This window comes from Acartia tonsa, chromosome 14 (genome assembly GCF_053477335.1).
Source record: "Acartia tonsa isolate MP-2025a chromosome 14, ASM5347733v1, whole genome shotgun sequence".
Lineage (NCBI taxonomy): Eukaryota > Metazoa > Arthropoda > Copepoda > Calanoida > Acartiidae > Acartia > Acartia tonsa.
The window spans coordinates 23,444,589-23,505,536 of NC_137273.1; the positions used below are offsets into that span (position 1 = coordinate 23,444,589).

General features: G+C 33.5%; 2 protein-coding genes and 1 long non-coding RNA gene across 3 annotated transcripts; all 3 read right to left on the reverse strand.

Moving 5' to 3' along the window:
* Nucleotides 1-19,041: 19,041 nt before the first annotated feature.
* On the reverse strand, nt 19,042-43,416 carry LOC145306560 (peptidylglycine alpha-hydroxylating monooxygenase-like). Its single transcript, XM_080148744.1, has 16 exons — nt 43,359-43,416; nt 42,973-43,021; nt 42,107-42,154; nt 41,711-41,748; nt 41,257-41,293; nt 40,546-40,630; nt 39,960-40,047; nt 38,875-38,997; nt 37,813-37,877; nt 37,156-37,242; nt 23,281-23,341; nt 22,574-22,621; nt 21,127-21,163; nt 20,269-20,308; nt 19,786-19,863; nt 19,042-19,353 (listed from the first exon to the last, which is right to left on the reverse strand). The coding sequence occupies exons 1-16, from the start codon at nt 43,414-43,416 to the stop codon at nt 19,276-19,278; spliced, it is 1,020 nt and encodes a 339-aa protein (XP_080004870.1). The 3' UTR covers nt 19,042-19,275.
* A 1,707-nt stretch (nt 43,417-45,123) lies between these two features.
* Nucleotides 45,124-54,398, reverse strand: LOC145305331 (transforming growth factor-beta-induced protein ig-h3-like). The gene is made up of 9 exons (XM_080146945.1): nt 54,054-54,398; nt 53,154-53,317; nt 51,889-52,014; nt 51,273-51,375; nt 50,444-50,512; nt 49,074-49,153; nt 48,645-48,689; nt 45,693-45,788; nt 45,124-45,367 (listed from the first exon to the last, which is right to left on the reverse strand). Exons 1-9 carry the CDS (start codon nt 54,136-54,138, stop codon nt 45,254-45,256), a joined length of 882 nt encoding a protein of 293 aa, XP_080003071.1. The 5' UTR covers nt 54,139-54,398; the 3' UTR covers nt 45,124-45,253.
* A 3,875-nt stretch (nt 54,399-58,273) lies between these two features.
* Nucleotides 58,274-59,300, reverse strand: LOC145305227 (uncharacterized). Its single transcript, XR_013874534.1, has 2 exons — nt 58,825-59,300; nt 58,274-58,426 (listed from the first exon to the last, which is right to left on the reverse strand). It is a non-coding gene; the product is annotated as an uncharacterized LOC145305227 (long non-coding RNA).
* Nucleotides 59,301-60,948: the final 1,648 nt, after the last annotated feature.

The following is a 60,948-nucleotide window of genomic DNA, read 5'->3' on the forward strand; positions in this document are numbered from 1 at the left end:
CCGAATCGAGGAGAGACCAGATGATCTGAATCGTTCTACTAAGCATCAGTGAGAGATGCTCGTTGCCAAACATCTCCCCTTGATACCTTTCGGATTCAGAAGCGTCGTAAGTACTCCCATAGTCATCAACGTCAGCGAGGCTTGGTACCTCGGACGCGTCGCTGTACACTGAACTCGAGTCGTCTAAGGAGGTTTCGAGAAGAGAGGAATTGGCGAGAGTGGCCGCAGCCGCTCTCATCGACTCCTCGAATCTCTCCTTAATATTCTGATGCGCGTCCAGGCTGTCCGGAATAAACATAATGAGCAGATGTAAATTTAAATAAGGGACTAGTGATTCTGAAAGGCAATATAATAAAGTTAATTTTATGAAAGAGACTGTACACACAAATATTTTTACAATCTAGTGTTTAAAGCAACTATGGTTGAGCTACCTAAACATTAAAACTTTGATTTATCATTTAAAAGTAAATTTACTTGAGTTAAAGAATGTGTAATTAATCTTACATAATTTAACGCTTAAAAATAGCTATCGTCAAGCTATCTAAACATTAAAACTTTGATTTGTCATTTAAAAGTAGATTTAATTAGGCTAATAGAAGTGTAATTAATTTTACATAATTCAACGCTTAAAAATAGCCATTGTTGAGCTATCTAAACATTTTCATTATGATGTATCAAGCAAATAAAACTTATGAGCTAGCTAAGCCTGATTGTTTTTATATAACATAGTGTTTTAAAAGTAACTATAATTGAGCTACCTAAAACATACTCTTATGAACTAATTACTTAAAAGTACCTAAGATGAAGCTAGCTAAATATAATTTTTATAAGCGACTGTTTAAAAATAAATATAGTTGAGTTACTTGAAACGTAAACTTATATAACCTATTAATTAAACGTAATTATAGCTGAATTAAGTAAAACAAAAATCTTATTTTAAAATCTAAAATTAAAGCGAACTTGTTTTAGAAAATTTAAGTCAATATTCAATAAAATTTGATTACAAAAAGGGACGCTGTAATCAAAAGCTAAAACGAATAAAATGATGGAACATATCTGTGTCAATATAAGTATATGTTTACGATGGGTAAACTTAACATTTGCAGACGGAAAACGTAAACAAAACCAAGGTACGTCAATTTACCTGATGACTCAGATATGTCCTATCAAAACTACAAATATTATATAAAACAGAATCGTCGTAGATTGTGAATATACCCATATTGTTTCTAACCCACTTTTGATCAAAATATAGTGATAAAAGCTTTATCGACGAAGAAATACTCTTCCTGAGTTTTAAATAGTGGCTAACGAATACAATAATGAGTATATCAACAATCTATAACATAACAACATTTATGTAAAACAAACGAATAACTATATTTTATCACTTTTATATAAATTCTCTTAAAATTAGCGGTAAAAATTAAACACTCGAACGCAAGCTCCGCTCGCAGAGACAATTGTTGTTAAAATGAGCATAATTATTGGGCTGCCAGCTATTTATAACCTCGCTCAAATCTAACCCCCATCACTTTTGACCGCCCAAACACAAACAAAGGGTTAACAACTTATTGTTACGCAAATTTTAATTACAGACGTCGAACGATATATTTCATAGACATCAGGTCTAATAGATATACTTGACAGCGATGTAACGTAAAATATTAGCTTCAAATTGATTAAAATTTATTCATGTTAAAAATAAAATGAAATACAGCTAATACCAATAATGGTATAAACCATATGTACATATACAAAATATACAAACAAGGGTTACCAACTATTGTCGGTAAAACCTTATACTTATACATATATACGAGTAATTTAACCAAAGAAATTAATACGATATGTAAATATTAATTGTACTTATTTTTTATATATAAAATATTGTTTAAATTCAGGAGACAGTTATATTTAACAGAAATAGAGATAATTAATCAATCCATTATAGGTCTATCTGTAACGAAAAGAATTTCTAGAATATCCCAGGGATAAAATGATTAATAAAAGATTATTAAAAGTTCTTTTGTTTAGATTACCATAGCCAGGATACCCCAAGGAACCGGTTGGAGCACGCGCACTAACTCTTTTTAGGATCTACCATGGACCAGCCTGGAGATAACCTAGATGACCATGGAGTATTGGAGCCCTACCACCACCCTACCTTGGACGGATTACGGTTGTGTTCCTGTCAACACTTTGATACGGTAGACGAGAACAACAACATTATCACCACACCGGACTACGATGGATTCTCAGAGAACCTGTCCATCACCATCCGGAATTTCTTGTTAAATACAGCCCTGAATACCAGAGCAGACAGTAGAGTGGAGACCGATAGTGATATTAGTTCCAGCAGCACACTATCCCTCTCTACCGATGACCTCAACCAACTCTACTATGACCTGGAAAGTCACTCAATCACCTTGGACGAGAATGGCAACGAGGTAGCACAAGTGGACGCCCTTAGCTACATATCTACCTCACCACCAACCTCAGTCTACTCTTCGAAAGAGATTACTTCAACACCCAGTTCATCATCAGAAGAAGCTGAACTATCCAGAGTAACAGAAGCAAAAACATTTATTGATGTGACAATGTTAGATAAAACTAAACCCCTCAAGAAAAGAATGTATTCTAAATGGGAGGTTTATCATCTTGTATACCCAGCCATGAAAATACGCAAAGCTTACTTTCTTAATGGAAAGCGTATTTAACTTAGCTTAGTATACATACCTATAGTTTATTATATATGCCTACACTGGGACTACTAAAATTTTTCTTTTTCTCTTTTTTCTTTTTTAACAACTTACCCCCATTGGAGATGCGATCCTCAATTTTCAAATTCTTTGAACGTACATATAAGACTTTTACAGAAATGCTTCGCATCCAAAACTATCTATCTATGCTTGATATAAAGTTAACACTTTATAGAGCAGATTATGAATATTTGATTGATGTGTGCCCCGCAATTATCCAGTAGCAATCAGGCGCAAGACACAATTACTTTAGCTAGGCCCAAGGCATTATTTGTATCCTTTTATGCATTCATAGGCCTATCTCTACCTATATGACACCATATATGGGTAACGCTAGCCTATTCATGGTAATTTGTATGTGATTTGCTAATAGTATATGTTTATTAAAGACATTATGTTTATTGTTAAAGTAACCATGTAAACAATCAGTACAAATATGTATGCCTACAACCATGCCTGATTTACGTCACATATTAACATACAGACATTTAATTGCACAGACAAACACTAAGATCCTGGTCCAAAGCTAATGTTATAGCATGTACCTCTTAAATTTAGTTAGTTATTTATTGACTCTCCTACCATCAACTTCTCTTTCTGGCTTTAAAAGGTAATGACTTAGTTGTTTGGCATGCATTGTAGTTTAAATTTAGGCCCCTTAGTACTTAGCATGAATTGAGCTTAGGCCTTATGTTAGAATTCTAACACTTAGCACAATTCACTGCTTGGGACTTAGGGCACATTTCTGTCCTACTCTACTTATGATTTTAACACTTATCCTGTAAATATTTTCATACTTAACTTATGCACTTGTAATATAAATACACTTTATAAGAACATCTTCCTTCCTTAATACTTAATATACTTATATAATTCTGATCGAATATCAAAACCAACCATTTATTCTTAGATTAAAGCAACATAATACTTCGCGTGGGTCTTTTGTTGAGCTTCCACCAGCTCAACCAAATTCGTATTATACTTGTGGGAATAGAGGGTTAAGCATTCTAAACAAACGAACCGACGATGAGAATGTCTATGTGTATTGCAGTAAAAGTAGGTTTTTAGTAGTACTCATAGAAGAGCGGTCTCCATACCTAAATTTGGACAAACGCCCCATTTGCACACACAAAACCGTTTTATATCCAGTTTTCTACGAATATAAAAATGTACAATCATAAAATTATAACCAGTTTTTTTAGCCCTGGACTGCCGAATGCATGGGCTAAAAAAATTGGTTTTAACCTTATAATTGTAAATTTTATATCAACGGAAAGCTGTTTATGATAAGGTGTGGGGATGGGGTTGTTTTCATTACTTGTAAGCTATTATCCTTATGATATAGTTATAAAATTATTATATGTAATAATGTAATCTCTAAGTATCTTATCATATCACATATATTGTTATTTAATTATTCTTGTACACCAAATTATGTTAGTTAGTGGAATGAATAAATACCATACTATACCATTACCGAATTTTCTTTTAAACCTCAGTTTGTAATTCAGAAAAGTAAAATATTTTTATCCACCCAACTTTTGTAGCATTGCCCTATTCTGATAATAATCATCAGTATTTAGGAAAAAATATACTTATGTAACACAAATATGGTAATTTTCTATTCTAAAACATATTCTTTAAATTGATAAATTTTATTTTACATTTAAAATGGTATCTTTAAAAGTATATTATTCAATTGGAAAATTTATTTTAAATCATAAAATGTTTGTTTATAAAGATTTTTTTGTAATATAATCATAGTTTTTTTGGGGGGGATTACCTATGATAATTGAGGAAAAACAAGTTCTAATTGCTCTGGAATCGACTGTACCTATTATTTGTAAAATGTACTGTAAAAATTTCTTTAGATTAAGTGAAAAGTATAAAAATAAAATGTTTCCTTGCTAAATTATGTCAAAGAGAAAGCAATATCTATATCAATTAACTAAAAACCATCAAAAGAAATTTTTGAATATTTCTTAAAAGATATCTATAGATTATCATTTTCTTTTTTGTAATTTCACAGGGATATTAAGTGATAAGACAATCAAAACTAAATTGACATGCATCCACAATTATGACAAATAAATAATATTACTCCTTTTGTAGATTAAAACTATTAATGCTTACCAGGGAACTTTGTGTTAAATCGCCATTATAACTAACATACCAGTCCTGTGGTATACCGAAGACGTTGAAAATAATACTTTCCTGCTTTGTTAGGCACAGGATTACAAAAAGTTTGAGTAGGGAGAATTCCTTTTGCTCAAAGAGGCGTAAATCATTACTGTGCACAATGAGGATCTCCAGACAAAAAACGCGCAATCTAAGGGTTGGTTGTCTGCTATTAATGTACCACTGGTTGAGTTGAAAAGTTGACTGTTCTGTCTAGGTACAACTAACCTATACGACTTAATAACTTGAATACCACTCCTACTATCCTTAAAAGTTGAAATTTTTTTTAATATTTCTAGAATATTGCAGAAGCGTGATTTGAATATTAACCGAAATGTGCATTTTAGGCATTTAACAATCAAAAGCTTTAGGGCCTGATAAAACTCCCCCCTAACTTCTTTTTAAAATGAAATTAATTAAGGTGAAACCCTTGTAACCCGCGACCTTGGCTCTACACGTAGCGCATCTGCTCGTCGTCGGGATGGCGATAGGTTCGAATCTCGGTTTGACACCGTGTCATAACTAAAGACGTTAAAAATTGTTCCTGCTATGTCAGGTGCGCAACATAAATAGTTAGATTAGGGGGATGCCTTGGCCCAAAAATAAGAGCATCTCACTACAATGCACAGTTAAGACTTCACAGATAAAGGTCGTGCAATCAAAGGGTTGGTTGTCTTAAGGGCAAATGGACGCTTTACACAGCATTAATAGGGCTTAGAGCTGACAACCCTATCCCATATCCATAAAAAAGCCACATTGTTACAGAAACACTGACAAATTGTCAACGACCTATGCTCCCCCTGTGGAGTGAAAACGGCTTTTTACTGTTACTTATAGAACTTATATCTAAAGTGCTTTAAAACTGCAGGGCTACCCAGTACCAAATATAACATAACCAAAACTGACCTAAAGTATTAAACAAACAAACTGATTTTAAAACTATTGATAATGACTCCATCCCAACCAACCAACAAACAAACAAATTAGGCATAATCTAGATCGCATAGCAACTTTTGGTAAAAATTCATTGATTTTTTTTGATGACATTTTTATGTAAGTTAATATCTGTCTATCTGTCTGTTCTGAAAGATCTCGCTAGCCACTGAACTTATATGGGTCTACTTTACAATTTAACTTCAAATAGGTCTAGGGAAGGATTATTATTATTTAGGGGGGAGGCTACCCCATCTCGAAGATAAATCGAGCCTAGAATAAAATACTCTCCCCTAAAATATTTTTTTCTTATTAAATCAAAAATCCTTATCCCACTTCAGGTGCCTGAGGCCTCTATGGGCGAAGCCGCTAGTACTCTATATAATAAAAGTACTATAATACTGTATAATCTAAATATTTTAAAGCAAAAAAATAATTTATGAATTTGTTGAAATAAAACAATAAAAGAATTATAATTATTGTCCTGCCATTGTTGCGTAATACTAAAAAATCTATGCTTAAAACACATGAATTATAAAAATGGTTTGATTTTATCGTTAGTCATATGTTAGTTAATATAAAGAGTTTTAAATTTAAACTCATAATATTCTAATACAATGAAGTTAAACTGTCAGTCTTTTATTTCTAAATTCTACTATTGGGATGGTTTATAGCTAAATAACAAGTATCAAACATAACCTAAGCTGAAAAAGTAATAAACAAACAAAAATATAGAACCTATACAATCCTCCTAATTTTTCAAATTGTATATATAAATAAATCTGGAATTAATCCTATATTATGCTTAATACTTAACATCGCACAAAGCTTGCAAGAATAAGACAGCTTCACCTCCTATTCGCTTCATGGTCAAAGTAAGAAAATGTAAGAAATTCTAAAATATTCCAAAATTTAATCTTTGCGACATCAGAAAAAGAGAGAAAATTTCTTTGAATAAATTTGTAGACGTTCTTAAAAACTAACCAAATAATTTGAATCATCCAATATATAAGCAATGGCGTGCACAGGATATTGCCAGTGGAATGCTCTAAAATATTTACATCACCACCTGAAACCAAAATCAACGGTGGTGTCAGGGGTGTAATTAAGAAACATGTGAGGTGTCGGTTTGTGTTTCAGTTTTAAAGAATGTAAAGTAAAAATATAAATTATTTGATTCCTAACTAATGGAAATTATAGTTAAATTTAGTTGGTTTGAAAATTCAAATTTTCCACAGTACGTGAGGTTTCGTGAAAATTTTGACAGTACTTTGTAATTCTGCTACTTACAAAATATTTAATATTATAAGTATAGGCCAGCGATCTTAAGGGATAAGACAATGAACGATAATTTGTTATAAATTCTCAATGGTGGTAAAAAAACTATCGCTTCTTTAGATAAAAAAAATTTTGGTTAAAAATTTTGTACACAAGTGCTTTAAATCAGGTACCTAATGTTTTTAAGCCAACGAATAAGATAACATGCTTCTAAACTTTGGGTACAAGTATAATTTATAGTCAAATGTCATTTTCCTCCCTGGTATTTAAGCAGAATGAAAAAGATTTAGTTGTCTTATATTTATGGGTTGGTAATGCACTATACGCACACAAACCACCTTCTCAAAAGTGTAGTACTGTGGCGTGCGGTAGAGGGGTTTCAACTCTGGTAGAGGGGTTTCAACTCTGGTAGAGGGGTTTCAACTCTGGTAGAGGGGTTTCAACTCCACCCTTAAAATCAAAATTAGGATCCTGTTTTTTTTATTTTTTCACCCCCTAATGGTTTCACACCTACCTAATGAATCGCCTTATTACTTATGATATCGAGTACTTATTGTCCAGCATTTATGTAGTCATGATTTATTTCTGTAGTTTATTTAATTACAAAGAATAAATGTATGTGTTTCAAGGGGTACATATTTTATCAACGTTACATCATTGAATTTCTTATATTTTTTTACTGAAAGATTCTTTTTTCTAGGTATGATTTCTCTTGGGAGGTTGATAGTCCCCAGGGACGTCTAAGGGGGGGGGGGGGGGGGGTAAAAAACTCCCAACAGATTTCAGGGGTAATTACCCCCACAAGCAAATTTTACCCCTGGGGTTAAAATTTTTTATGTAAAAAAATTTGCGGCGCGCAATTTTACCCCAACCCAAAAAAAATTCCCCCTCCCCTTAAAATTTTTTTTTACCCCCTCCCAAATAAAAAACTTGCATGTCTTTGATGATGTTGCCTGTCTATGTGTTTGCAGGGACAGATCTTGCTAACAGCTGAACATATATGGTTGTTCCTTTATTTTAGGGTAGGGTACCACCATATTCCAGAAAAAGAGCACCTAGAAAAAAAGTACCCTCTACCAAATTTTTTAGTAGCGAAGCTATTCTATTATTCACTTTGTCCGTGTATCAGTCTGTAATGCTATGGGGGAAACGTGATTTTCTTGGCTCCTATTCAAGATAGACGGCTGAAATTTTATTGAAGATTCCCATTATATATGCCCATCTAATCTATACATTGTTTTGTCCATCTGTCTGTTATTTGGGGTGCTAGATCGATATATATATTATTAGGTTTTCTTGATTTTCTATTCCTATTAAGGGCTAAAGGCTGAAATTATCAGGGATTGAATATGCTCATATTTTACATATCATATCCATCATTGTTCATTGAGATTTGTCTATTAATTGCGGTGCTTGATCGATTCCTAGATTTTAAGTTTTTGTTATTTTAAAGGTTGCGTGATTTTAAAGGTTTTGTGATTTCCCTATTTAATAGAGTTTGATGTTTATTGTATGGCACTGCTGTCAAGTAAATTAATTCCCGATATCCCTTCATAATTTTTGAGCTTCGCTACTTGTGGATGTTGTCATTATTGTTTATTTACTTCTAAAATATTTTAAAATATAAAATATAAAACATGGGTTATCGAATTCAACTCCCTCTTCCTTAAGTACCCCTACAAGCCTCTAGTTGCTTAGCCACTAGTAAAGTATAATTTAGTAAAGTAAATTGGAATGTATGTAATTATTCTCTTATCCCCTGTTGATGATAATTAAATTTTCTTACACAATCATCAGCAATTTTAAAGGATAGGATGGGATGATTAATTATTATAATATGAAATTATTCCGAATTGCTCATACTATAGATTTCTATTGGTTGAAAAGTTTGGAAACTCCTAGTTTGAACCAAAAAATCAAGATTTGAAAAAGTTCACAAAGTTTATAAGCCAACTACTGAGACAAAAAAAATGTTTATAAAACTTTGGGTACTAGTGTAATTTACAGTCGAATGCCCTTTCCTCCCTGGATAATCAGCAAACCCAAACTTTCTATGCTTAGGGTATGAATCCAAAACAGCAAAACATTTTTCTGCCAAAATCCATTTTTTTGTATTGTTTTGAATGCTTATGTGTGCTCCCCTAGACTTTATTTACACCATCCCCTCACACTCAAACGCGTTTTCAGTGCTTTTTATGTGGTTTGAAAAATACTTACACCATTGAGAAAATAGCCTAAACATTATGAATCATATTTACAAATTTTTCATTGATATTTTACTTTTAGTTGTTTTACATAACCCCCAAATTTCTATAACACGTAGGAAAGTGAAAACTATACACTAAATAACTTGTACTTTCAATATAATCAGGGATCTTAAGGGATAAGCCAAGAAAGATAAATTTTTGCATGTTTCCACTATGTTGATGAAAAATATTGGTTGAAACTGGACACTCAACTTAATGAATCAACCAATCAAAGTTTGATAAAAGTACCCAAAGTTTTTATGTCAACAAATAAAAAATCGTATCATTAACTTTGGGTATTATTATAATTAACGGTGTGCCCTCCCCTGTTTTGGATAATTTTCTCTCTGTAGTGTGTTTAGGGGCAGAGATCTTAAGAGATAAGGCAATGGACTTTCATCCCCAATGATGATAAACAAGATTTCCCCTTTAAATAGATTAAAATCATTGGTTGAAAGGGCTGAAATCAAGCAGTTTGAAACTTACTATTCAAAATTAATAAAAAAAAGGTTTTTGCGTTAACGAATAACGTGGCTATAAAACCTTGTTTAACAGTGTAATTTACAGTTCAATGTCTTCTTTCTCCCTGGTTTAGGGGTAACCCCGTACCCAAGTGAGGAAATATTGTATATACGCATTTTAGTGATCCCTAATGCTTTATACTTTAATGCGTATATGCTATAAGAATATATTTGGGATGGACATCAGACTGCATAATCATAGTTATAGAAAAGCTGTGCTACCAAACCATTGAAATGCTTGAAAACTGCAAGTTTGTACAACCAAATAAAAATTCTCAATAAGAATCTTAACGTTTTTAAGCCCACTAATGGGAAACATGTTTATGAACATTTTAAATAATGTAATCAAAATTTAATAAGGTTTCTTTCAATGCCAAAAGTAACTAAATTACTTTTTAGTAGCGAAGCAACTCTATAATTCAAGTTATCCGCTCGTCAGACAGTTCATAAAGTATGTGATTTCCCCGGCTGCTATGTAAGAAAGACAATGAATTTTGCAATGAAGATTTCTGATTTCTGATCTTTTTCGCATATTCTTTCTTTTATTTCACTTTTCTTAGACAACTGAACATCTGTACATCACTTTTTCTGTTTATTTACTAAATATCAATATTTTTTTGTGCTTCTCTTAGTATGGATGTTGTCATCCTGTAAATTGGTTAAATAATTTATTATGCTAGGTTTTGTGAATTTTAATTCAATGGAAATATGAAATCTGAAAAATATAGTTTATTAATCTTATGAAATCTAAAAAATACCATGTATTATTCTAAATCATCTTTTTTTACATTTAAGACTTGATTACATAGTAGCGTTGTATCTAACATGTTGCCCAGTTGTCCCATCAATTAGAATCCAAAACTCATAAACGAACAGGATATTAACCCTTAACGGTCGGGGGGGGGGGGGGCGTTGAACGCCCCCCCATCCGGTTTTTTCTATCTCATTTTCTGTGTGTGAAAGATAAAGAGCCCAAACTGCTTGACTTTTTAAGTGTGGGTATGAGACATAACTGAGAGTTGAAATTTTTTGAATATCTCCATCCTGGCGGATACAGGATGCCAGCAAACCTGGCAGGGTGATCCAGGTAAAGATCAAAAATATTTTTTTTGACAAAGCATTTTATCTTATCAAAATACTAAAATATCCTCTAGTAGTACATCCTCATATTAAATACAGGTGTTCAAGTCAATTTTAGGTTCCAGATATGATCCTGCAGGTCCTGATCCTCCAGGTCTCCAGAAATCTTTAAAAGGCTCCTGTGGCCGCAATTTTTGACTTAGAGACCTCAAATTTCAAACTTAAGCTTATCTTACATGTCTACATAATGTATTAAAATTTCATAAAGATCCGCCGCCGTTTTAACGCCGACTGCGGCGGCTGGCAGCTGCCAAGTACAGCTGCGGCCGCTAAAATTATATTTTGATATTTCAAAAATAAAATTTACATAAAGATAAACATTTACTGCTAAAAAAATTTTATTCTAGCTTCAAAAATAAAAAGATTACAGCCGTTTGAAATTTATAAGTAAAAAAGGACCTAAAAACAAAGGTTGTTAAATAAAAGGGTGAAGGAAGCGAAAATTGACCTTGACTTACTTAAGGTCGGAAATTCATCATAACACAGGGGACTTGCACAAAAATGTTTAGCCCTCTAGCTCTAATAGGAACTGAGATAATAGGGGGGGGGGGGCGTTGAACGACTGATTAAGGTGCGGCAAGGGGCCCGACTGTAAGGGGTTAATATTATTTTTAATATTTTGTTTAAAACGAACATACAGACTTTCCCAGGTTATGTTTAAAAATCGATAAAACAATTTAAACATGCCTAATTTCATAAAAAAAAACGGACGGACGAACATATACTTTTTAAAAGCTTCGCTTCTAGTTGTACTAATATATCAAAAATTATTCATATTTTTTATAATAAAAAGAAAAATACTGATTCAATTTTAATAAAATAAAAATGTTCAATAAAATCTAATAAATATTTTATCAAATACAAAAGATAACAATTTTATATTTCTTTTTATTGATTTTAGTATAGAACAAATATTCCCATAAATTACTGAAAGCATGAAACTAATGTTGATTGGTCTAAGTGGTATTGTCCTTTTGTGGTATGCGGCAGCTCTGGACCATGTAGAAACCAGGACATTATAGTGATGCTACGCACCTAGCTAAATCCTGTTATTCTACAATTACAAAGCCACCTGAAAATATGTCAGATAACGGTACTGGTTTCATCTCTCAGTTGTCCTGCAAATGGAGGGAGGGGGTGTTACCCCTCCCTCTCCCATCTTAAGCACCGGAACCTTCCCCTTCAACCACCAAGTTATCAGCACCACCTCAACCCTGAGGATAAAGGATCTAAACCTGCCCTCACCTGATAGAATCACCCCCACACAGACTGCTGTTGTCACAAGTAATCATCAAACCTTCCCTCTTTAGTACCCAGACCTACCACTCAACCCCTCTATGCTTATCTACCTATTGTGCTGCTCCATTTGCTATCCTGCCTGCCCCAGACAGGGATAGCCATCTACCTAACCATTGCAATTATCCATGTTTTACTGTATGAATTATCTTTAACTATCTTTATTCCTAATCCATATGTATTTATATTATGGTTAACTGTATTCTTAATCCCCCCCACCCTTTCCAGGGATGGGGAATCATGATTGCCCAAACTGACTATTGTATATGTATTATTTATGCTTTGATGTTATGATTATTTATTCCTATCCATTGTAATTATTGTTTGTTGTGTATAGCTTCAGTATCTTACAACCCTTCAATAAAGTGACAACTAAAATCGATGTTGATCATTATCTAGTGAAAGCTAGAGAAGCGTAGCTTCTCTATAGTAAGGTGTCCACGTCTGTCACACTGCCGTAATCTAATTGAACTCCGGTGTCTGCCACCTATCCTCGGCGGATACCACAATTTTGGTGACAGCTGTGTGAGATTACGGCGAACCACAAGTGTAGAGCAGACGCGCACCTGAGGCGAAGGTACTCCCAGCAGTGAATCTGGCAAAACTGACGCAAGCAACCTGAATTACCCACCCTGGATAGCAAAGTTTAACTCTGCATCTGGCAGTTGTGGAAGCAAGACAGCGAAATTTGATGAATAACCGCGAGCAGCGCTGATATCTAACGGAGAATTGAGCGCCAAAAGGGCTGAAACAGGCCTGCGGACCGGCTGAAACAAGCCAAAGAAGTGTAAACGGCTGAAAATAGGCCAATTTTACTGCAAGAAATAGCAGGATCCGAACCAGTGGCGCTAGCAGGACGGGAAATTCCCTGCCGCCATCAGCTGGATTTTGATAAGCGGCGCTAGCAGGACGGGAAATTCCCTGCCGCCGATAGGCTGAAACATGCCACATAGCTGCAAACTGCGAGCCAACATACGAGTGTAGTGCACCAGAACAGAGAAAAACTACGTCAACTATAAGTGTCCTGAGAGGCTACAACGCAGCCACCCATCTAGAAAAACAGATATTATATTACAGTGCAAGGATTACCACCCTGGTGTTATGGCCAAACAATAGATTTATGAGCAAAGCTTGGCAAACAAATTGTTGTGTTGTGATAAATCTAAGAATAGAACAGGCTTGGATTATTGGGTATTGTGATAACAACTAAAAATAGGACAGAGTTGGTAAACAAATTTGTTATGCAATTGTGATAAGGACAATAATAAAAGCTAGATGCAATATAAACAAGGACCCTGATACACAATCAAAATATCTAAAGCCCACAGCACAATAACAATACACCCCTTATTCCAAGGGAAGGGGAGAAGCCCCTCTCCATTGAAGGCAAATACAATCAGGGTGATATAATAGATAAACCTAGGATTAAGAAGAAAAGGCAATATTACACCAGCCCACAGTTACCCCCCTCCATCACAGGGGGAACGGACGGAGTTACCCCCGTCCCCTTACGCGCTTCCCCCTTCCTACCCACCACACTAGGCTAAGTCCGTCTGTAGTGTGGGGCTAGCGATCGGACACACAGAGCGCCATTCACGGGTAGCGCAACAGAGTGCGGAAAATATCATAATATCAACGGACGAAGCGGACCAATGAGGGAGCGAGTTGAGGGGTGAGAGCGCGTTTTCCCCGTGTGCGCGGATTTGAAGGTGCGGACGCGCGTTGCAAGGACAGGAGATTTCACGCACACACACACACACACACACACACCCACACAGGAGAGGGGCCACTCTGTAGCATACATCAGAGATATTTTTTTTAGGAGAAAAACTTGCAAGCTCCTCCCTCCCTGTCTACAGTGTGATAAGGAAAACTAAACCAGTTCCTTAAACCCGCTCAGACCCTCAACATCTCCTAGCCCTGCCAACCCTACTTCAAAGCTGAGTGGTTAGTGAAACAAATATATGTATATATAACTACCCAAGTGATAACTAATGTTGTTTTTTTGTATCATGGGTACAAGTAAGTGAATACTAACCCCACCATACAACACTGGAAACTGATATGGTAACTGAACGAAAGTACGCCCACCCTGTGGACATAGCCTGACTTGATGCCCCACACTGGGCAGTGGTGGTGTGTACCTGGACCATCGACCCCATATTTGTGAACTTTATACAGAGGAAGCGTCATTTTTTTTGGAGCAAGGAGGAAAGCTAGCTAGCTCTGGGGATATTCTTATACACGTATATATATATATGGGAGTGTAGCCATATATATATATATATAGTTAGCCTACCTATCCATATATCTACCAGCGGATACGCTCCTAGAGACATCTGTGGATCCCTAACATATTCCTTTTACCTTTAAGCTAAGATCCGCTGGTTACCACAGAAATCAAGAGCTATACTGGAAAGGAGAACAACTCAGGCTCAACAGTTACACAAGACGCTGGCACCAACAAACCAACCCCCTACTACTTATCATGGGGGCGCGCCAGCCACAGAAACTCTTGAGCCAGGAGGACCGAGCCTACGGCTACGTGGACTACCACCCTAATTACACAGCTATAGTATTTATACTAGGGGTGAGCCGGCTCGAACCTCCCTGCGGTGCGGCTACTCTACTCTGCTCCTATATCTACAAGATACTGCTTCTGTTATTACTTTGGCCTACTGTGTTGAGTACAGTGAACATCAAACACATGCCAGATCACAGACCCCTGGTCCCTGAGATGCCCTTGTCTGGAAGGGTGACTGAATGTCCGCTGCACAGCTCCTGTTCAGTTGGTGCTCAACGTACGAGAAATAGCAATACTGGACTGGGGGTTGCTGAACCTGTAGGTGTCCTCCTGGGGGTGTTGAACGATGCAACTGAGCCTAATGAGAAGGTGACAAGCTTCAGAGACTTAGTGGCCAGCCCCAAGATGGACACTACCACCAGAACTGAGATTTCAAAGGGGCCCAGCCCTAGGGCCAGTACCACCTGTTTCTGGGGTGGAAAGGTCCTCCCTGGCACTGGCCTCACCAATCTGGAGGATGGGGAGCTGTCCCAGGGGAATAGGCTCTTCACCCAGATGCCCGACGCGTACCTGGGGGTGGGGGAGCCGCCACCCAAGCCTCCCTGGGAGCCCCCAGGCATGGAACGACTGGGGACCGGCCTAAGGATGGGGACTGGTGACCTGCTGCAGTGGAAGACTTTACCCAGCACGGAGGGAGCAGGGTTGACCAGCAGCAGTGAGGCTGTTCCCCCACACTCCAAGACCAGATGCCGCTACTCTGTTGAACCACTGCACATGTCCCAGCCAAGTTCCCCCATGCTGCTGAAGATGGAGGCCCACCAGGATGCAGAGCTCCAACTAGGAAAGTCAATAAGAAGGCCACCCCTTGCCAAAACCAGAACCACCGCAGGGGCTCCCCACCCGCAGCTGACGGAGCCTGGCAGGGACGCAATACTAGCTGGCAACTCTGGCCCAACTCAGGTGGCTACCAACAGTCTGCTGACAGTCCGGAATACAGTTCAGGCTACCATCAGTATGGCATCTTCTGGGCCTTGCTGGTCCACCTGTGGGTACCTGTTCACACACTGGCCACAGGTAGCCCCCAGAGATCATAGCCCCCTTTCCGACTGGCACCATCAACAGCCTTTGCTACCAACCACCTGGCATACCCAGAGGCAGGATCCCTCATGTGGAGAAGCACCTGCAGAAGCTAAGGCCGAGGCTGGCCTCGCCACCCAGGGGAGGAGAGCCGCTGTTGGATGGAAGGAACCTGTGTGTATGGGGAGGAGGCTGAATGTAACCAAGGAGCCACCACAAGCAGCCCAGCACCGCCTGACCCCTAGTAGGGGAGGCCCTGTTTGTCAGCTGGTGCCCCAACTGGAGGAGGAGAGACCTGGCAGGTTGATACACCCTGGGGAAGCCGGCCTGATGGGACCCAGCTGGACGAAGGGGCGCTGCCGCTTCAACGGCCACACAGCCGCCAAGTGTAGAACCGGTTGGGACCGGGCAATGAAGAAACACCAGGCCGCCCAACAACCTGCATGCAACCAGTCTGCCACCCAGGTCCACCTGGAGGGAGATGCCCAGCCGTCACCCCAACTAGCTGCCGCCGCTGGGGCCGCGGCTACCCAGGAGTCTGTGTCTCAGATTGGGACCATGGTGGCCAGGATCAACGTGCTGGGAGGAGCGGCTGAACCCAACCGGGTTGGCCTGGACCTCAGCCGCAACCACAGGGGACCGGTGTCCGTAACCCCTGTCACCCCCAGCAAGAGCCGAGGGGCGCTACCCAGCGCCACCGGGACGGTGTACGGGGAGAGGCAAGAGGCGCTAGCCAGTGAGTCTGAGTCGCTGTATGGGACGCCAACCGGCGTCGCCACCTGGAAGGAACGAGAGGTGCTTCCATGCACCACCAAGCTGATGTCTGGGGCGACAACCGTCGCCGCCACCTGTGAAGACTGGGGGGTGCTATCCAGCGCCCCACGCTGGTGCCTGGGGCGACAACCGTCGCTGCCACCGAGAGACCTGGACCCCTGTGAAGACTGGGGGGTGCTATCCAGCGCCCCCACACTGGTGCCTGGGGCGACAACCGTCGCCGCCACCGAGATACCTGGACCCCGGAATGAGCCCGCAGCCCCAGAGGAAGGGGTGACACCCGTCACCCCCAGCCAGCCAGAGCCCCCAGCCAGCAGGGAGAGTCCAGCTGTCCCTCACCCTCCACTGCATCCAGCTGTCTACCTCCCTCAACCAAGCCAGGGTAATTGTATTGCACTGGTGTACCAGGAAGTTTGGGCTGGGCCAAACTTGCCTGCGCCCCCTGCATCTGCCCCAGGAGCCAGGGTATCAGCCATTACCAGCCAAACTGAAGAAGCTTTGACCGCTGCCTGGGGAGTAACACAACTGGATGCGCCAAGTGCCGAGCCTAACCATAGAAGTAGAGGATCCCCAACAATTATGTCTACCCAAGATGGAGACAAGGTGCCTGGACCCCTTCAGGCTAGGGGAGGAAATCCGGAGCCTTGTGCCTCCAGTCCACTAGCAGCAGTGTCCGTGGATGGGCCTGTCTCCCAGCCAACTAGAGCGGAGCCACCCTTGCAGATACAAGATAGCCTCCGGCATAAAGGAGGGACTGTTACCTTTCCCTACCCCGCAGGTCGGACTGCCATGCACCACCCTGCCAATGTCCAGAATGAGCCTGAAGGAGGCAACGCTCCTACAGTATGGCAACTACCACCTGCCCGCGTTGACAGAGACCCTGGAAGCCGAATGAACCTGACCAGCCCCGAGGGCGAAGAAACTGCGCCTGCATCCAGTAGCCAGCCTGCCAGCAGCAAGGTGACCAACACAATGGAGACCACCAGCCCAGTGGAGAAACCTGAAGAGGTGTATACCAGGCGGCTGTTGGTTCAAGCCCCCTCATGTGCTGTGCCACCCCTGGAGGTTGCCAGGGTGGCCTCAGAGGTACATATCCAACGGCCAGAATATCCAACAGGACCAGCTACTCCAGCAGATATAGCCGATTCCGTTAGACCTGGGGAGGGCTGGAGTCCACCACCGTCCAGCAACTGGTATCCTGGCGGACCCATTCCACAAGGACAACCAACTGAAGGCCGCAACCACTGTCGGAAGTCTGGCGGTGCAGACAACCCCTCCAGCCTTCCGAGGGGAGAGTTGTGGTATGCGGCAGCTCTGGACCATGTAGAAACCAGGACATTATAGTGATGCTACGCACCTAGCTAAATCCTGTTATTCTACAATTACAAAGCCACCTGAAAATATGTCAGATAACGGTACTGGTTTCATCTCTCAGTTGTCCTGCAAATGGAGGGAGGGGGTGTTACCCCTCCCTCTCCCATCTTAAGCACCGGAACCTTCCCCTTCAACCACCAAGTTATCAGCACCACCTCAACCCTGAGGATAAAGGATCTAAACCTGCCCTCACCTGATAGAATCACCCCCACACAGACTGCTGTTGTCACAAGTAATCATCAAACCTTCCCTCTTTAGTACCCAGACCTACCACTCAACCCCTCTATGCTTATCTACCTATTGTGCTGCTCCATTTGCTATCCTGCCTGCCCCAGACAGGGATAGCCATCTACCTAACCATTGCAATTATCCATGTTTTACTGTATGAATTATCTTTAACTATCTTTATTCCTAATCCATATGTATTTATATTATGGTTAACTGTATTCTTAATCCCCCCCACCCTTTCCAGGGATGGGGAATCATGATTGCCCAAACTGACTATTGTATATGTATTATTTATGCTTTGATGTTATGATTATTTATTCCTATCCATTGTAATTATTGTTTGTTGTGTATAGCTTCAGTATCTTACAACCCTTCAATAAAGTGACAACTAAAATCGATGTTGATCATTATCTAGTGAAAGCTAGAGAAGCGTAGCTTCTCTATAGTAAGGTGTCCACGTCTGTCACACTGCCGTAATCTAATTGAACTCCGGTGTCTGCCACCTATCCTCGGCGGATACCACACTTTCCCTACATAAAATTTGACTCATGACAGGTGCAATACTGTTCATAATTAGGGCAGCTTTTTAAAATAAACATATAACTTAAGTTTACCGATCAATAATTCAAATAAAAAAGAAGAAAGATTAATTTATTTTCTACTAATGGTGACCCTTCTTACTTTATAGTTACTTGAGAGAAAAGGAGAAGTCGACTTTATACTTTCAATTTTAGTTTTAAGGACGATTTCTCTTGGGAGGCTGGAAGTACCCTCCAAAAAATAGTTATAACATTACTATATTATAAATATAAAAGTTTCACTGAAAAGGAGAACCATATCGGTTAGTAAGATCTTAAGGTACAAATATACACAGGTACTTTAAAATAAGGATTATTGGGACGTACTGACTGGAAGGTTAGTATACAGAATAGCATCGCTCCAAATTAAACAGGTATATTATTAAATCCCAAAGAATCTAGAGTAACGTCTGGTGGCCCCTGGGAGGTGCAGTAGTTAGAGCCCTGAAACAAAAAACCTTTCGAATCAATTCAAAACTAAGAAAAACAAGGATGACAACAAAAATAAAAGCGAAGCTTTTTAAACAGTAGAACAGACTAACATGAACACTTAAAGAGTGTCAAAACTTAATAATAAAAACATTGATTTAAACATAGAAACAAACTTTATATAAACTTGTTTCAAATTGAATAAATACAGGATTCTATTTAAGGACATACTTACATTTTTAGGACCTCATTATAGAGAGAGATACTTCAGTAGTTTTTCTCTGGTGTTAATTGTTACCTTTGGCTAGGTCATTTTATTGGGTTAAGGGTAGCCCCGCAGGGTTAGAACATGGAAGTGTGGGCTTTAAAGGGTCATCAAAAAAATAAGGGAAGTTATTTCTGAGCTCGCTAGGTATTTTGAGGGAATGATCCAAAAAAACACTTTACCTCAAGAAGATTCGAACTATTACCATAAACCCAATACATCATATACATATCACACATTTCATCATAGCTAGCAAGTCCCTAGATAGATAGATAGATAGGTAGGTAGTTAGATAGAAAGATAGGTATATCGCTAGATAGTTGGATATATATAAATATTCAAAGCTAAATAAATAGATAGATAGATAGTATTTCTATTTCATTTTATAAAAATGTTTTGTTAAAAAATCACGAAACCTTTTAATATTTATTAATTTTTAGGGGCTAACGAAATATACTAAATAATTTGAAAGATCTATAGGTAATTAGAAACGGATAAAAGGATTTACACAAAAACGTATGCCAATCTAACAGGTTCTCTAGTAAATATAGAATTACATAGCTTCGGCACCACGGGCCTAAAAAACTAGTTTTAATCTTATAATTGTACATTCTATATCCGCGGAAAGCCGTTTATAATACGATACGAGAAATAACTATTCTTACCTGTTTTACATTTTTATTCATCATATTTAACATTGTACATCTAATAAGCAAAAAAACTTTCTATAACATTTATAAATCTAACCGATGTTTACATAGGCGTCCAAGGGGGGGGGTAATAGGCCATTTGGCACCCCCAAACGATTTTGGGGGTGCCGTAGGCACCCCCAAAATTTTGTGAACAATACCCCCCCCAAAAAAAAATTACCCCTACCTTGGGGGTGCAGTAGGCACCCCCAACGATTTTGGGGGGGGTATTTACCCCCCCCCAAACCATTTTGGGGGGGTAAATACTCCCCCCAAAATAGAAAATCTCTAACAAAAAAAATTTTTGCGCGCTTCGCGCGCATTTTTAATACTAAATTTTTTATAAAATTTAAATTACCCCCCCCAAAAATTTTACCCCGGGGGTAAATTTTGGGGGGGGTAAACAAATTTTACCCCTGCCAACAGATTTCAGGGGGGGTAATTACCCCCCCCAAGCAAATTTTACCCCCGGGGTAAAAATTTTGGGGGGGGTAAAAAAAATTTGCGGCGCGCTTCGCGCGCCATTTTACCCCCCCCAAAACCAAATTACCCCCCCCTTAAAAAAATTTTACCCCCCCCAAAATAAAAAGCTTGGACGCCCCTGGATGTTTATATGAGTAGCTACGCTATTAAATTCAATTTCTATATAATATATATGAATTTAAAATGAAACCAAAGACTAAAAAGTCTTTTTTTTAAACTGGTATAATTCGACCTAAAAATATCGGAATGAAAACAGCCTAACAAGAAAAAAGGTGTCGAGAAACTTAATTTGCTTCAGTCTGTCTTCAACGAAATAACTACAAAACGTTTAAAATATACATTATACATTACCTCAAAGCTAATCTATCATTTCTGACAAGTTTAAGACCTAAAATAAAAATAAAACATGAGAGACTGAATCCATAAGAGAGACGCAACATTTATGGAGTAGCTACCCTATAGTTCTAACAATATATTAAGAATATCAAATTTTACTTAAATTCAACCCAATCCATAAAATTAGAGAAATCCAGAAAAAAAGCTTGCACGTCGTTGAAAGTAAAGAAAAGCACCTTCTATTTTTTAAAATCTTTAGCTCTCACTTAATCATCTTACATTATTGATTCAAGTTCAGGATAAATTATAATCAATATGAAAATAAGAATATAAACGTTGTATTAAGAATATTGTTTAAGCAAAGATTTTCTAAATAGGGAATAATGAATCCGTATGTGCGCACTCAAAAATTATAGAGTTTAATAAAATTAATAAACTTAAAACTACTAGTAGATTCGTCCATAGAAAGAGAAAAAGGTACCCACTCCCCTCTTTTTATTTCATATTGTTACAAGAGGCCTCTAGAGGCACTTGTCGTTGGTGGGGAGAGGAAGTCGACAACATCCAGCCCCCCAACAATTTATATTTCATTTTAGAAAAGAAAAAGTAACAAAATATTGTGTTTTTTTTTTTTTTTTTGGGGGGGGGGTAACTATTTTAGAGAACATTTATCTTGGGAAGGAGGTGATACCCTCCCTAAAATATCAATGAACCTTCCCAGCACTTATGCTAGAACCTAGTAATAATGTCTAACTTTTTATCTTTGTGACGTAACAAAAATCCATCTCTTTTTTAGGGGTTTCCTTTCCCACCTTCCCTTTCATCCTTCGATTTTTGTTACGTCACAAAGATAAAAAAGTTAGACACTATTACAAGGTTCCTTATGCTAAGCTTCACTGTAAAGGATAACCATATCGATTCATTGGTTAGTGAGACTTTTCGGTACAATCTTATTGCCAGACAGATAAACATCCTGTTACTTTTATGTAAGGATAAGTTTTATCATCGGAAAATGGATAGAAAGATTGTGGTTGCTAAGGTGATTTGTTTCCTAAAAGACAGACAGAAAGACGGTACAAGCATCATATTACTTTAGTAAATACATTGTTTTTACCATCAGAAAATGGATAGAAAGATTAATGTTGCTGAGGTGATTTGTTACTTAAAATACAAACAGACAAATGATACAGACAAACAGACAGACAAACATTATGTTACTTTACTTGTTTACCATCAGAGAACGGATAGAATGATTGTAGTTGCTGGGGTGACTTTTTTTCTAAAATACAGACAGACGTTACTGCCTGTCAGATAAACATACAGAAAGACAGAAATCATGTTACTTTACTATACATGTTTTTACCATAGAAAATGGATAGAAAGATTTAGGAATTGAGGTTGATTTAGTGTTTTGTTTCTGAAAATACAGACAGACATAAAGACATATATAGATTATTTTTACCATCAGAGAATGGATAGAACGATTGTGGTTGCTGGGGTGATTTGTTTCCTAAAATTAAATTAATATCTTTTTTAAAATCATAATGTATATTCTTTTTATTATTTTTTGTAGCAAAGCTGCTTTATAAGTTATTGTGTCTGTCTGTAATGTTGCCTGGTGTTTTTTTTGAAAACAAGATAAATATTAGGAAGGGAGGGGTCATAAGTTATAAATTACAGTGCTGGTATCCCAATTTTATAAGCATGTTATCTTATTCGTTGACTCAAAACTTTGGGCACTTTTACTGAATTTTGATTGGTTAGGTCAAAACAAGTTATAGTTGTGCCCTAGGGTTTCAACCAATAATTTAAATCTACAAAAGGGGAGATCTTGTTTATCTTAATTGAGGATGTATATCAATATATCATCCATTGTCTTATCCCTTATTATTTATAAATAAATATTATTATTTTTATCAGCTACTCAAATTTATCGCATCGTATTGTAGAAAACTTTCAGCGGATTTCAAATTGAAAATTGATTAAATTTTGTTAGTTCCTACGGGCAGAATGCCTGCCCGGGCTAACACAACTTATTAGAATTTATTTTTTGATTTGTAGAAAATTTCTATAATACGATACGATACATGATTTTTCAATTTAGCTTAGAAGTTGTTCTAAACTAGCGGATAGTAATCTGTCTCGAAGACATACTGGAAATAGAATTACCTATCATAGACCAAGAATCTTGACCGTTTGTTGCTCGCTGAACTTTCCACAGATTAACCATCTAAAATAATTAGGTTATTAATTTTTTATTCCTTTCATAGCGAGAAAGGGAGGGATAATTCGACTGTAAAATACATACTGGTACCTAGAGTTTTCTAACCGCCTGGTGCTAAAAGTTCCTTTATTCCTTAATTACAATTTTATTGGTTGATACCAAACTATAACGTGTCAAAACTTTTCAACCAATGATGATTTTAATCTACAAAAGGGGTAATTTTGTTAAAAATCATTTATGATTAGTTATCGCTTAGTCACAGTGTCTTAACACATTAGATCTCTGCTTCATAGCTCAATCATAAAATATCTGGTTCCTTAATACCTTATCTGTATGTTACTTTGTATAGGTTAAAAAAGTTCTTATTAAATACTGAATACAGGTAGGGACGTCCAAGACTTTTTTAGGAAGGAAAATCTTATTAGTAGGTGCAAAATTCAAATTGGTCAGAGGGAGGGGATTTACTAGACACCATGAAGACTTTTTTTATCCCCAATAATCTGTAAGTGTTTTATAGTACAACCCATTAGGACAGTAATTTTTAAATTCTTTAGCCTCAGACACAAACCTTTATCACTTTATATTATAGTACTAGCAGCAAGGCCCCTACTGTTTAAAAGATCCATTTTGAATCAGCGGTTAGTGATATCCTTCAGTACACACAGACACACAGAAAGACAGACAGACTAAGAGACATCATGTTACTTTTATGTAGAAATTCCTAAACTCAACGGTTCTGGTAATCAAATTAAATTTCTAACCATTTTTGTTGTAAAGGAATAAATTTTCTTGCATAAGGTAATAACTGATAGTGCAATAGGTATGATATTATGATATAATTGTTGTCAATAAAAGAAAAATATTTCTTTGATGAATCTCTTAAGCGCATAAAACTATTTTTACTATTCCTTAGAAACTTATGACATGCTTTATTTCATAGCAAAGCTACTATTTAATATAGTAGCAGCTGTGTCTCTAGCATCTAGAGGCTCTATATTTAAATTGATTTTTTTTTTTGGTATTTAAATTTATTGAATAAAAAATATCCATTCTCACATAAACGACCCCTTAAATAGTGGATGTAAATATTCTTTTTTCCCCCTGAGGTAGTTATTTATTTCCCTGAGGTATCATTTTTTTCCCTGGTATCATTTTTATCCCCGAGGTAGTCATTTTTTCCCCCGAGCATGGCAACCGGTAAACAGAATCTCAGTTCTGCACCACAAGCCTTGCACGACTGAAGTTCTCATGTCTATACAGTAAGAGATATAAGTTTTCCGGAATTTTAATGTAGGGAGTAGATTTGAAATCTGCATCAAATTTTAAGGAATTTTTATAAAATTCATTTTTTGTATAATTCTTTATCTAAAAGCGGAAATACAAATTAAGTTAATTAATTTTGGCATCTGTGATTGGTGGATTTAAAAAATCTGCGCTCTGATTGGATGTCGTACATCATTCAACCAATTAGAGCCCAGGTAGTTTAAAATCCAACTATCCTATTGGTCAAAATTAATTAACTTAAAATGTATTTCCGCTTTTAGATAAAGAATTATACAAAAAACGAATTTTATAAAAAATCCTTAAAATTTGATGCAGATTTCAAATCTACTCCCTACATTAAAATTCCGGAAAACTTATATCTCTTACTATACAGTCATATTTATAGAAAAATAATCACAGAAACCCTCTTTATTTTAAAAAGAAGGGGCGAGGTGCATAGTTTTTCGTGTGTTTGTGTTTTAACATAGGTAAGGTTATATTGGGTACACCTTATCAGTATAACCCCCAACTTAAAGGAAGCCTGCAAGGAATACCACGCTTTAACTGCTGAAAGACTGCCACAAGTAGACCCAATACCCAAAATTTGAAGCCTTCAGCTTCTATAACAAAAAGTTCTAGGCATTTTAAAATGACATTTTATGTACAATGAAAATTTTGAAAGAATTTGAATGCTAATGTTAGAAATTTTGAAATTAAACTACGTGGCCTAGAAACAAAATTATAAGCTTATTTTTGTCATAAATTTAGATTAGTTTAACTTGCGTTGTACCAAGTGTACTGTAGCCAATCAGAATTCTGAATCAGCTTAGCAACCAATCACAGCTGAGCTTGCCCCTTTGTTTCCGCTATGATTTTTGTTTAAAATGCAATTTAAATTGATTTTTTTTTCATAGATTTTGACTATGAAATGTGGTGTTTTTATTGTATAAATGTAATCAGTTACAGGCAATCTAAATTTCTGACAAAGATAAAGTTATAATTTTGTGTCTAGGCAACGTAATTTAATATTGTTTTTTCTTTTATGAGCATCAGAAATCTTTCAAAGTTTCCATTGTATAAAATAATTGACTATCGTAAATATATAATTAGTTACTGGCAATCTAAATTTATGACAAAAATAAGCTTATAATTTTGTTTCTAGGCCACGTAGTTTAATTTCAAAATTTCTAACATTAGCATTCAAATTCTTTCAAAATTTTCATTGTACATAAAATGTCATTTTAAAATGCCTAGAACTTTTTTGTTATTGAAGCTGAAGGCTTTAAATTTTGGGTATTGGGTCTACTTGTGGCAGTCTTTCAGCAGTTTAAGCGTGGTATTTCTTGCAGGCGTCCTTTAAATTAAATTTACTTTAGAGGGGGGATTGGACTCGCTAGAAAGTTTTTAGGGAAAGCATCATGTTAAATTTTTTTCAAAATTAAAATCGTCCTGGATATTATAGCTTTTTATTAAATTCTGCTTCATTACTTTTTATTAATTACATTTCTAAAGAAATATAAATAACGCATTATCATTTCTTTTCTCGTGTAGAAACTGTTTTTTTTCTCAAAGCAAAGATTTTCTATAAAATGTTAAATTTATTGTTCCTTTTTTTAGTAGGGAAGCTACTATATGATTAAAAATCCCGTTCATATAAATATTTTTGGAGAAACTTGATTTTCTTGGCTTCTATTAGGGATAGAACGCAGACATTTTTTTGTGAAGATTTGTCCATTTATCCATGCCTTTTACTTAGCTACTAATGAATGGTGTCATCCTTATATAAATAAAATATAATCCATATACTAAAGTAACAGGATGTTTGTTTGTCTGTCTGTTTGTGTGTTTGTACTGAAGGATCTCGCTAACCGCTGAACCGATCGGGTATTCCTCATAAGTCCCGGGAAGGTTTATAACTATTTTGGGGGAGGGTACCACTACCCCCCCCCCCCCAAATAAACCGCCCCTAGAAAAAAAATTCCCCCGCCCCCCAAAAAAAATTCACTTCCCCAAAAATTTTTTCTTTTTACTTTTTCTCATCGAATCTAAAATAATAAATTGGGTTATCAAATTCGACTCTCCCCTCCTCAAGTGCCCCTAGAGGCCTTTAGGGCCGTAGCCGCTAGTTGAGGATATTGTAATACTATAAGTTTAAAAGTCACATTGTCAAAAGATAGAACCTTTTTAAAAAATTCAGGGCTCGATAATGCGTCTTCAGCTTTTCTAAAGAAAAGTAAACAATAAATTTGAATAAAAACATGACGAAAGACAATTTTTTTTATAAAAATAATATTAAATAGATATAGAACAGGTGGATAGTGTGAGAGATTCTCGTATACACTGCTAAAATGTTAATTCCAATATAATATATCGATACCCCACCTTTACTTTACTTAATCCCCGATAACTGAGGACCTTAGTATTAACCTAAACTGACGACAAAATTTCTCCAGTCATAATATCCACGTATTCTATATCCAATATTGTTTATATATCTATTAGTCTTCTGTAAATGTTTATTTAGAAGAGCATAATTTCTTTTTTCGCTCGACAGAGCACACTGTAAAAATTCTGTGAAAGCTACCGTCCCCTTATTTCTCCTTTCTTTTACTAGATCTTTAGGTGCAATTTTGTTTTCCATGAAGGCGCATCTTTTTTTTTCAATTAGGGAGCATAATTGGCCACTTAGGGAGGGACGGGTGTGGGGCTGTGTTATGAAAAATTGATGCAAGAGGGTGGGGTTGCAATGCCCCCCCTAAAATTTTTTTGAAACACTTCAATAATAGTTTAAAATGTAAGAATACATTTTTACAGTATATGAGATAAAAACTATTCTATAAAACTATTTAATATACATCATATTTATAAATTGTATTGAATAAAATATATCTCAATATTAGATAGTAGTTGGGACAAGTAACAATGAAAAGATATTTTCCAGCTTTTGTTGTTGGTTTAGTTGTGTGCTTTTCAGGTAACTTAATCCCATGTTTATTATTAACAGCAAGGCTATTCTATTATTAGGGTCAGTCTGTAACGGATAGCTCTTATCGAGAATTTAGACATTTTAAAATTATCCCATTGATTTCAAACTTTGCATGTTGATTTCTGCAGTAGTTAAGTAGGATTTCGAGAGCATGGCCATTCTATAATCATTATCATAAACTTTTAAAAACTTTTGTATGATATAATTGTCCTAATCATCTTATATTTGAAATAACGTTTTCCAGAAGAACTAGGTACAATATTTTAAGAAAAGCATCTCTAAAATGAAGGCCTAAAAATGTAAGTATAATATTCTACTCATTAAGTTTTTACATTCTACGATTATTAATGTTCGTTTGTACACCATCTGATTTTAGAGCTTCGCTTCTATTGCTGTTGTCATCCTTGTTAAATTATTAATTTTTTTAAAATCTCCATAATATAAAGTTTACTCTAAAATAATTACCTTTTGTTAATGTTATTTAATTAAGACTTTTTAACATTCTTGCACAAAACCATAGAAATGTCATCCTCAATAATTATCAATTATAGAAAAAATTCCATACACTAAATTAGTTTAACTGAGGATGCTTAATTTTGATGATAGTGATTTTTTGATGTGCATAACTTTAAAATTTTGTAAACTTAAGTATTTTCTCGTATTCATTCGAATCCTGTGGATAGGAACTGGTTCTCATCCATACGAAAATTTCCATTTTTTGGGGGGTTGGGGGTGTCCCACCCCCCAAGAAAATAGCTTAAAACCACCACAGGACCAATAGGTATATTCCCTGAAGAGTAGAATCCGATCGGTTCAGTGGTTACTGAGATCTTAAGCTTTAGACGGACGGACGGACAGACATCATTCTACTTTGTATTATAGATAACAATTTTGAATATTTGTTTCATTTTTATGAATTAGTTCCTAAATGACAAAAGGTAGATAGAATTTTAATTTTGTCTTTATTTTTCTTTGAATTTGTGCAAATAATTTGCTAGATTTTACATAAAAAATATTGGATCATGGAAAGAAAACAAAGTCATTCCTAAATTAGGACAGAAGTCACCTTCCTAGGAAGGACATAAGTAGCCTTCCTTAAGTGAGAATTTGTTAGATGAAGGGCATAACATGCCTCCCTTAACAAAGATTTTGCAAGATTGAGGACATAAGTAGCCTCCCTTCACCTCACAAAACCTAGCTTTTTGATCCTTCACATAGCAAAATATTAGAAAACTTAGCTTTTCTGTCCTTCACATAGCTAATTCTTGCAAAACATAGCAAATTCTTGCAAAACATAGCAAATTCTTACAAAACATAGCAAATTCTTGCAAAACATAGCAAATTCTTACAAAACATAGCAAATTCTTACAAAACATAGCAAATTCTTACAAAACATAGCAAATTCTTACAAAACATAGCAAATTCTTACAAAACATAGCAAATTCTTACAAAACATAGCAAATTCTTACAAAACATTGCAAATTCTTGCAAAACATAGCAGATTCTTGCAAAACATAGCAAATTCTTGCAAAACATAGCAAATTCTTGGAAAACTTAGCTTTTCTGTCCTTCACATAGCTAATTCTTGCAAAACATAGCAAATTCTTACAAAACATAGCAAATTCTTGCAAAACATAGCAAATTCTTGCAAAACATAGCAAATTCTTAAAAAACTTAGCTTTTCTGTCCTTCACATAGCTAATTCTTGCAAAACATAGCAAATTCTTACAAAACATAGCAAATTCTTGCAAAACATAGCAAATTCTTGGAAAACTTAGCTTTTCTGTCCTTCACATAGCTAATTCTTGCAAAACATAGCAAATTCTTACAAAACATAGCAAATTCTTGCAAAACATAGCAAATTCTTGCAAAACATAGCAAATTCTTGCAAAACATAGCAAATTCTTACAAAACATAGCAAATTCTTGCAAAACATAGCAGATTCTAACAAAACATAGCAAATTCTTGCAAAACATAGCAAATTCTTACAAAACATAGCAAATTCTTGCAAAACATTGCAAATTCTTACAAAACATAGCAAATTCTTGCAAAACATTGCAAATTCTTACAAAACATAGCAAATTCTTGCAAAACATAGCAAATTCTTGCAAATTTTAGCTTTTCTGTCCTTTACATAGCTAATTCTTGCAAAACATAGCAAATTCTTGCAAAACATAGCAAATTCTTGGAAAACTTAGCTTTTCTGTCCTTCACATAGCTAATTCTTGCAAAACATAGCAAATTCTTACAAAACATAGCAAATTCTTGCAAAACATAGCAAATTCTTGCAAAACATAGCAAATTCTTGCAAAACATAGCAAATTCTTGAAAAACATAGCAAATTCTTGCAAAACATAGCAAATTCTAACAAAACATAGCAAATTCTTGCAAAACATAGCAAATTCTTACAAAACATAGCAATTTCTTGCAAAACATAGCAAATTCTTACAAAACATAGCAAATTCTTGCAAAACATAGCAAATTCTTGCAAAACATAGCAAATTCTTACAAAACATAGCAAATTCTTGCAAAACATTGCAAATTCTTACAAAACATAGCAAATTCTTGCAAAACATAGCAAATTCTTACAAAACATAGCAAATTCTTGCAAAACATAGCAAATTCTTGCAATGAGGGTCCCAAACTCAAAAACGAATTTTCAGCGCGATCCGACCACCGGTTCTTGAGATACGGTGACCTGGTGTACTTGGTACTGACGGTAAGATTTGGGAAATGGTTCGAATCCTTAGTAAATTTGGCTAAGTCCAAAAATTTTTGACACTTTTCGACCTGGTGTCCTCTCAGTAGGTACGCTTGGTGTCACCTGGGTATTTTTTCTTCAAAAATTTGACTAAGTGTCAAAATATTTTTGGACTTAGCCAAATTTACTAAGGATTCGAACCATTTCCCAAATCTTACAGTCGGTACCAAGGACACCAGGTCACCGTATCTCAAGAACCGGTGGTCGGATCGCGCTGAAAATTTGTTTTTGAGTTTGGGACCCTCATTGCTAGAATTTGCTATGTTTTGTAAGAATTTGCTATGTTTTGCAAGAATTTGCTATGTTTTGTAAGAATTTGCAATGTTTTGCAAGAATTTGCTATGTTTTGTAAGAATTTGCTATGTTTTGCAAGAATTAGCTATGTGAAGGACAGGAAAGCAAAGTTTTGCAAGAATTTGCTATGTTTTGTAAGAATTTGCTATGTTTTGCAAGAATTTGCTATGTTTTGTAAGAATTTGCTATGTTTTGCAAGAATTTGCTATGTTTTGCAAGAATTTGCTATGTGAAGGACAGAAAAGCTAAGTTTTCCAAGAATTTGCTATGTTTTGCAAGAATTTGCTATGTTTTGTAAGAATTTGCAATGTTTTGCAAGAATTTGCTATGTTTTGTAAGAATTTGCTATGTTTTGCAAGAATTTGCTATGTTTTGTAAGAATTTGCTATTTTTTGCAAGAATTTGCTGTGTTTTGTAAGAATTTGCTATGTTTTGCAAGAATTTGCTATGTTTTGCAAGAATTTGCTATGTTTTGCAAGAATTTGCTATGTTTTGCAAGAATTAGCTATGTGAAGGACAGAAAAGCTAAGTTTTCTAAGAATTTGCTATGTTTTGTAAGAATTTGGTATGTTTTGCAAGAATTTGCTATATTTTGTAAGAATTTGCTATGTTTTGCAAGAATTTGCTATGTTTTGCAAGAATTAGCTATGTTTTGAAAGAATTAGCTATGTGAAGGACAGAAAAGCTAAGTTTTCCAAGAATTTGCTATGTTTTGCAAGAATTTGCTATGTTTTGTAAGAATTTGCAATGTTTTGCAAGAATTTGCTATGTTTTGTAAGAATTTGCTATGTTTTGCAAGAATTTGCTATGTTTTGTAAGAATTTGCTATGTTTTGCAAGAATTTGCTATGTTTTGTAAGAATTTGCTATGTTTTGCAAGAATTTGCTATGTTTTGTAAGAATTTGCAATGTTTTGCAAGAATTTGCTATGTTTTGTAAGAATTTGCAATGTTTTGTAAGAATTTGCTATGTTTTGCAAGAATTTGCTATGTTTTGTAAGAATTTGCTATGTTTTGCAAGAATTTGCTATGTTTTGTAAGAATTTGCAATGTTTTGCAAGAATTTGCTATGTTTTGTAAGAATTTGCTATGTTTTGCAAGAATTTGCTATGTTTTGTAAGAATTTGCTATGTTTTGCAAGAATTTGCTATGTTTTGTAAGAATTTGCTATGTTTTGCAAGAATTTGCTATGTTTTGTAAGAATTTGCAATGTTTTGCAAGAATTTGCTATGTTTTGTAAGATTTTGCTATGTTTTGCAAGAATTAGCTATGTGAAGGACAGAAAAGCTAAGTTTTCCAAGAATTTGCTATGTTTTGTAAGAATTTGCTATGTTTTGCAAGAATTTGCTATTTTTTGTAAGAAATTGCTATGTTTTGCAAGAATTTGCTATGTTTTGTAAGAATTTGCAATGTTTTGCAAGAATTTGCTATGTTTTGTAAGAATTTGCTATGTTTTGCAAGAATTAGCTATGTGAAGGACAGAAAAGCTAAGTTTTCCAAGAATTTGCTATGTTTTGCAAGAATTTGCTATGTTTTGCAAGATGAAGGACATAAGCAGCCTTCCTAATGTAAGAATTTGTCAGACAAAGGACATAAGTCACCTCCCTTAAGTTAGATTTTGTTAGATGAAGGACATAAGTAGCCTTCCTTAGATCAATTTCCAGTGACTTCTGTCCTAATTAGGAATGACTTTGTTTTCTTTCCATGTTAAATGTAATATAAATGTATTTTCAATAAGTTTGATAAACTATGTCATTTATTTAACATATGACAATTGTACCAAGAAATCCTATTATATAAAGTAGTAAACTTTTTATTTCTATAGTTAAGTAGGTTATATAATTTTATAAATAGTCTGGGTATGGTTTTAGACTATTTTCTGCCCTTCTAAATCACTTCGAATAGAGAGCCCCTAGTTGCTAGGGGCGCAGCTGCTAGTATATTGTATACAGCATGACCCTCAAAAAAGTATTTTTAAGCATCTGCAGCCCTTATTTCTCAATGAATTATAAAAAAATGCATATGTCCTTGTTCTCCATAGTATTCCACATAAGTAGATATAAAAATATTTTTTTACCTCTATTAACACCGGAGATTTTTAGAGCTAAAGTTTTGAAAAAGTGACTGAGGAAAAAGTAACTTTTAACATGAAACGACTTTTTTAGCAAAATTAAGGTAGAAATCCTTTTATTTTTGTTACTAGCATAAACTTTATACAAAAATGAAATAAAAAATTTAGTTTTTGAGTAAAAAGCATTTTTTTACACATATTTTTTGAGTTTTTTTAGTTTAATGATATTTTGAAAAACTTACTTATCAGGCAAAATTGTTTAAGATTAAAAAACCAAATAAATCTTTATGAATATAGCAGGAAAATTGTTTTTGTTTCACAATCCTAACTTTAATAACAAAAAAGTTATAAAGAAAATAAAATTAAAACATAATGATTTTTTAGTCTAAAAAGCTTAATTAACCCCCTATTAAGTGATTGAGATGTCAAAAAAGGGGGCGGAGCAACTGTCATAATTAATCCTTTTCTCAAATAAGGGTTAATAAATAACCTAAAATTTGCAAATAATCAATTCATTCAGTAGTATTTTTTGCCATTAAAAATTTATATTTTTTGGTGGAATTAAAAAGAAATAATTAGTTAACTTGTTTTTCTTTGTGTATCATTATTCAGTTGCCAGAAAAACATAATATAACCATCCAAAAAATAAGAGAAACAAAAAAAATTCTTTTTCTCAGTCACTTTTTCAAAACTTTAGCTCTAAAAATCTCCGGTGTTGATGGAGGTAAAAAAAATATTTTTATATCTACTTATGTGGAATACTATGGAGAACAAGGACATATGCATTTTTTTATAATTCATTGAGAAATAAGGGCTGCAGATGCTTAAAAATACTTTTTTGAGGGTCATGCTGTATAGTAGTTAGGGTGGGCGATTTTGGATATCTTTTAAAATTTATCCTAAGTCTTAAAACCGCTGACGACCAGACATTCAATTGTATACACAATTGAAATACACATTTAAGAGGTCGCTATCTATATATCTGTCATAAGGGGCGATTCGTCGTATTTTTAAAATGGCTTTTTATAGGTTATTTTATTTTATGATAGGTTATATTGGGTTAGGTAATTGCCCCACAGGGTTAGGTAATTGGCCCCGAAGGGTTAGAGCCCCCCGCAGTGGCTAGAAATAGGAGAAAAGCTACTGTGAAAAATACGAAGAATCGCCCCATAAGGTGCAATGTTACGAAAGGGACTACACCCAAAACATTTATTGATTTCAGAGTTAACCTTTTTGCCCATTGTGGTGAGAGTAATATTGGACCTGATTACCTTAACCCTGGCTGTCACCTGTAATGCCCTAATTTATAAATACTATGGATCACTGATGGAGACTCATCAGACACTCATAACCTATATGGTCAGGTTGCTGATGATCACTGGTCAGAGATTTGCATGACATGTTTCCAGAATGGATGGAATCCTGGTACCGGCATGAAACCCAGCTGGCCTGTTCACTTTTCACAACAATGGTTCCATCTGTAATTTTTCTCACAAACTTGTTTTTTGTTTTAGTTACTAAAGGCTATATGATGTTAAATACCTTGCACTATCTTAGTCTTAACCATGAAAAATTGGCAAAAATATTATTCTGGACCATTGCTGTAATCAACTTTGGAGAATTTACAGCTCTGTTCCTTCGCTATGGAACTTTGTGCCCCAAAGTGAAGTTAGAAAATATTCGAACAGTGTACAAGATAAACTTGCCAGAAGATACTCCTCACACTCCAGCTATTGTACCTTGGCATATTATTATACTTATTGTTCCAGAGGTTATATTTAGATTAAGTATGCTCATAAAGAGAAGAAAAAGAAGGTAATCATAGCTTTTATACAATTACAATTAAACCTTAGTAAAAAAGCTCACACTAAAAAACAGTTGACTGTATTGAAAGGATTAAAGATTAAAATACCCATAACAATTATACAATACAGTATGTTTAAAATCAAAAGTCAAATTAGCTAACCTAAATTAATATTATTCCGTTTTGCACAATTTTTGAGTAATTTTACAATCTAGTCCTAACGAGACTTTTGGGATAGAATATACTAATCTTTTATTTATCAGGGCCCTTCTCAGAGTCCCACAAAGAATAGTTTTACTACAGCGAAGACTAACATTAGTTCCTTCAAAAATAAAGTTTAGTAATTTTAAGAACCAAATTTCTCCACAACAGATTGCATCCTCTATCCAAGTATCACATGAACATTTAAATGAAACTAATTATGTAGGAGTTCAAAACCAAATATCTCTAATGGCAAAAAAAAGTACCAATATTGTGCCAATGCCAGTGCACAGTTCTGGTACTAGTGGAATAGGAAACTTTGACAATACTCAATTTAATGCTATACCTTCTTGTTCTACTGTTCAAGCAGTACTTAAAGATAGAGCTGATATTGATAAAACTTCAATTGATAAACCTCAAATTTTAACAGTAACTGAAGTCAATGAACTTTCTGAAAGACAAATCAACAAACCCAATTTCCGTAACAATGAATGTTCATCAATCAATAATGATCAAGATTCAATCATTTCTCTGAGCAATAAATCTTCAATTGGACAACCTATAATACAAAATCCAGAATGTGTCCCACAATTTTCAAATGTAGTGAAGCCTTCAACAAAAAGTTTGAACACTACTTTTCACCCATCTACTAGATCAGTTATCTCAGTAAGGCAACCAAGCACAAGACCACCATCAGCTGTGAAAGTCATCAAAATGAAGACAAACCTTACAGTTGCTTTGTGTTTGTTTTTAGCTCTGCTTAATATAATCTTCTTAGTCTCAGGAATAAATATGTTAATATAGATTCCCAATTGATTAAATAGGTCCCATAAAATTAGAGCTTTTCAATATGGATGCTTTACTGATTTAGATATATTGTTAGGCAATCCTTTGTTTTCATTTGTGGCTAATAACAAATTAAAGTGACAGTTTTATATCCAAATCTATATCTACTTTAATATACTTATTTTGATAGGAATCAAATTCAAAGAGCTTATTGATGTGTACATGAGAATTACTACTAAGATTGTTTTTCTAACAATGCCGCATGTTTGGATTTTAAGAAGTGAAGAAATAACAAAATATGTTAAGAGAAAGATCATTACTGCTTTTATGAGATTCAACCATATTACCTGACATAATATTTTCGGCATAAAAAAAACAATGGATTAGTGGTATTGACAATTGTGTGACAAAATATAAGATTGTAATTTGAATCTTACTCATCTATGATAATAAAAATGTTGTTATTAAATGTTATGAAATTTAATAGACAGACGTTGGGAGTTGCCCTTAATATTTAGTTTTGCAATGAAGGACATATAATATGATTACTGAAAAGTAGAACCTGATTGGCTCAGTGGTTACACAATGGCATAGACTCGAAATAAAGTATTACCACACTTTACCAATAAACTGTAAACAAATATGATAAATATACAAGCAAAATAACAAGTTAATATTGAGATTCAAATCCTTATCGTCCCTTCTTAAGCATAAAATGAATTGGCTCAGTGGTTACCAAGCTAAAGCACAGACAGCAGACATGTAAAACATGTTCAGTATATCAAAATTTTAATTTAAAATTCCAGTATTTAATTGTACCTAATATTAGGATACAGTTTTATACAGCGTATGATGTAATGTAATGTAAATAATGTATATATTTGTAAGGACTCACTCAAATATTCTATTTGTGTTTTACTTCATCAAATAAAAATATATTTAGATTTTTTATTTTAAATGTAAATTTTAAAAAGTATATGTTAATATTTATTTTGATTGAAATAATATTATTTATGGTAAACATTTATAAAAATATTTTGAAACCTATGTTTGGAAGTTCTAAAATCATGTTGCAAAAAAAACCTGTTACCATTCCCTACAACTACAGGAAGTATTACACCTTTTGAAGTTCTAAATTAGTAGGACAATTTTATAATGATTACCTGACTCAGCCTGTGATTGTGAACTAGGTAGAAAAATATGGACCAGGTAAAAAAATATGATGTATACCTGACACAGCCTGTGGGTATGGACCAGGTAGAAAAATATGATTACCTGACCGAGCCTGTGAGTATGGATCAGATAGGAAAATATGATTACCTGACCCAGCCTGTGAGTATGGACCAGGTAGAAAAATATAATGTATACCTGACACAGCCTGTGGGTATGGACCAGGTAGGAAAATATGATTACCTAACCCAGCCTGTGAGTATGGACCAGATAGGAAAATATGATTACCTGACCCAGCCTGTGAACTAGGTAGAAAAATATGGACCAGGTCAAAAAAAATATGATGTATATCTGACACAGCCTGTGGGTATGGACCAGGTAGAAAAATATGATTACCTGACCGAGCCTGTGAGTATGGACTAGGTAGGAAAATATGATTACCTGACCCAGCCTGTGAGTATGGACCAGGTAGGAAAATATGATTACCTGACCCAGCCTGTGAGTATGGACCAGGTAGGAAAATGGATGCAGTTCCTTTCTTTCTGATATCATGCAACCACCCTCTTGGTATGTCTAAAATAAAATTATTTTAAAATAGTAGATTGTGTTTGTGTCTGTCTAAATGAGAAAAAAATTACTGGTATGGGTGATTTAAAGCTTTTTTCCTGCCCTTGTAATCACCACACAAACTAAATTGATAATAAGTCAACAATTAATCCAAATTATAATAATTATACCCAACAATGTCCCATCAACGTTGTCAAACCCCCGACTTTGGTATTGTAGATAGTCATAGGAGGTTATTGAAGTAAAATGAATTACAACCCCCCTCTATCCTCAAATTTGAAAATTAGCAACAATTAAATTTGTAACTTTTCAACATTACAACAGATGTACGTAACCCTATATTGGAAATGTTTAGGCTGCTATCAAAGAAAGACAACTGACATTAAGTCTTTAATTTACTTGATCTGTCAGTGTGTCAGTCATGCTACAAAAATATAAATATTAATACATCTAAAACCACATATGAAAGGTTTCGTGATTCCAATAAACTTTTTCTAGATTTATGAATATTAAAATCAGCTATTTAGATATTTTTTGGCTTCGCTACGTAAGTATGTTGTTAAGATTGTTTGTTACCTTTGAAAATGCTGGAACATTGGTCATAACATGCATTGATAACATACCAGCTGTTTTACTAGGCTCTACATAGATAGATAGAAGTAGTAAAAGATAGATTTGTATTAGTTATTCATCGCATCGTATTATGAACAGCTTTCCGCAGATATAAAAATGTACAATTATAAGATTAAACCATTTTTTTTAACCACGAGATACCGAAGCATGGGCTAAAAAACTAGTTTTAATCTTATGATTGTACATTTTTATATTTGTAGAAAACAGGATATAATACAATGCCATACATAATTTTTCAGTATGTCTGAGAACCAGTTCTAATCTACTATATACGATATATTTATAAATGAAAATCATCCATATATATAGTAAATTATCCCACCCTGGAAAAACTTTGTTAAAAATTTTGCCCCCAGCCAAAATATCGTTGTTTTATGTAAAAAAAGGACCCTTGCAAAAAATTGCGACCACACTAGCACTGCAAATTTTTTTTTAAATGCAAAAAGACCTGTTTATAAAGCTTTTGTTTGATCTCAATTTTAAAAATTTTTACAAAATTTCAATTTTAGTATGTCCGATATAAACCTTAAATTTACCAACAAAAAAATGGGGGCAGTCTCAATTATAACATATGAATGTGTAGCAAGTAATCTTCCAAATTCAAAATTGACAAAATTACATACATATTAAAAATATCCGGTTATTCAGCGGGACATCCAACATTAGAAATTAGCAGGATATCTTTTATCCAGCCAAAAAATATCTGGCCCAACCCTATTATAAATGTATACAATTTTGACTTTAGAAGATTACTTCATATGTTGTAATTATTATAATTTGGTAAATTGCAGGTTTATATCAACACACTAGAATTGAAAAAATCTTTTAAATTGAGATCACACAAAAGCTTTAAAAACAAGGCCTTTGTGCAGATTTTAAAAACTTTAGTTTATCATTCCCTTTAATTGGTAACTCATAAATATTGATTGATAAATAGGATACATAATTTAAAATATATATAAGAGGTTAACTCACAAACAAAATAAGAATTCAGACTTTACATACCTTTATCAGTTATAAGTAGATCAATACCAGATTTATCTCCCTGTATAGGTAGTTTATCAATATTGATATAATGAACTTGCAGCACCAGGTGTTGTAGTAGAGCTTTTCCTCCAACAGCAAAACCTTAAAAAAGGATGGTTGATTCAAAAGATTTTTATAGGAACATTTTGTCCATAAAAAATAACTATTAAAACGCAGTAAATTAGAAATGAAAATATCTATTTAAATAAATCAATTGGAATACTTTTAATTATAAAATACTAGAGTTGGCTCAATATAACTATATCGCTATTGGCTAGTTTTCTATAATTACATATCTATTTATCTATTTATATATTTCTCAATAAATCAATTTTTCTCCCCCGCCATTACTATCAAAAAGAAAGAAGTAAATATTTATTAATTTAAATGATTTTAAAAAGATTTTTTCAATTATATTTTTTTTCACATTACCATCACCAAAGGGTTAATATGATTAAAGTTTTTGTTTTAATATTTCAACACAAAGGAAGTGTCGCCACAATCGAATTCTTTTAAAATAGAGTTTTCTTAGATTTACTCTATTAGGAACGTATATTTTTTATTTATGAAATAAGGATTAAATACTTCAATGTAATTCAAATATCTACATGAAGTGAAAAACTTAATTCATTCCATAAACAAATAGAATAAAGGTCTTATCGCTTTGGTCAATGAGATTTTATTATGGATTATTGGAGCACTATGAGTTTTAAGCACTGTACCATTGGAAGACTCGAGCTCATTTATAGACGTTTATTTCCTATATAGATCTGTCATGGATCTTGATAAAATAAAGCAGGCCATTTTGTAAATGTGAAAAATTGGAAGATTTCATTAAATAAAAGTAATCGCAAATATACTTAGTAAATGATTGTATATGAGAAACGCTATCCCCTAATCATTTTTTATTATGGGAGTCCTTTACAAAACAAGTTCTACAATTGGTAATTTTTTTTCTCATATTTTCAAAATTCTTCAAAAATCAAAAAAGTACTTGTAAGGGAATGTCAGTATATACACACCCTAGTTATTGAGAAGATTCGCAGAAAAGAATATATACTGACCTACATCTGGGGGTAGGGTGATAGCTTCCCCCTGGTTGGACCACAGGAAGAGAGTCATATGTTTCTCATCCCCTACGCTACAACTTCTCTAAAATTTATTTGTCTGTCTCTACTTCTAATATGAATATTATCTATAATTCACTTTGTCAGTCGATCCGTCCGTCAGTCCGTAACGCTATGGGGGACATGTAATTTTCTTGGCTGCTATTTACAATTTTTTCTGGAGCCAGTATTCAACTTACTTTGTTTGCAAATCCGCTGTTTATAAAACACGTTCATTTTTTATTCATGCTCAGTGGTTTTCCATCATTAATTAAAAGTATCGATTGAAAACTAATGGAGAAGTCCTTTTTTGACATATATGTATGTATATTTTTCTATATTTACATTTATGGATATTGAATACTTGGATATTGTGAGAGATTCTCGCATACCCTGATGAAATGTTTCTCCCAGCTGGCTAATATAACGACACCCCATAATTCCTTCCCCTTCACTGACTATGGGGGAACTTATTGACCAATATTTGAAGACTATATTAGAAATTGACGACAAAAATATCCACATATTCTAAGTCTAGGCTTACATTAATAGCAGGAATGTCCGGCTCTAAAACAGGATTTCCATCATTTCCACAATTCCACACGTTGCCAGGTGTTACTGGAGGCGGCCTACATAGATAGATATATAGATAGGTAGATAAATAGATAGATACATAAATAAATAGATAGTTAGAAAATTAAATAGGTAGATAGATTAATAGTTAGATAAGTAGATATATAGATAGATAGTTAGATGGACAGATAGATAGATAGATATAAAGATAAACCATACATAGCTCTGGATATAATTATATGGTTGGATAGATATAATTATACAGTAGATAGATTGGTAAATACAAAATATTAACTTAAAATAAACATAAATCACAAAACCTTTCAAATCATTATGGTCCATGTAAGGAAAAAATAGTTGTTTTCAAGTTTTAGGCTGTGATATGCTTGAAAGCAATATAATTTGAATAAAAGATTATAGGGTAACTTTCATTATATTTTCAGAACTAGTTTTTTCGGCCTTAGCCTTTCTAGGTAGTAGGTTTACCCCTTTTGTTTTTAAAAATGAAGAAGATGAGGATTTTTCATGCGGATTCATGCGGGGTGTCCCCCAAAAAATAAAAGAAAACTAAAACAATAGTTTGAACAATAAGTATTTTTCCTGAAATCAGAGCCAAATTGGTTCAGTGGTTAATCTTATGACAGACAGACATGATTCTACTTTGTATTGTAAATAAACTAACTTTGAACAGCCGACAATCTGCATGTGGTGCATAGTTCCTGAAATATAAATATCAATATTTCAACAATGGATTGAATATAAGTGGATACGTGGCAAGAAAATTGTATAGGTTTCTACTTAGACCTCATTTATTGGTCTGTGTGTTCAATAAGTAGAAGGGGAGGGGATGAGGCAAAACGGGTATCGTGATATTAGCAGCTTGTACTGGACTAGTTCATTAGAGTAGGCGAAAATCTGGTGCAATATCCAAGTAATTATATATTATGTGCATTATTAATAATAATCTTTATAGTGGAACTTTGAATTTTATGTTTATTGGCCAAGCCATTTCCCCATTTCATTAAGTTATGTTATTCACTGGAGCGAGCAACAGTTAGATACAATTTTAACTTCTTTAATGTGACGGACGTTAATTCCATATGTTTTGAAACAAACTTTAAAAATGTGATATAAACCTGGAATCACAACTGGACGAAATCCTTTGATCCAATATCTAAAAAATAAACATAGTTTATATTACTATTTATTATTTTTTTCATAAACGGGGCCGGGGGAAACGTTATCTTTTAAGCTTAAAATAACATTTGTCTATGCTACACAAAATTTAAGTTTAAAAGGAAAAAAGTAAGAAGAAAAAATATTTTTACGGCGGCGGTTATTTTTTTTTGGGGGGGGGGGGCATGGTGGTTTTACCCTAAAAAAACAAACATAAACCTTTCAATGATCATTTAGAAGCTCAATTAAAAGGAGAATCATATAGATTCAGTGGTTAGCAAGATCCTTAGATACAAACAGAGTGACAGACAGACAGACTCATTGATATCCTGTTACTTTTATATAAGGATATTCACCCTTTGCTAGGACCAATATTCACAGCTGTACAGAGATATCCTTCATTTCTAAATAACAAAGAAAAAAAACAAGAATGACAACATACATAAATATCGAAGCACAAAATTAATGAAGCAACGAAAAAAGTTATTTAAGTAAATTAATAAATCGTAAATATATATTTATTTATTTCTAAAAATCACGAAATCTTTCGCATATAATCATTTTTAAGATTTATATTTTTAAAGCCGAGTTAATCACATTAAAAATAAATTTTTAAATGCGAAGCTTTTCTATATTATAAACTAGCGTCTGCGCCCCTAGCATCTAGGGGCTCTATATTCGAAGGGATATGGAAGGGCAGAAAAATAGCTTAAAACCATACCTAGGCTTATTTTTTAAAAATAAAATAGCCTGAAACCATCTCAGGGCCTATAAGAAGCTTCCCTCAAAAGGAGAACCATATCGGTTCAGTGGTGAGCAAGATCCTTCGCTACAAACAAAAAAATCTTAGTACTTTATAATATAGGATATGTATATAATAAATAATATGTTTAAGGAAATATTCACATTTTAGGATTTGATGATAGAGATACTTTGCTCATTACATTGTACTTTGTTGTCCTAGAAATCAGTATTACAAAAATAAGATCAATCGGATAAATACATCACATAAAAATTTATTATTAAAAAAGTTCAAAATAAACATGTTTAAAATGGACGTACGGACATTGTGTAACTAATATTGAGTTGCTAAGCTTTGTAAAGAAAAATTAATTTAAGCTTTGTAATTACCGAAAAAAAAACTATCCGTTACGGACGGACGGGCCTAATTATAAAAAAAGCTTTGCCTTTAAAAAGAATTAAAGTCGAAACTAAATCTAACCTTTGTGGTTTGAACATAGGCATCCTCATTGGAAATTCTGAATATTCTCCTTCAAAATACAAATATATAGTTTTCTACAATCAAGTTAGCTACACATTTTTTTTTAAATTGCTGATAAATATTTGCAATTATTTTACTTTGGTTGAGGTTATATTGGGTACCGGGAAACCTTGTAGGTTAGGCACTGCTGGTATACCCAATAGGTCCCGCAGGGTTTGGGCCCCTGCAGGTGTTAAATATAAAAATTTACCCATCTTCCCTTTTTAGCATTTTTTTTCATTCCAACATGCAAAAAGAATGGCCGCTAAAACTATCCGCTGCAAAACGCATCCGGACCGACAACATAGTAAAAATGCTTCGCTTTAAAAACAACATTTGTTTATTACCTAGAGAAATAGAAGGTAAAAACATGACAAAAGTAACTACAAACATAAGAGAAAACATTCTGAAAGAAATTCATAATACATATATAGCTTTATGTAAAGTAGATTTTTAGTAATATGCCTTGAGGCAAATTGGTTTGTCTGTCTGTCCGTTTAGATATCGGCAATCATAAACAGGGAACTTTCAGGGAACAACTGCAAAGCATAGATGTATTCAAGGTTATTGTTATCCTAAATTAAAGTTTTGGGATCAGAGGAATGCAGAAAGAAGGTATATCCACCCCTATCTTGCCCACCCCTCTAAACCCCTCTTGACAAGGATCTTCAAGGCGCCCATAGCATCTCAGGAAGCAATAGAAGTAAAAGTAGAAGAGATAGTTAGCAAGATTTCTTTACTTTTAATATTATTTATTCCACTATATTCACTTATAGAAACTTAAATTGATACTAGATATTTTTATAGTGAAAGATTTTATAACTGTTTATTTTTAGTATATACAGTGAAGTAATTTCTTCTTTATTTGGTGAAAGTACATTTTTACTTTTATTTAACTGTTCTTAATAAACTAAACTTAGGCTAGTAAACTAGCGGTTACACCCCTAGAGGCCTTTAGTCAACTCCACATATTAAATTTTTTTAAAGTAAAATATTTTGGGGTGGGGGTCAAAATAGTTATTAACCTTTCCAGGACCTATGAAAAGCTACATTGTAAAGAAGAATCATATCGGTTCTGAGGTTAGCAAGATTTTTAGGTACAAAGTTTGTACTACAATCAAATGGCCAGAAAGACATCCTGTTACTTTTATATAAGGATATATATCAGGGAGTAAGGGAGGGGACAATGGGCAATTAATTCAATTTAAGAGTTTTTGTAATTGTAAAGTGATTGTTGATTAAATCTAGAAAACCATAAACTAAGAAAAAAGTTCCAAGAAAAAAAGCAATCATTTGAAAATAAGATTACCAGTATTACAGACTGACATAACCATTCAGTAATTAATTACTAGAAATATCTCCCTGGATCTCTTCAGATGACAGGGAAAGAGAAAAGAGATTTGGGGGCAAGTGATGTGAACACGGAAAAAAGGGGCAGGCAGGCGTGTAGCTGGATGGGCAAGTATATGACCCGCACGCCTTCCTGCCCCTTTTTATCCTGTTTATTTCCCCCACCTCCCTTCTCCATTTCCCTTTCTCGTCTACTTTTAAAAAGAAGGTTGGGATGAAGGGAGTGAAATATAGTATGGGAGGGGGGCCATGTATTTATATTTGAACTACTCTCTGTCTGCAAAACTATATATATTCAAAACTAACATAGCGAGTAATGGCATTTCTTGCGCAAGTCCCCAAACTCAGTCAGAAACTGCTAAATTCTTGCACATTCCCCTTAAGCCAGTCCCCAAAGCCTGAGACTCCTAAAGATTGAAAATTCGATCCATTGTCCCCTCCCTTACTCCCTGGATATATATACTTTGTTTAGAAAATTGGTTTTTTTTTCCTCAGATTTGCTATATAACATATAACTTATCTTGTTTATCTTTGTTTTTAAAGGCCATGTTTGATGTAGTTATTAGTTATTAGTAGCGCAGTGAACAATACAATAACAAAAAAAAAATTTTTTACCAGATATTTTCAATAAATCATAAAAAAGATCACTTAATGAAATTTCTTTTAATCCCTAAAAAATCAAAGAAGATGATTGTATAATATACCCCATACAAATTCCTTCATTTTATAAAATATAATGGCTATTAATAAATTATAAAAAGATTTCAGGTTTTATATTTATTTTATCTTTTTACATAATTATAATACAATTAATTTATTGTTTTTATTTTTAATAAGCGCGCATAATTTCAAAATGGCGGCTTACACCAATAGAAAAAAAACGCGAGAAAATTTATATAACGTTGTCAATGGCGTGGATGACTCCGTTAGTGGCGATAATGTCGGCTTCCTTGACTCTGGCACCAGCACTCTCAGATACTACCTTCACTACTCCTCCCTTGAATACCTAGATAGATAAATAAATAGATGGTTAGTTATATAGATAAATCCTTATATAATAGTGAGGAGTGTCTCTGTCTTTAGCTTTAGATTTAACTAACAGCTGGACCGAGCTTATAGGTCCTGGAAAAATCTATATTTGTTAAGGGGGATGATACCTCCATCCTTCAAATAACAATGGCCCTGAAAAAAAATACTTAAGTGTCCCCGGCCAAAAGACCTCAGTGCATAAATATATATAGATAAATACAGAATAAGTTACACCAACAAATAGATAGATTGATAGATAGCTAAATGGATAGAGACATATATAATTAAGTAGATATAACTACCTGTGTCTGGATTTGCTCGGAGCCAGCAGTATCCCTGATCTTCCAGCAGATACCCTTGTAGAACAGAGCTCCGGGAACAACGTGTCTTTGCAGAACCTAAATAGATTATTTATAAAGATTATTGCTAATTGTTACTGGACATCCTCAAGTGAACGAATGTCCCTCAAGGTATTTTTTCTGTACCTTAACTAAGAGACAAACAACCCTTTCATTGTACCACTTTTAACTTAAAGTCGAAACTCCAACTGTTCAAATTTTAATGTCTTTCAATATAACATGAATAGCAAAGAGCTTAATTGGTGGCTTAGATTTGTCGGTCATAATTAGATATCTTATCAAATAAAATTAATATAAAGGCATTTGTCAGGTAGGGAGGGGACATTGGGCTTCTTATTACACTAGTCCTCAAAGTTTTATTATATATTTTTTTCTTTTTCACTGGCATGGCAACTTTGGAGACTTTTACTGAATTTTTATTGTTGAGTTGAGTGTCCCAACGTTTCAACCACTAATTTCAATCTAAGGAATTGGTAATTTTGTATATCAATTTATTGGCCACTGTCTTTTCCCTTTGGATCCCTAGGTATTTGTACTTTATTCTTATGAGAGAAAGAAATCTTACATAATTTTGTCTGAGTAATTTTATAAATTACATAAATCAAATTTTTTTTTATTCAAAGTACATTTTATTGAAATTATTCATTAAAGCAAATAAACAATTTTAAAAAAATTTCTTTTGACAATTTTTAAATCTCAGTGTTTTTGAAATAATTCTAAAATTGAAAAGTAGCGAAAATTGCAAACCATGGATCAAAAATACTTGAATCCTTAATTATATTATATTGGTTATTATTCTTTGTTGTTATAATGACAAAGTTTGAAAAAAAGTAGCATTTTGGTAAACTTCAAAGTATACTTTTATACAGTTGGAGACAAAAATCTAGAAGATATAAATGAATACCCAGTAAATAATCTAATAGGACAATCGTGAAGGAACAATCTGGCCATATTAATGACTAGAAAGTAAACGGATTTTTTCAATCCGAAATCGTCGAATATTTTAGGGTAAAGCTTTGCTTGAATAAATTATAAATAAAGATAAGTTTTGACAGATTGGCATTCTATGTTATAAATCTTTTTGAAGACAAAATAAAGGTATGTTAATTTGATTCAACAAGTTGATCACAGACCCCCCCCCCCCCCCTCCCCTACACACACACACACTCTACACTTATCTTTAATTAAAAAGTATATTTTATATCTCCTGTGTGAAGCTATTACATAAGGAGCTCATGCCCAAAATTACCTAACCAAATTAAACCCCATGAATAGCCTACTTTAAAAAGCGTTTATCCCACTATTCTTTTAAAGAAAAAACTACAAAAATGAATTTTATCCGTAAAATTAAACTGGTAACTCCCTATTACAGTAAACTACAGGGATTCATCATTGGTAGATAATTTATTAGGCTTTAAAAAAAATTTTGTTGAGACAAATTTTAGTGCTTTCTCACAAAAGAGCCAATCGAGTACAGAACCCTGAATTTAATTTGGGAATGAATGAAAAATTACAGAATGGGGGGGCAGTTTTACTATTTCTGTAAACTAACCTGACTTAAAGTAAAAAAAAAATAGAAAACTAACCACCTTTCTTTAATTTCAACTTATATAAAATGAGCGTATTTCTGTTAAATTTTTTTCTGGTTTTCGAGCTTTTATTGTTTTTTTTTATAAGCCACCAACCAAATGTATTCATTATATTGATTCAATCAAAAAAAGTCAACTCTTTTTAAAATTTTATTGAAATTAAAGAATGGAAGGATATCTAAATAAAGTAAAATATAAAGAAATATTGTCTGAGAATACTTTTACTTATTAGATAACTGCCAAGCTACTCTATAGATGTAAACCATAAGTATGTCAGTTTATAAAACAAATTGTTAAGGCATTCTCTTTAAAGCACAAACGTTTGTACCCAATGCTTGAGAAAAGGAGTGGAGGACAATCCCCAAAAATAGTTATGTACCTTCCCTAAGTCAAAAAGTAGCTACACTGCACTGTAAAGGAGAAAAATACCCCACCAGTTGTTAGCGAGATTTTAAGTTACACAGACAAATAGACATTCTGTTACATTTTAATGAGTATTATTTTTTTTAGTTGGTTCTAATGTAATTTACTGATTCCTATATTCTAGAGAGAAAAAATATAGAATCACACAAAAGCACAAAAATCTCTCAATTTTCAATCATGCAATCAGCGATTTTGTCAAGCAAAAAAAACTATTTTATTTTGTTTAATAGGTAAGCTACTCTATATACTAAATCTTCTGTTGCTAGGTCAGTTTGTGTTTTAAATAACTCAACGAATATTTTTTTCATGTGGTAAATTTAAAATAACTATGTTGTGCTTTTGGAAGATGATCGTCCTAGTTTTAGTGAAATGAAAGTATATATATACAGATATTATGGAAGCGAATATAATATTACAATTAAAGTTTAAAATAATAAATAGAATAGAATAGACTTTTTTTTGTAAATTGTACTTAGATTTATTACAATGGAAAGTTTTTATGTTTTTTGTGATTTTTCTGCATTGTCAAGAAAGAAAATTTTTCAATGATCTAAATTGATAAGACAATGGCCGATAAATTTTAAATCTTTGGGGGCTAATGTAATAAACAGTCAAATGTCCCCTCCCTCCCAGTATTTTACAAGAAAACAGGGAAAATCTAATTTATTTAGTTTTTCCCCCTTAGGATTATTAAAGAGCAGCTGAGGGTCAAGCAAAAAAAAAATCAGGCAATATCCCTTAAAGTGCATTGTTGAGCACTACTACCGTCCCCTTATTTAGAAACTTTATGTAGGAGGGGAGGAAGGGGTTGGGAAGAGGTAATTTTTCATTTGTTAGGCTGGGTTATATTGGGAACTGAAAGGTTAGGGGCCCTAGTACTAACCTTAGTTAGAGCATCTTTGTCGGCTAACAAACCATCCAAGGTTTCCTAAAAAAAATAACATGTTAAACCATTTTTTTTAATTAAAAACTTAACTGGTCAAAAAATATTTTCTGGTTTAAATAGTATATCCATTTCGTTTGTCATATTCATTTTAATCTTTTTTATCGCATATCGTCTTACCAATTGATTTTATAATTCTGGACGCAAAATACTAGCAGTACCAATGGATATAGGATATATTATTGATAGGGGAAAATTTGTCGTCAATTTAGCTTCATATTATGGACATCATCTTTTGGTCAGTTCGTTTATCCAGTAGGGGGGAGGGGGGATAAAATGGATGGATGAGGGGTATCGTATCGGTATTTTAGCCAGCTACGACCGTCACTTTATGAGAATACATAAAAATCTGTTGCAACATTGCAGTACCTTAGGAACTTTTTCAAAGGCATCATTAGTGGGGGCAAACACGGTGAAGGGGCCTTCTCCAGATAATACATCAGCTAATCCTAGACAAATAGAAAGATTGATTAGTAGATAGATAGATAGATATATTAATAGATATATTGATTGATTGATAGATTGACGTATAGAATCATATTTATAGCTAGATAAATTGATTGTTGGTTATTTAGATTGATTGAAAAAAAAGATAAATAAATTGGTTTAATAATTGATAGATAGATTAATAGAATGATTGGTGGGTAGATTGACTGTTATATTTATAGATAGATTGTTATATAGCTATACTAGCGATTACGCCCCTAGAGGCCTCTAGTGGCACTTTTATTTTCAAATATTTAATTTGAGAAATAATTCGTCTATGTTGAATTTAAGTCTCAACGCAAAAACGAGAATACTTTTTAAAAATTTTGATTTTTGTGATTTCTTGGGGGGGTGGTGGTACCCTCCCCAAGATAGTTATAAACCTTCCCAGGACCCATGAGAAGCTACCCTGTTAAGGAGAACACGACCGGTACAACGGTTAGCGAGATCCTTCAGTACAAACAAACAGACAAACAAACAAACATCCTATTACTTTATTATAAGGGTTGATATGTAGATACATAGTCATATAGACTAGACAATAGACTTACAAATTAAGAGATTGAGAGATTGTTAAATAGCTAGATTGATTAAATATAAATTGTTGTTTATTTGTTTTTATTTCTTTTCAATTGAGCTTCATTTTGATTAATGTAGTCATTCTTGATTTTGATAAAGAATTGTTTGAAGAGAAATAAACAAAGGGGGAGACTCATTATGAATTTTAAAATGATATAATTAAGTGAATTCAAGTAAAACTATTGCATAATTGGTAGCATAGCCACTTCTAAATTAAGGAATAACAAAGAATTATAAAAAGACTTCAGATTTACTAAAAATAGTAGAAGTTGATCAAGGATGCCAAGCTTTTTTAAATTGTATGCAAAATATACAGACAAACATTGAGAGTGTAAGTAAGAGAAGAAAGTTAAAAAAAAATATATAAAGTTAAGAGTAAAAAGAGAAAAGGATTAGAAGAGACAGAGAAGTTATGGAAAGTGATAGGGATGTAAAGACAAATTATGCAGCCTCTCACATTACAAACAAAAACACGAACACTTATAGAGTAGCTTCACTTCTAGAAAATAGCAAAAAGAAAGTTCTTCAAACTATAAAGAAAAATACATTGATAAATTGATGTTTGAGATGTAGATAACATAAAAAGGTAGAAATACAGAAATAACAGCAAGAAGGGTAGAAAATCAACTAAAATAGATAGATAAACAGAGATAGCAAGATAGAAAATTAGGCACCTGCAGCAGAAACGGCAGCCAGAAGGGTAGAAAATCTGGAGTCTCCAGTAACAATCTCAGCAATGTTTCCTATAAATTAAAAACAAATTTAGATCATTGACCTCAATATTTCCACAGTATAAAAGACCCCCTTTATTTATTTTGTTTGGTAGGGGGATGAGAGCACAGAATCTCAATAGGTTTTTTTTAAATTTGAAGGAGCTCTCCGTTTCTTTTTCTACCCCCGAAATGTTTACCGATGTAGAGGGGGTATCCAACCCACCCCCCAATGTAAGCATGACCCCTAAATTTTTTAGGGGGTTAACACCTCTTTACACTTTTTTTCTTGTGCAGTAATTTAATTATTTTTGCAAATATTTTTAAAAAAGGTATTGTCAATAAGGTCCTTTCTATTTTATTTTAATATTTCTAAGTGAAAAAAATTTCATATCTATTTGTGTATATATTTATTATATATATATATATATATATATATATATATATATATATATATATATATATCTACCTGCGAATTTTTATTAACTATCTATATGTCAATCGATCTGCCTATTTGTCTGCCGTAATATGATAAATAAATAAACTTCTACATATATTACATACTTATCCGTCTATCTAACTATCTAGATTTGTAACTTTCTCTTTATCATCTATCTACATTTGTATCTATATATTTCATGTCTAATACCAATTTAATTTATCTTTTTATCTGTCTATATTTATTTATATGTCTATCTATAAGTGTATAACATCAGTGACGAGATGAATAACACAATTGTCTATATGGGTCTATCCGTGTATCTACCTCATGGCTATCTATCTATCTATATACCTGTGGGGAAGGGATAGATGACATCAGTGATGAGATGGATAACACCATTATCAGCCATAATATCAGCCTTGCTAACTCTCTTTCCGTTGATTGTAACAAAACCCTTAACAAATAACATTATATCTATATCGCTGGTGCTTAAATTTTAGAGTAAATGAAATGAGAAACGTCTTAGAAAATAAAAAGGCAAAAATCTTTACCAGAAGATTTGACTCTACAAAGGTTAGGCAATTAAAGGGTTAGTTGTCCGCAAATCTAGAAAACCTTGATCAAATTGTCACCTTTACATTTATAATCATAAATGTACCAGGAAAGACTGTAATAATTCCTATTGTTTCCTAACACGTTCTATTGTGATTTGTTGGTTTAAAAACTGCACTTTTCTACAGAAGATTTAATTTTGTCTATCGTCATTGGGGATGTACATCAATATATCGTCTATGTTTTAGGGGGGTAAACTAGGGATTCCAAAGTTTTGAGGGGGGTAATTCAATGTATTTTTAGAAGTTTGAGTGGAGTAAATTTAGGGATTTTAAAGTTTAAGGGGGTAAACTCCCCCTGAACTAAATAACCCTCCCCCTATGGCCGTCTATGCCATTGCCCAATGTTAACTTACATCATAAAACTTAGATCTGAGGTAGATGTTTGTTCTGAGGGGGGATCCTTCCACAGAGTTGACGGACTGGTCGTTCACAATATCACCAGCCTTCACTTCACCCTCCACAACGTGGAAGAGAAGGACCTAAAATAACAAATAATTAATTTAGAAATTTTGTTACCCATTCCCAATAGCTCATCACAACTTGGAAGAGAAAGGTCTAAATAACAATTAATTAATTTGGAAAATTCCCTTGAATTACAGTGTGTTTTTTTTATGAGAACTTTTTTGAAAGCAATTTTACCCCACTTATAGTCATCAGAATTTAATGATTAAGGGCTTATTTTCTTCGTTTTTAATAACCATTTATAGAACATCAAAAAAATATTTCAGATTTAATTTAAAAAGTGCAGAAAAATAAAAAATTCAAAACCTAGGTGTCAACATCTAAAAATGGTTTTAGCGCATTTTTCTCATGCTCGAATCTTCTACCCTTTGCAAGAATGGCTGCAAAACGCTTCAAAGTTGATATACAGAGTTAAAAATTGATACAGATACTTTTAGGAACATGTACTAAAACATATAAAAGGCCATATCTCAACCAAGGAGGGAGTACTGGCCCCCCAAAGTCGACTACTGAAAATCCAATTTTTTTCTTGCAAAGGGTAGAAGATTTGAGCTTAAGAAAAATGCGCTAAACCATTTTTAGATGTTGACACCCAAGTTTTGAATTTTTGATTTTACTGTACTTTTGAAATAAAAACTTAAATATTTTTTTGATGTTCTATAAATGGTTATAAAAAACGAAGAAAATAATCCGTTAATCATTAAAATCTGATAACTATAAGTGGGGTAAAATTGCTTTCAAAAAAGTTCTCATAAAAAAAACACACTGTATATCAAAATTAACCAACTATCCATACTGTAAATTTTTTCATTCACTTTATATGGAGAATGTCTATTATAAGAGCAATATAGTATAAATAAGAAGCCATTATAGCTATGTACCAGTTATGGAGGGGACATTGAAATTATAAAATTAATAAATAATTAAAATAAATAATACTGATACCAAAGTTTGATAATGACCTTATTAGCATTGGATACTTTTATACTGTTATGGTTGCTTGTTTACAAACTTGTGTTGTTAAAACTTATCAACTATTGATTTTAATCAACAGAAGGGGTAATTTTTTTAATTTAAACCAATTTATTGTCCATTGTCTTATCCCTTAAGATCCATGCTTATTTAAGTGAAGGAATCAATTGTGTAATTTACTTACTTTCTTCAATAGCTCTGTATCAGCCAAGAGGTCCTCAACAAGGCTCTTGGGAAGTTTGCCGATGGCCTCATTTGTGGGAGCAAACACTGTAAACTTAGCATCTGGATTGGTAAGGGTCTCGGCCAGACCAGCTGTAGTTACTAAGTTGACCAGCTCGGTAGCTCCTACACAATCAAATATATCATTAGCAAGGGAATAGATGTTGAATGTATATATGAATAATCCCATAATTGGACCGATAGTAACACAGTGTAATAACATTCCAAGAAGATGTACAAATTTGGTTTAAGAGGCCAGTTTTACAAAAATAGTAGTAGGTGATATTATAGGTATTAAGATACATGATTAAATATAAAATAAAAACATATTTAACATTAATATCCAAAGTAGTTAGCTCTTTTTGTCTATAGCGAAGGATCTCGCTAACCGCTGAACCAAATGGTTCCCAGTTACAGTAAAGCTTTTTTAGGTCCTGGGAAGGCTTTAAACTATTTTGGTGAATGATATCTCTCTCCACCCTTCCTAAGAAAATTCAACTCTAAACCCCCCCCAAAAAAAATTTTTTTTTTATCTTTTTAAAAAACTGAAATTGAAAATTGGTGGGTCACTTTCTTCCCTCCCACCATCTTAATTCCCCTAAGAGACTTCTACGGGAGTAGCCGCTAGTATAATAACATATTAAACAACTTTCGCAGATTGTAAAGTAAGATATATAAGATCCATTCCAGTTTGTTAGCCCCGTGGGGCAGAAGACCCGAACGAACGAAACTTGTATTCATGTCAGAATTTCAATCTTATTATTCATAGAATATTGTTTATTATACAATACGATACATGATTATTCAATACGGCTTAGAATTAATTTAAACCAGCATATTATAAACAAATATGGATAGATACCTGCGGCCGTCAATTCCTCTGCAATGTTGCCTGCCTGTGCCCCGGCCAAGCACACCACCAACCCTGCCAATACAATTCTCAACATCTCTAATTTAGAAGGTACTGAGTCAAGATACACAAAAACCTTAGCTTTTATACCCACCCCATAAGGGGCCTTTTTGTTAAACAAATACAAAGGGGTAGTCGCAGTACTGGGCGGAGGAAAAAGGGTGACTGTTCAACACATTTAAATCCACTGAAGTCCAATTTTTTCCTCAATTTACTTCCCTTTTCTGTGCTGTGACTTTTTCCCTCCCTTTAGTGGTTCTAGAGTGTATTGGTGAAAATGCCGGCTGTTTGAGGGTTCTAGAGAAAAAATGTTACATTAATATAACAACAAAGTAGCAGTCTTAATGGGATAAATATTCTACTGTTATTCCATAGCATACAATTACCGGAACTCACTTTTAAAAATCCATGTATTGTATATACAAATTGATGATACAAAACAGTCAATATCCTAGAATATTAAGTAGCAAGGATTTTTTGTTTGTTTGTCTGTTAAGATCTTGTTAACCAATATCTAAGTTCTCCATTTTAGGGAATCTTTATATAGGTCTTAGGGTGGTTTATTGCTAGATTTTGCCGACTATCCCCCCCCCCCCCCTTAGACAAAGAGCATCTAAATGCTAGGTGGAGCATCCGCCAGTTAGTTATTTGATGAGTTTTTCATTTATAAATTTAAGTATTTGGATTTTAGGCTATTTTTCTACCACCTCCCTCCCTTTTCGAATACACAGCTCTGGTTGAGAATTTTTTTTAATAGCAAATTTCAACAAAACGTTTTGTCTCTAAAATTCTGAAATATATGTCTTTAGTTTACCAGTTTTAACCCGAATTTGCATCTGACTAAAACCCCAAACTATTGACATTTTCCAGTAAAATGTTAGAAATTTTACTAATTTACTAAAAGAATAATTAGGTTGTTTTGTTGGCCAACTAATATATCTAAACTTTCATATTGCATAAACAAATAATATCTCCCGTTCTCTCTACTTCCCTTTTTATCTTCCTTTTTCTCTCTCTTTCTCTCATCTTTATTTTCACTACCTTGTTTCTGTATTATGCTCTGTATGGAAATGCTATTACAAAGAAAAAAATAGAAAGACTATAGTAGCGAATTTATAAGTTTCTTTATGATTTTCTGGCTTTGATTGACTTGGATTTTCAACCAAACTTATTATTAATATTTTCCAGCAATGCAACATAAAACAGATTATTGTATCTTGAATTTTATTGTTAAAATGAAGATAGTATAATTTCCAATTTTACGATAGTTTCATTGCTTCGTTTATATCTCTCTATTTATCTCTCTCTGTCTCTCACTATCTCTCTCTCCTTCTATCTATCTTACTCTCTCCCTCTTCCTTTTTAATTTGCTCTAGCTTTCTATATCTCCTAGTATCAGCCTGCACTAACCAAAGAAGAAATTTGTAAAGACAATAGACTAATAGTAGAATAATTAGATCCTACTTTTTACTTGGGACATGGCAAGCCCACTTCTTTTTAGATAAATCCCCAAAACAAGTTTTGTTCTTACTTTATTTTATCCAAATTTGTGACAATTTTAGGTTAAATTTAGCATGACATGTGTCCCATATTGACAGATTTAGACTATCAAATGAAAAAAAAATATGGGAATGATAGGTATTATATTTAATCCACATAACTTTTATTTTCTTGCAAAAAGAATTGAATTTCATATTAATTAATGAATATATAAAAAGATATAAATAGAATCTCTTATGAAACTCTAGTGCATTCAAAGCTTTTACTATTTGTTACTTCTACAAATATTAAAAACTATTGAATTACATGAGAATTTTATCTTTAGTAAGTCTGCTAGTGTGTCCACTGTTGTAACTAAAAGACTTTAGAAATAGGTCAACATGAAAGCATATTAAACACATGGTTGTACACCGTGACATAAAAAAGATATGCTAGATATAGATTCTTAACTAGTTGATGGAAGGAAAAACACACAAGTTAAGAGCAATTTGATAAATAGATGGATGGATTACAGTAATATGGATTGTTATGAATACAGATGGTCAGAAAAAAAGGCAAATGTAATGGAGGATTAAAAAAGAATTCTAGAAATTTTGTAACATGTATTCAACTCATAATAGATTGATTTAAGGATAGATGGACAGGCAGATTGACAGACTGATAACAAGACCTTTCGAATTATGGAGGAACTTCACCACTATAAATTAAATGAGTGGAAATTGTTTTGGAGGATTGATTGAGTAATGAAAGATATTCTTTTTATTCTTACTCTATTTCCAATATATAATCCATATTAATAGTTTTTGTACATAGTTAGAGATAGATAAAAAGAAGGAAAGAAAGAAGAGAAGAAAAAGAAAATTATGAAAGCAGGAGAGAAAAAAAAGATTATGAGATAAAACCTTACAGAGTTTAACTTTTGATTCATATTGCCTGTATATAAAATTCAGGGATAAGGGATAGGAAACCTGGCCATAAATTAGGTCTCGGCCTGGTTTTGAAAGGGATCATGCAACTTTTACCATTTGCCTAATTTAATGGGTGAATGGACAGAAAAGGGGACACTGCTGCTCCCCTTAGTTTTCCTGGGCTGATGGACTCGAACTGGTTTTGGTCTCGGGCTGTCAGCCTTGCCCATAAGAGGTATTTTACAGGTAATTTAATGACCTTACTGGCGGACGGCTCATATTGGCTACCGCTCTAAACCAATAGTGTTCTGTGATTTGGGCTTGTTTTGTATCAACCAATCACCAATTGGCGGCGCCAATTCTAGAAAAAATAATGATTTCGTCTGCTACGAAAAAATAAATAATAAATTCAGTAATGGTATTTCAGGTTTTGAGCCAATTCAAAAACTAATATTGTTAAAAACTTTAAGTACAAGTTTAATTTACAGCTCATTGAGATCAACCAGTTTGAAATTTATATAAAATATATCTTTGCTAAGTCTATTCATGTGTATTATAAATTCATAGAGAAGGAGACATTAAAAATATGTTATATAGATTTTTATATTTGATATCCATGACTGAAATGTCTTCCTTTTCATGCCTCTATGGGTCTAAAGCAATGTTGCTTAGAAAGCATAATTAATTCAGATACATACATATGAAACAGCCAAAAATTATGCTGAGCAAATTATATTCAGTTTAACTTTTTAAATATCTAATACTCACAGTTAGTTTATAAAGCCATTAATTACTATCTGTGTTAACCTAACTTTTATTATCACAGTATATTTCAGTTGCACAACTATTCTATAACTTTGTATAAAAATCTTTTAAGATGACCAATTGAATTTACTTTTAATTAGCAAAATCCACTAGATATAATATATCTAGATATTCCATCATGCCCCATTTTTCATGAATCTTAAAAACCATTGTTTACATTTTGTTTTATAGGAGATACAGGCAACAAATTTGAGACGAATTTTTTTGATGATATATTTTTTTTAGAAAGTTAACTTTATTCAAAGTATTTTATAGCTAACTTATATTGATTTGGCATATGCTTCACATTATATGGGGGATGAAATTTACAAATCAATTTACCCAATAAAAGCTTTATCTTAGAATCCTCATAATGCAAAAGAAATAAAAAAATATGCCCTTACATACCAAGATCTGTAAAATGTTTCAACCAATGAGATGTCTTGAATATACCATCAGTATTCTCCTATTGGCTGATTATTACAATATATCTCTAGAGTATCTCTATTCAAAATCCAATTAAACACAAATTAAAACATCAACAAAACTAACTCTTTTATATTACTGTAACCCCTAATTCCTTAGTTCAAGAAAAACAGTGTAAAAACTATATATATCTTTATCAATGAGTAATTCTTTTTGAATGTTGTGCTAGGACAATGTAAATACAAAATAAAGCTATTCCTTAAATATTTTTTTGCCCCTCTATTCTATAACTTTATTGCATGAGCACCTATTTTGAAGCAGAGTTGAATCTATATAACCTGATGGATTTACACAACTTTCTAACTTATGTAACTGGGGATAGGAGTAAAACTCAAAGAAAAGTATATTATTAGAAAACAGTAAAATAATTGAATAGCGCTGTTCAAATTCTCTCTATTGTTTAAAAAGTATGTTGCGGAAATTTTTAGCCCTAGCTTAAAAATCAAAGACAAATAATTTAAAGCAAAAAACAAGTTTCATTTCATTAACAAATATATTCACATATGAACAAAATATTTACAATGAGTATATAAATTAGGATAAATTAAACATATTACAATTTAAAGACAAATAATAAAATTCAAATCATATTAATCAGCACAAGAGACTGGCTCTAACACAGTTGAACTGAAAAATATACACTTTAAATCACTCAAATAATATTCAAAAAACACACATTATAATCAATCAATCAATCATGAGTTAGGGTTTAGGTTTAAATTCACTAAATTGGTTAAAGGGCTTTTTTCTTAATTTACCCCAATGTGTATAGAGTAAATAGAACCCTAAATACCCCAAATTCGGACGAACGTTGTTTTTATCCCTAGATACCCCAAATTACAGTGGGGCGAACTTTATAATAAACAAATCCAAGCAGATTTTAAACTTTTACAAAAGTCTTACTACTTTTTCATGGAATTAGGTCAATACTAAACAATATTGATGATTATTTAGTATTTACTTTCATGAAATAATTAACCTAACTTTATAAAACTAGATCAATATATAACATAAGAATTACTTACCAAACAATGCCCTCTTTAGGGCTGATTGGAACAAATTCAGTAACACTCACTTCCATTTTCTATTATTCACTAATTATTTGGACCTTAAGTAGCAAGTTAAACAATTTAAAACAACTCAAGGAGAAAGAGATATAGCAGAATAAAATAAACCACAAGAAAAGGTGATAAATTTTGTCTACTATAATATTTTTAAAACCTCAGAACGACAAGGGAAGGTCATTCTTATTTCTAAAAATATTCCTTTACTTTATCCCTGAGTTTAATAACAATTCAATAGAAAAACTAAATAAGCTGCTAAACAGAAAGAATAAGTGATTTTTAACTATAAAACGAAATTGGCCTTATCTTTAATGTATTATTACTATATTGACAAAATAACCAAAAACGCAACTTCAACTTAAAAAAATCACTATATACGACAATTCTCTATGTTTCCTTAGTTCAACTACTGTTGTTTACTACTACGATAAGACTCAAATTTCAGTCAGCTGTTGCCAGCTTTTATAGTTTTAGAATATCAAATAACCTGTTTTTTTGTACAGTAATGTTTTTCTTTTGCATTTAAAATTAAGAAACTTTATATTCATAAATAACGAAAGATTTTATATCATTTAAAGTAATAAAATGTGTTTTAAATAAATTTAATATTATGTAAAATATGCAAAGAGTATAAACATAAATAAATGGTAATAGAGTTTAATTTAGCTCATCGATGAAACTTATTTGAAACGATTTTTTCTAAAACAAAGTACATTATATTAATAGAAATTAAATACTTAACTATTAATTAAAAGTAATCTATTATGAAATTTACTAAATATTAAAGTTAGCTCTTTTATAAAAACTTTTTTCTTCTACAGTCCTTTTTAGGAAGGTGTATTATGACTGTGAGAATGTATTTTTTGGCCAGAAATTTTAACTAAAAAGAAATAAATTGTTTAATATTTGAAAGCTCTTCTTTTATATAAAGTATCAACGTTTTTTGTTTGTCCATTAAGATATCAGTAACCACTGAACCATGCTCAGCCATAGTCGTAAAAATTAAAGTGTTTACAGAGCCGGTTGCATTTTCATGTCAAACAGTTTTGTTCACAGTTTATGCAATCATCAGAAAGCAAACAAAAAAACTTTCATAATGAAAACAAAATTGTTGATTTATTTCCATAATTTATAGAGGAAAAAGTTACGATCTCACTTTGTTTTTAAAAATTGAAAACATTGGTTTTTTGTAACTGTATATCATTATAAAATCAAAACAACTTATATGATTCTGACAAAATGTTTAATTTTAAATTATAAATTCGTCACTAGAAATGACAGATAAAACAAGGATGATAACATTTATAAGTAGAATAAGTAGAACAACATTTTATATGAGGTTTCATATCCAATAAATCCAATTATATAAAAGTATCTCTGTCTATAGCTCTCTGTGTATCGAAGGATCTAGCTAACACTTGAACCGAAATGGTTCTCCGATGAAGCTTCTCATGGATCTAGGGAAAGTTTATAACAATTTTTTTCACTATTTTAAGATAACTGCCTCTATTCATAGCACCTTGTGCCAATATTAAAAAGAGCCAAACACTCAAACTGACAAATTGAGTTGATTCTTATTCATAAGAACAAATAAATTTGAATTTCTATCCTAAACAACAGCCAAGTAAATCAAATTTATCTCATTGCGATATAAACCTACAAACAGGCAAAGATCCATATCACAATAAGAATATTTTATATGGAGCAGTATATCCTATTTATACGTTCTCGCATTATTTTAGCAGACAGACAGATGTACTGTATAAATCTCATTTCCTTATCAGAATGCACAGACGGACGGACTGACAGAGTGAGATAAAGAGTAGTTTATCTATTAAAAAGAAAACAAATTACATGACAATAATTAAAGAAACAACATTGAAATTTATATAAAATTAAGAATTACATAAATTTATCAAATAATATTTTTAATTTCATGGTTAATGGTTTTACTTATATAAATGTATAAACAGATTTATGATTTCATTATTATTAGAAATTTTTACATCATGGGAAATATGTTTTGGAAATTAACAGTTCTCCAAAACGTTTCTGACGGACAGAAAGACATTTCGAATTGTGTTT

Excerpts from the sequence above, each read along its gene's own strand:
- LOC145306560 (XM_080148744.1), bottom strand. The coding sequence starts at position 43,416 with ATGTTTTCTCTTATGTTTGTAGTTACTTTTGTCATGTTTTTACCTTCT. Across the intron at positions 37,243-37,812 it reads ATGTTCCAGCATTTTCAAAG|ACATACCAAGAGGGTGGTTG; the intron begins GTAACAAACAAT and ends ATTTTATTTTAG. Across the intron at positions 19,354-19,785 it reads ATAGTTCGAATCTTCTTGAG|GGCTCTAACTACTGCACCTC; the intron begins GTAAAGTGTTTT and ends TTTTTGTTTCAG.
- LOC145305331 (XM_080146945.1), bottom strand. The coding sequence starts at position 54,138 with ATGTTGAGAATTGTATTGGCAGGGTTGGTGGTGTGCTTGGCCGGGGCA. Across the intron at positions 52,015-53,153 it reads ATACAGAGCTATTGAAGAAA|GTCCTTCTCTTCCACGTTGT; the intron begins GTAAGTAAATTA and ends TTGTTATTTTAG. Across the intron at positions 49,154-50,443 it reads GGCTGCCGTTTCTGCTGCAG|GATTAGCTGATGTATTATCT; the intron begins GTGCCTAATTTT and ends CTATTTGTCTAG.